This window comes from Lampetra planeri, chromosome 9 (assembly GCF_965212315.1).
Source record: "Lampetra planeri chromosome 9, kcLamPlan1.2.h2, whole genome shotgun sequence".
In the NCBI taxonomy this organism is placed as follows: domain Eukaryota; kingdom Metazoa; phylum Chordata; class Hyperoartia; order Petromyzontiformes; family Petromyzontidae; genus Lampetra; species Lampetra planeri.
Window position 1 is genome coordinate 665,955 of NC_136115.1, and position 71,712 is coordinate 737,666.

Consider the following 71,712-nt stretch of genomic DNA (forward strand, 5'->3'; position numbering starts at 1 on the left):
CACACATACACACACGCGTGTTAACAAACATACACACACGCGTGTTAACACACATACACGCGCGTTAACACACATACACGCGCGTTAACACACATACACACACGCGTGTTAACACACATACACACACGCGTGTTAACACACATACACGCGCGTTAACACACATACACGCGCGTTAACACACATACACACACGCGTGTTAACACACATACACACACGCGTGTTAACACACATACACACACGCGTGTTAATACACATACACGCGCGTTAACACACATACACGCGCGTTAACACACATACACGCGCGTTAACACACATACACACACGCGTGTTAACACACATACACACACGCGTGTTAACACACATACACACACGCGTGTTAACACACATACACACACGCGTGTTAACATACATACACACACGCGTGTTAACACATACACGCGCGTTAACACACATACACACACGTGTTAACACACACACACGTGTTAACACACACACGCACACACGCGTGTTAATACACATACACGCGTGTTAACACACATACACACACGCGCGTTAACACACATACACACACGCGTGTTAACACACATACATACACGCGTGTTAACACACATACATACACGCGCGTTAACACACATACACACACGCGTGTTAACACACATACACACACGCGTGTTAACACACATACACACACGCGTGTTAACACACATACATACACGCGCGTTAACACACATACACACACGCGTGTTAACACACATACACGCGCGTGTTAACACACATACACGCGCGTGTTAACACACATACACGCGCGTTAATACACATACACGCGCGTGTTAACACACATACACACACGCGTGTTAACACACATACACGCGCGTGTTAACACACATACACGCGCGTTAACACACATACACGCGTGTTAACACACATACACACACGCGTGTTAACACACATACACAGACGCGTGTTAACACACATACACACACGCGTGTTAACACACATACACACACGCGTGTTAACACACATACACACACGCGTGTTAACACACATACACACACGCGTGTTAACACACATACACACACGCGCGTTAACACACATACATACACGCGTGTTAACACACATACACGCGCGTTAACACACATACACACACGCGTGTTAACACACATACACGCGCGTTAACACACATACACACACGCGTGTTAACACACACACACGCGCGTTAACACACATACACACACGCGTGTTAACACACATACATACACGCGTGTTAACACACATACACACACGCGCGTTAACACACATACACACACGCGTGTTAACACACATACACACACGCGTGTTAACACACATACACGCGCGTTAACACACATACACACACGCGCGTTAACACACATACACACACGCGCGTTAACACACATACACACACGCGTGTTAACACACATACACGCGCGTTAACACACATACACACACGCGTGTTAACACACATACACACACGCGCGTTAACACACATACACACACGCGTGTTAACACACATACACACACGCGTGTTAACACACATACACACACGCGTGTTAACACACATACATACACGCGCGTTAACACACATACACACACGCGTGTTAACACACATACACGCGCATTAACACACATACACGCGCGTTAACACACATACACACACGCGTGTTAACACACATACACGCGCGTTAACACACATACACACACGCGCGTTAACACACATACACGCGCGTTAACACACATACACACACGCGTGTTAACACACATACACGCGCGCGTGTTAACACACATACACACACGCGTGTTAACACACATACACGCGCGTTAACACACATACACACACGCGTGTTAACACACATACACACACGCGCGTTAACACACATACACACACGCGTGTTAACACACATACACGCGCGTTAACACACATACACGCGCGTTAACACACATACACACACGCGTGTTAACACACATACACGCGCGTTAACACACATACACGCGCGTTAACACACATACACACACGCGTGTTAACAAACATACACACACGCGTGTTAACACACATACACACACGCGTGTTAACACACATACACACACGCGTGTTAACACACATACACGCGCGTTAACACACATACACGCGCGTTAACACACATACACACACGCGTGTTAACACACATACACAGACGCGTGTTAACACACATACACACACGCGTGTTAACACACATACACACACGCGTGTTAACACACATACACACACGCGTGTTAACACACATACACACACGCGTGTTAACACACATACACGCGCGTTAACACACATACACACACGCGTGTTAACACACATACACACACGCGTGTTAACACACATACACGCGCGTTAACACACATACACGCGCGTTAACACACATACACACACGCGTGTTAACACACATACACGCGCGTTAACACACATACACACACGCGTGTTAACACACATACACACACGCGCGTTAACACATACACACACGCGTGTTAACACACATACACGCGCGTTAACACACATACACACATGCGTGTTAACACACATACACGCGCGTTAACACACATACACGTGCGTTAACACACATACACGCGCGTTAACACACATACACACATGCGTGTTAACACACATACACGCGTGTTAACACACATACACACACGCGTGTTAACACACATACACGCGCGTTAACACACATACACACACGCGTGTTAACACACATACACACATGCGTGTTAACACACATACACGCGTGTTAACACACATACACACATGCGTGTTAACACACATACACGCGCGTTAACACACATACACACACGCGTGTTAACACACATACACGCGTGTTAACACACATACACACACGCGTGTTAACACACATACACACACGCGTGTTAACACACATACACGCGTGTTAACACACATACACACACGCGTGTTAACACACATACACACACGCGTGTTAACACACATACACGCGCGTGTTAACACACACACATACATACACGCGTGTTAACACACATACACGCGTGTTAACACACATACACACACGCGTGTTAAAACACATACACACACGCGTGTTAACACACATACACGCGCGTTAACACACATACACACACGCGTGTTAACACACATACACGCGCGTTAACACACATACACACACGCGTGTTAACACACATACACACACGCGTGTTAAAACACATACACACACGCGCGTTAACACACATACACGCGTGTTAACACACATACACACACGCGTGTTAACACACATACACACACGCGTGTTAACACACATACACGCGCGTTAACACACATACACGCGCGTTAACACACATACACACACGCGTGTTAACACACATACACACACGCGCGTTAACACACATACACGCGCGTTAACACACATACACACACGCGTGTTAACACACATACATACACGCGCGTTAACACACATACACGCGCATTAACACACATACACACACGCGTGTTAACACACATACACAGACGCGTGTTAACACACATACACGCGTGTTAACACACATACACCCGCGTTAACACACATACACGCGCATTAACACACATACACACACGCGTGTTAACACACATACACACACGCGTGTTAACACACATACACGCGTGTTAACACACATACACACACGCGTGTTAACACACATACACGCGTGTTAACACACATACACGCGCGTTAACACACATACACACACGCGTGTTAACACACATACACACACGCGTGTTAACACACATACACGCGTGTTAACACACATACACACACGCGTGTTAACACACATACACGCGTGTTAACACACATACACGCGTGTTAACACACATACACACACGCGTGTTAACACACATACACGCGTGTTAACACACATACACGCGCGTTAACACACATACACACACGCGTGTTAACACACATACACACACGCGTGTTAACACACATACACGCGTGTTAACACACATACACACACGCGTGTTAACACACATACACGCGTGTTAACACACATACACACACGCGTGTTAACACACATACACACACGCGTGTTAACACACATACACACACGCGCGTTAACACACATACACAGACGCGTGTTAACACACATACACACACGCGTGTTAACACACATACACAGACGCGTGTTAACACACATACACACACGCGTGTTAACACACATACATACACGCGCGTTAACACACATACACACACGCGTGTTAACACACATACACACACGCGTGTTAACACACATACACGCGTGTTAACACACATACACACACGCGTGTTAACACACATACACGCGTGTTAACACACATACACACACGCGTGTTAACACACATACACACACGCGTGTTAACACACATACACAGACGCGTGTTAACACACATACACAGACGCGTGTTAACACACATACACACACGCGTGTTAACACACATACACACACGCGTGTTAACACACATACACACACGCGCGTTAACACACATACACACACGCGCGTTAACACACATACACACACGCGTGTTAACACACATACACACACGCGTGTTAACACACATACACAGACGCGTGTTAACACACATACACACACGCGTGTTAACACACATACATACACGCGCGTTAACACACATACACACACGCGTGTTAACACACATACACACACGCGTGTTAACACACATACACACACGCGTGTTAACACACATACACACACGCGTGTTAACACACATACACACACGCGTGTTAACACACATACACACGCGTTAAACACACATACACACACGCGTGTTAACACACATACACACACGCGTGTTAACACACACACACGCGCGTTAACACACATACACACACGCGTGTTAACACGCACACGCGTGTTAACACACATACACGCGCGTTAACACACATACACACACGCGTGTTAACACGCACACGCGTGTTAACACACATACACGCGCGTTAACACACATACACACACGCGTGTTAACACACACACACGCGCGTTAACACACATACACACACGCGTGTTAACACGCACACGCGTGTTAACACACATACACGCGCGTTAACACACATACACACACGCGTGTTAACACGCACACGCGTGTTAACACACATACACGCGCGTTAACACACATACACGCGCGTTAACACACATACACACACGCGTGTTAACACGCACACGCGTGTTAACACACATACACGCGCGTTAACACACATAACACACATACACACGCGTTAAACACACATACACACACGCGTGTTAACACACATACACACACGCGTGTTAACACACACACACGCGCGTTAACACACATACACACACGCGTGTTAACACGCACACGCGCGTTAACACACATACACGCGCGTTAACACACATACACACACGCGTGTTAACACGCACACGCGTTAACACACATACACGCGCGTTAACACACATACACACACACACGCGTACACGTGAACGCGAGACCACGTGCGCGTGCACAGCCGTGCGCGCACTCCGCGGGGGTGGAGGGGGGGGGGGTGAGGCGAGGGGGTGAGAGGGATGAGAGGGGTGAGAGGGGTGAGGTGGGTGAGGGGGTGAGGTGGGTGAGGGGGTGAGGTGGGTGCGGTGTGAGAGGGCTGAGAGGGCTGAGAGGGTTGAGAGGGGTGAGAGGGGTGAGAGGGGTGAGGTGGGTGAGGGGGTGAAGTGGGCGAGGGGGTGAGGTGGGTGCGGGGTGAGAGGGCTGAGAGGGCTGAGAGGGCTGAGAGGGGTGAGAGGGGTGAGAGGGGTGAGGTGGGTGAGGTGGGTGAGGTGGGTGCTGGGTGAGAAGGCTGAGAGGGCTGAGAGGGGTGAGGTGGGTGAGGTGGGTGAGGTGGGTGCTGGGTGAGAGGGCTGAGAGGGCTGAGAGGTGGGTAGTGCTGACTGATCGAGGCTGTAATCTCCCTAATCCAGGTCACGGGGAGGAGCTCGTCAGAGCCCAGCCAAGTCGAGACACAACCAACACAACCACCACCACAACCACCACCACCACTCTACACCAACACAACCGCCACCACAACCACCACCACCACCACTCTACACCAACACAACCACCACCACCACTCTAGACCAACACAACCACCACCACCACTCTACACCAACACAACCACCACCACAACCGCCACCACTACCACAATCTCGACCACCACCACAACCACCACAACCGCCACTGTTGCCAATGGAAAGACGACGATTCAGTTGGTTCACGACGACACATTCCACAGGAAGAGATTTCCGGCTCCTGGCTACCGGAACCGGGCATTGAGTCTGAACCGGTTACCACCGTTACCACCACCACGGCTATCAGCAGAGATATCAGCACAATCACAACCATCACTATCACAAACATCATCAACATCCAGTCCACCACCACCTACCAACAACATCCACCACAACAACAACAACAACGAGCAGCGCCCATGCCTAAACACGCAGCCCAAACTAAAACCACTCCCCCCCCCCGCCCTACGCTCACCACTGCCCCCCCTCCCTACCTCACCACTCCCCGTCAGCGTCGCTACCTCACCACTCGCCCCCGCCCTCACCACTGCCCCCCCGCCCTCACCACGCCCCCCCGCCCTCCCTCACCACTCCCCACCCCCCCCCCCATGCCCTACCGCACCACTCCCCGCCGCCCTTATCACTCCCCCCCCCGTCCGACCGTCACCACTCCCCCCCGCCCGCCCTCACCACTCCCCCCCCGCCCGACCGCACCACGCCCCGCCCGCCCGCCCTACCTCACCACTCGCCCCCCCGCCCGCACCACTCCCCCCCCGCCCGACCTCACCACGCCCCCCGTCCCGACCTCACCACTCCCCGCACGCTCTACCTCACCACTCTCCCCCTCCCTCACCACTCCCCGCCCCCCCCTCCCTCACCACTCCCCCCGCGCTCCGCTCACCACTCCCCACCCCCCCCCCATCCATACCTCACCACGCCCCGCCTCCCTCACCACTCCCCCCCCGCCGTCCGACCTCACCACGCCCCCCACGCCCTCCCTCACCACGCCCCCCCCTCCCTACCCTCACCACTCCCCGCCCGCCCGACCGCACCACTCCCCCCCTCCCTCACCACTCCCCCCCCTGCCTACCGCACCTCTCCCCCCCCGCCCGCCCGCACCACTCCCCCCCCCCCGCCCTACCTCACCACTCCCCCCCCGCCCTACCGCACCATGCCCCCCCCCCTCCCGACCTCACCACGCCCCCCCCCGCCCGACCTCACCACTCCCCGCCCCCCGACCTGACCACGCCCCCCCCGCCCTACCGCACCACTCCCCCCCCCCTGCCGGCCGCACCACGCCCCCCCCGGTCCGACCTCACCACGCTCCCCCCCTCCCTACGCTCACCACCCCCCCCCCCGTCCCTACCTCACCACTCCCCTCCCCCCTACCTCACCACTCCCCCCCCTCCCTGCCGCACCACTCCCATCCCCCCGACCTCACCACTCCCCCCCCTCCGTACCTCACCACTCCCCCCCCTCCCGTACCTCACCACTCCCCCCCTACCGTACCACTCCCCCCCTCCCCTCCCTACCTCACCACTCCCCCCCCCCCTTCCTGCCGCACCACGCCCCCCCTCCCTACCTCACCACTCCCCCCCACGCCCTGCATCACCACTCCCCTCCCTCCCTACCGCACCACTCCCCCTTCTCCCTACCTCACCACGCCCCTCCCTACCTCACCACTCCCCCCCGCCCTACCTCACCACTCCCCCCCCTCCCGGCCTCACCACTCCCCTCCCGCCCGTACCTCACCACCCCCCCCTCCCGGCCTCACCACTCCCCCCCCCTCCCGACCTCACCACTCCCCTCCCTCCCGACCTCACCACCCCCCCTCCCTACCTCACCACTCCCCCCCCTCCCTGCCTCACCACTCCCCTCCCTCCCTACCTCACCACCCCCCCCTCCCTGCCTCACCACTCCCCCCCCCCTCTCTGCCTCACCACTCCCCCCCGCCCTACCTCACCACTCCCCCCCCCTCCCTACCTCACCACTCCCCCCCCCTCCCTACCTCACCACCCCCCCTCACTGTCTCACCACTCCCCCCCTCCCTGCCTGCCAGCACTCCCCCCCCTCCCTGCCTCACCACTCCCCCCCCTCCCTGCCTCACCACTCCCCCCCCTCCCTATCTCACCACTCCCCCCCTTCCCTACCTCACCACTGCCCCCCCCCTCCCTACCTCACCACTTCCCCCCTCCCTACCTCACCACTTCCCCCCTCCCTACCTCACCACTCCCCCCCCCTCCCTACCTCACCACTCCCCCCCCCTCCCTACCTCACCACTCCCCTCCCTACCTCACCACTCCCCCCCTCCCTACCTCACCTCTCTCCTCTCTCTCTACCTCACCACTCCCCCCTATCCCCGCCTCACCACTCCCCCCCTCTCTCTACCTCACCACTCCCCTCCCTACCTCACCACTCCCCCCCCCCCCTCCCTACCTCACCACTTCCCCCCTCCCTGCCTCACCACTCCCCCCCCCTACCTCACCACTCCCCCCCCTCCCTGCCTCACCACTCCTCCCCCCTCCCTACCTCACCACTCCCCCCCCTCCTTACCTCACCACTCCCCCCCTCCCTACCTCACCACTCCCCTCCCTACCTCACCACTCCCCCCCTCCCTACCTCACCTCTTTCCTCTCTCTCTACCTCACCACTTCCCTCCCTACCTCACCACTCCCCCCTCTCCCCACCTCACCACTCCCCCCCCTCCCCACCTCACCACTCCCCCCCCCCCACCTCACCACTCCCCCCTCCCCACCCACCTCACCAGGCCCCTCTCGCTAACGGTCTCATCGTCTCGTGCCCACACCCGGACACCGCCCAGACGCGTGCGGGGGAGCACAGACGGGACACCGGGGGGTGGGGGTGGGGGAGGAAGAAGGCGAGCTGTGTGGGGGGGGGGGTTTGGTGGTTGGGGGCTGTAGTGGCTGGTGAGGGGTGGGGGGTGTGGAGGACTCACCGCTGAGGTTACAGTACTGGCAGTACTGATGGCCCCCTCCTCCTCGGCAGGCACACTCTCTCCAGGGCTCTCTCCCGGCTCTCTCCCACCCTGGCGCACTCTCCCGGCTCTCTCCCCGGCTCTCTCCCGCCCTGGCGCGCTCTCCCGGCTCTCTGCAGGCGACGGGGACCGAGTGCGTCGATGCGTGCACGGGTTTAATGGAATGAGGAGCGAACCAAGGCGAGCGAGGGGGGTGGGAGAGAGTGGGGACGAGAGCCGGGGAGAGGGAGGGCAGGCAGGGAGAGGGAATGGAGAGAGGGGAGGAGAGGCAGGGAGAGGATTGGATTGGAACAATCCGTTCTGTAGGCGGAGAGACTATGCACAATGGCTGAGGCTGCTGGCTGTCCGTGCGCGCGTGTTTGATGTCGAGGAGCGGCGTGCGTAGCGCCCTCTGCTACAAACCGTGACACGTGGGTTCGAGTCCGGGTCACGCCTATCATTATTATCACGAGCCATGAGCAATCCACTGCTGGATGAACACCTCGCCGACGCCGTCACTATCTCTCACGATCCTGCGATTTAATCTTCATGAGATAACCTCAGTGGCGAGAGATATCTGAACCGGTCCTGGTCCTCCGCTAGGTTAACTCAGCCTCAAATGAGCACTTGGTGTGGTGTGTAAATATCAGCACTTTGGGAGACACATGCGGCCGTACCTGACGGCCTTAATAGGTGCTCGCTAACAGCACACGCCGCAGCGGTCTACAAGGCTATCCAGGGCATCATTGATCACTGTCGGTACAATGAAGCATGGATCAAAATCGATTATTTAGCTCACGATACGGGCATTGAACAGCGTGTATTTGGAGCCGGTGTTTTTGTTTTGTTGAAAATGAGTGATGAGCGCGTTGTGTGTGATGAGCGCGTTGTGTGTGACGGGGTGGGGGGAGGGGTCGTTACAAGTCTGCAGTGGTGACTGCTGTCGTTGTGGCGTGGTGTGTGTGGTGTGCGAGGTGGGGGTGCGTGGTGTGTGTGGTGTGGGTGCGGTGTGCGAGGTGGGGGTGCGTGGTGTGTGTGGTGTGGTTGCGGTGTGCGTGGTGGGGGTGCGGTGTGCGTGGTGGGGGTTCGGTGTGTGTGGTGGGGGTGTGGATGCGTTATTTGCTAAATATCGCTACGAGGGCCACGTGGTGTTGGCCACCCACCCCCTCGTGTGCTCTGCCGGCTTTCATAGGTGCTCGCAAACCGCACTTTCCCCAACAGCCTGTTGACGCTATACGGGGTATCTTTGTCTTCGTGACTGAGTAGATGCGTGCGTGCGTGTGTGAGTAAGTGTTCAAACACAAATATATATTCCGCTTGCTCTCCCCGTTCGCGAGTGCTGTGTGGAATATAAACACAAATATATCGCGCAGTGATGCGCTCACATTCATACGAGAGATGCGTGTGGGCGTGTGGATGCGTGTGCACGTGTGTGTTTGTGGGGGGGATGTGTGTGCGTGTGTGTGGATCTGTTCGTGTGGATGTGTGTGCACGTCTGTGGGGGATGTGTGTGCGTGTGGATGTGTGTATGTGCCTGGATGTATGCGTGTGGGTATATACTTTCAAAGTGCACCTAGCATGGCACATGCGCCGTGGTGACGTCGCCGCTACTTAGTGGTGAACGGCGGTTCTTGTTATTGTTATGGATATGTGCAGGTGTGTGCGTGTATGGATGTGTGCGTACGGATGTGCGCATGTGGGCGTGTGGATGTGTTGTGGGTTTGCGGATATGTGTGTGGAGAGCGGTCCTACACTCTGTTAAGGCTATACGGGGGATCTTTGTCTTAGTTTGTGGGGAGCGCTAGTGTCGTGGTTAGCGTGCTGCGTTACTACCCGGCGACCTGCTGCACCGCAGATAGCGATGCAATTAATCGAAACAGCGTCGATCCTTCCTCGACATACAATTCGATGGTTGTAAGGTGAGCTTAGTAAATCGATAACATGCAGATAATCACGAGCTTAAAGGACCTTCATTAATGGCTGAGTTCATATCCAGGAATAGTTTTCTAATTCCTGGGACTTTTCTATCACAAGCATCGCCGCGCCTGTCCGGTCATTTAAATGGAACAAACACACAGCCCCCCTCATCACGGGGGGTGCTGTGCACGGAGGCATTTGAGAGACTCTACGGGGTGCCAACCCAAACAACTCTGCCCTGTGAACGAAGACAAAGATCCCCCGTGTAGCCTTAACAGACTGTAGGAGCAAGTGCTGGTAGCGAGCACCTGTGAAGGCCGGCACAGCACACGAGAGGGTCGGGTGGCCAACACCATCCCCAGCCGCCTCTTTCTCCCTACTCATTTCAGGTTGAGTTGACCTAGGGGAGACCCATGACCAGTTCCAGTCATGGCCACTGGTGTTGACCGTGAGCGGGAATTAAACTCGTGTCGCCGGGTTCGTAGCGCGGCGCGCTAACCGCTGCTCTACCGCTCCCTGACTGCTGCATTCACACTGACACACACAATGACACACACTGATACAACAACCGTTATTCGCCACTAAGTGGCGGTGACGTCACCACGACGCCTGTGCCAGGCTAGGTGCACGTTGAGGCCACGTGAAGTGTCGAACGCCCGCTGGCAGGTCACGGGGCAGACCCAGGTGCCACGGGTCGACTGACCGAGATGACTGGCTGATGCACCACCTGTGCCCCCTACTGTACCAACTTGCTGTGCTTTAGCCACCAGGCGCTCCACTCGTTGTTGTGAGCGTCGCTCCTCCGCCCTCCGTTGCTGTTGGAGGGCGACTGCCTCCAACTGCCCAGTAGCGTCCTTCACGAGCCTCCTCCACAGACGCCGATCTTGACACCGCTGGTACCGGTCATCGGCAAGTCCACTCAGCTCCACATCCTCCTGTACCACATCACTCCATCTCTTCTCTAGCCCGTGCCGCGCCCGTTTAGCCCTCTCGATCAGGCTGAACAAAAGCTGTTTGAGCATGCGGTGGCTGGGCATGCTGGCTACATGACCCAACCAACCCAGCCTCGCCTGCCGGAGGAGCTCACCGATGGGACTTTGTCCAGATCTTTCAAGCTCCTCACACATTCCAGCCTGGTTAAACCCATGATGGGTTTAACCAGGTAGGCAGGCCAGCCTAAATGTTTCTAACAGGCGAATATGTTCCATTAGGGGGGTCTACGTTTCGCAAGCGTAGAGAAGGGAGGGAATGACCTTGGCCGAGATGATCTGATGCTTCGTGCGGAGCGACAGACCAGGTAGCTTCCACACAGAATTACGCAACCGATCAAAAGATAAGGCCGCTCGACTGATTCGGAGTGAGACCTCTGCTGTCAAACCGGAGCTGGTCATGAGCACACTGCCCAGGTATGGGAAACTCTCCACTCTCTCCACAACTGCCCTATCACCAGTTGGGAGTTGTGGGGGTGGAGTGTTCGATGGTACAAAATACCCATACAGGTGCTTAGTTTCGGTGGGGCTGATGGTAAGGCCCCACCTCTTAGTGGCACGCTCCAGGTTCAGCAGGTTCAGATAATCGCCACTGGTGTTGGTTGTGAGCGGGAATCGAACTCGTGTCGCTGGGTTCGGAACGCTGCGCTCTAACCACTACACTACCGCTTCCCAGGTTATACACGGGCAGACTACAGTATACCGATAGGCATACGCACACATGTATGCAAACAGATACACGCTCAAGTACTACTCATACAAAGGCACACAGAGAGACATACGCACGTGCCCATACACACAGCTATATGCACACCGACACACAAGACACACACGCAGCATGTCATACATACACACAGACATACGCAGATATGACAAGCAACATTACCATTTCGAGCACGTCCCCAATTAAACCTTCTTCTCTCTTAAAGTTCCCTTTCAAATCTTCTACCGCTCAGGATCTGTGCGTGACAGCAGGAGCTCTCGAACGAGGCCCTTGGAACGCGAGACGTCAACTACGACCCGCTCTTCTGCCTCCTCCTCCACCTCCCACATCCTCCCCCATAGCATTCACTCCATCCTCCTCCCTCTCTCGTCCATCCCTCTCTCACTCCATCCTTCTCCCTCTCTCGTCCATCTCTCTCTCACTCCCATCTTCCTCCATCCACCGCCCTCCTGCACTCCACCCTCCTTCCATCCTCCTCCCCTCTCTCTCCATCCTTCCCTCCCTCCTTTCATCCTCCTTCATCTCTCCCTTTATCTGCCCCACTGCATCCTCCTCCATCTGCCACATCACCCCTCCTTAACTCCTTCTTACTCCCTCCATCCTCCCTCTCCATCCCTCCCTCCTTTCAGCTTCCCCCTCTCTCCATCAGTCATCATCCTGTCCGCATCTCCCATCCTGCCTCCTCCACCTCCTCCTCCTTCACGCCATCCCCCTCTCCTCTTCACTGCACACCCCTCCTGCTGGCCATCCTCTCCCTCCATCATTCTACATCCTCCTCCTCCCTCCCCTATTCCCTCCCTCCATCCTCCATTACCCACGTCCCTCCTCCCGCTTCACGCTCTCGCCCCCTCTGTCCCGATCTGAAGAGTTCTTCACGCTCTTCTTACAGTCGCCCACTTATGGAACTATGCTTTGAGGGTGTGGATGTCTGCGTGTGCCTCTGTGTGAGTCCGTGTGTGTGTGTGTCTATATGCGTGTCTGTGTATGTATGTGCATGTATGCGCCTCTGTGAGTATGTGTCTATGTGTGTGTCTATGACATGCACACGTGCACATGTAGAAGAAGTGTGGGGAGCGGTGACGCAGTGGTTATCGCACTGCGCTACGAACTCGGCGACGAGCGTTTGCCCTGAGCCTCCCCTAGGTCGACTCAGCCTTAAATGAGTACAGTACCTCGTGTGCTGTGTAAACATCAACATTGGAGATACAAAAGCGATCGGGCGTGGTGCTAACCACACACACCCCTCGGGGACCTTTGTTTGTGTGTGTGCATGCGTGAGTCTCAAGGCCGGACCCGTGGTGCGTCCTTAGAATGCGGGGCCGTGCCTCCATGTGGAGTCACGCGCCACGCCCGGGGGGGCCCGGCAGCCGCGTCTCGGCGTCTAAAGGGATCAGCCGAGGCCCCGTGATTTACACTGACCCACTCCTCCTCATCTCTCTGAGTGCTAAACTCACAATGGGGCGGTGGGCTGGGGAGGGGGGCAGTATGCGTGTTAAAGAATGGGGGAGGGGGCCGCTGAGGGGTGTGCGTTTGCGGTGGAGAGCGGCAGTGTAGCGGTTAGCGAACTGCGCTCCAAACCCGTCCTGGGCCTCCCCTAGGTCGACTCGGCCTCACATGAGAATGGGGGGGGGGGTGCAGAAGGGTGTGGTGGGGCAGGCTATGAGGAAGAGGACGCAGGGGATAGTGGAAGTCGGGAAACAGCAAAGCCGGGTCTGGCGGCTCCATTACCGCGCGCTCTGTTGATCTCTCCGTCTGAAAGTGGCAGATCGTAAAACGTCCAAACGCCGCCGTCTCAAAGCTCATCGACTTCTCAGCAACACAATGGGGGTCGGAGGGGAGGGGCGGGGTATGGGGGAGGGAGGGGTTCGGCACGGGGAGGGGGTAGCGCGGCTCGAGTCGGAGGCGCTGGGGGGCGATGCGAGTGTTTTAATCTCCGTCTCCCCGTGACTCCTTCTCACATGTGGGGAGCGGTGGTGCAGCCCTTAGCGCGCTGCGCTATGAACCTCGCAACCCGGGTTCGATTCCCGCTCACGGCAAACACTAGTGACGATTATCGGCCTTCGTAGGTGCTCACTAACAGCACTTGCCCCTACAGTCTGTGAAGGTTATAGATTTGAAGCTTTCGTGACTGCAAGAATTCATACTCTGGTTTTTTCGGTAAAGTCACGTAGGTAAAAAATGTAATTAAATAAATGAAAACTAAATTAAATCACGACGTTTCGGAGGCAACACAAGCTTCCGTGTTGCCTCCGACACGTCGTGATTTAATTTATTTGTTTTCTTTTTTTACCTACGTGACTTTACCGAAAAAACCAGAGTAGTCTGTGAAGGCTATACGGGGGACCTTTGTGTCTCTGGTCCGAGTCAGCGCACGTTGTCCTCGTTAGCTCCGCGAGGCGTGGCGCGCGCGCCGCTGCGCAGGTGGCGGCTTCGCCCCGGGAACGTCCCCGCGGCACGGAGCCACGCGGCTTGCATCGCGGTTTTAATGCCACCGCAACCCCGAAGCGCCGCACGTAAACGATGGGCATATGCATCGCACGGAGCGAGGGGGAAATCGAGGCAGACAAACAAACAAAGGATAAACGAAAGGTCTTGAGCCTGGGTTTACAATGAGGGACATCGAGACCCCAACCGACTCACATAGAACCTCATACATCACTTACACGGAGATCCATAGACGCAAATAGAGACCGCAGACTTACAGAGAACGATATACACTCTACAACACTCACTTGGAGATCCATTGACGTACATAGAGACATTTAAACAATCGAGTGTGGATGTATGTAGCGTCCAGACGCTGATATAAAACAACACAGTGGCCGCGTGTCTGTGCTGAAGAGGCAAGTCGGTCGGTCCTGTGGGCCGTGGGCATCGGCGGCATCAGGGAGGCGGCGGCGGCGGCGGCACGGAGCGCAGAAGGGAGGAGCGCTGAATGGAGGGAATCGCATCCCGCGCGGGCAGCAGAAGTCAGCTGCGCGCGAAGATTGAAATGTCCATATACTCACTAGACAATCAGACGCTAGCTCTATCTCTAACCCAACAAACTCGCCAATCAGACGCTCGCCCTATATCTCTAACCATAAAAAACGAACCAACCAGACAATAGCTCTGTCTCTAACCCTAACGCTCGCCACACTAACCTCTGCATGACACTGGCTCCACATCCTGGCAGAGGTGGGACAAAGTCATTGTTATGCAAGTCCAAGTCGAGTCGCAAGTCATCAAATTCATGACTCGAGTCTGACTCGAGTCCAAGTCACATGACTCGAGTCCACACCTCTGCATCCTGGAATACAGGAGGTCGTGGGTTCGATCCCGACTCTGACACCGGTATATTTGGAGTTTGCATGTTCTCCCCTTGGTCGCGTCGATTTTTCTCTCGGTCATGCGGTTTTCCCCTCCACATTATAAGAATCAACATCACGCGTTTAGAGTATTTGGCTGCTGCTAAACATTTCAATGTGATAAAACCACTTCGTTGAGCTATTATCGTTTGTGGCCAGATCGCTTCTGAAAAAGAGCTGCATAGCTCAGTGTAAAACTAAAATAAGTTAGTTGTGTTTAATAGTTTAGTTTATAGTTGTGTCGCTTAGTTTAGTAGTTTCGTAGACAGGTTTAACCCACGCGCTGAGTCCAAGTTGTCGCCCCTGCGTCTGGCGCATCGCCCGCTGCTGGGCCGCGCTCCCCACGGTGGCCCAGTGGGGACTTGCGGTGGTCGCGGTGACATTCCGCGTTTTTGGAAAACGCGAAAAGTCAAAGTCGTCCCCCACCCCCGTGGGCGAGACGCTCAGCTCTGCGAGCGACCCCAAGCCAGTGGTGGGATGTCCACATTCCCAGTAGACTCAGTAAATATATATTCATATATATTTATATTCATATATATATGTACATATATATGGATATATATTTACATATATATCCATATATATGTTACAACGTTCCCAAATTCCTCACTGATTTCCGACAAAATTGTACTCTTGTATCGACCTCGCACGGATGATGATGGTGATGGATTGAATCGATTTAAACCACGAAACGGGTTTTGCAATGTGCGAAGGATGGAGAGAGGTGCACGCTTGGATCGACACTGCGACAGGGGGACACATAGATCAGAGACGTCCAACGTGGAGATGGAGCGAATGAATCAGTGGCGTGCTCCGGACGGGAGGAGGGAGCCAGGGGGGTTGTTGTTGAATCGCAACGGCGTTGTCACCTCAAGCCCTCGCGCGGCAAACGAGATAGCGCCCCCCTCTCGTGGCTGCCGTGGGGATTGAAGGCCGCCAATTAACATCGCCCTCTCGTGGCTGCCGTGGGGATTGAAGGCCGCCAATTAACATCGCCCTCTCGTGGCTGCCGTGGGGATTGAAGGCCGCCAATTAACAGCGCCCTCTAGTGGCTGCCGTAGGGATTGAAGGCCGCCAATTAACATCGCCCTCTCGTGGCTGCCGTGGGGATTGAAGGCCGCCAATTAACATCGCCCTCTCGTGGCTGCCGTGGGGATTGAAGGCCGCCAATTAACATCGCCCTCTCGTGGCTGCCGTGGGGATTGAAGGCCGCCAATTAACAGCGCCCTCTAGTGGCTGCCGTAGGGATTGAAGGCCGCCAATTAACATCGCCCTCTCGTGGCTGCCGTGGGGATTGAAGGCCGCCAATTAACATCGCCCTCTCGTGGCTGCCGTGGGGATTGAAGGCCGCCAATTAACAGCGAATGCAAAGTCACGTGCTATGTATGTATGGATAACTTCTTGCGCACCGTACATAACCAACAGTGCTAATCTGAGGTGCGGGAGTTAATCGGAGGTGCTACGAAGAAGGGCCATTGCCCAAAACGTCGCCTATTAAATGTTAGTTCTTATAAGGCCGCAGTGTTATTGACGAATGTTGTTGGTGCACCATTACCAAAGCGGCCGCGTCACCAAATACGTCGTTTACTGTGGCTGATGGGATGGGTAAAAACTTGCATTGAGCCCCGCTCACACCACCAGGTCGACTCAGCCTCAAAAGATTACCTGCTGTTGTGTGGAAACATCAGCACTTGGGGAAGACAAAGGCGGCCGGGCGTGGTATTGGCTTCCCACCCCTTCGTGTGCCGTGCCGGCATTCATAGCTGCTGCTCGCGAACAGTACTTGCCCCAACAGCCTGTTAAGGCTACACGGGGGATCTTTGTCTTTGAGGGGGATAGGGCGCCACGCGTGTTGTGGTTATGTATGGGGAGAGAGGGTGATGGTTGGCGTCAGGGTCACCGGGGAGAGATTGGTGAGTGGGGTTCAATAAGAATCACCATCGTTATCAACCATGATCGATCCACTGCTGGACGGCCGCCTCCCCAAGCTGCCGATCGATCATGCGATGTGAAAATCCACGCAGCGCCTGGCCCACAAAGATGTGTTTGTTTTCGTTGCTGCGCCTTTCTCTGAGGACGTCCTCACTGGCGTGTCCCCTCCTGTCTTGACTGCCACTCCGACGACATTATTCTTGACGACGGGCGATCGGCGCCTTTAGCCGTGACGCGTCCTGCCCAAGGGCCCACGATCTGAAGAGATGCTCGCCGCTCAGTTGGAATTACATTGAGACACAGAGAGGTCGAGCACGCACGCAGATTACAGACATCGTTCACACTGGTAAGAGAATGTAGGGAGGGGTGCTGTCAGTGGTGTAACTAGCTAGCGAGCCTCAACTTTGCACCCTCCCCATCCAATATCTATGCTCGTCATCATCTTCCTCATCAACCCATCACTGATGGGGTGGCTGGCGTGGTGTAATGGTCAGCACCCTGGGCTTGCAACCCAGGAGGTCTCCGTGTCACTCTCGAGGCGCGGCAGTTGAAACAGCGGAGGGAAGTTTCACAAATGCCCCCCCCACTTCCACTTTTGTTCACACACAATTCGTTGATCGGCAGGTTGCGTGTGGCGGTGGGGTAAAGTGTGGGTACTCCCACTCTTCCAAGACGTCTGACCAGTGTGGAAGAGTAGGCCAAGTAACCGTCTGGAGGGTTTATCTCTAGAGCTCCCAGTGGAGGGCCTGCAGCCAGCAGTAGCGTGAGAAGATAATTGCATTGACCTCGTAACTGGGCTGTAAGTCTTCAGAATCCTCGCTACCCACTGCGCTATTTCGCAGAAGCAACGACTTTGCGGCTTTATTCCCGACGCACCTTACCCCTGAACGCCCACGCATGAGGGCTACAGCCTCCTGTAAAACAAACGTTGCACTATAAACCCGGCCACCTGAGTTGAATTTGTGACCACAGATAACACCACCAGTGGCGAGAGAGAGATGTCGCCTTGACCAGTCCTGGGCCTCCTGCCCCTCCTCCCCTAGCCAGCACTAAACCAGCGTGGGGAAGTATGGCCTTCATCTAGCAGTAGATTGACAAATGACTGTAGATCAGTTGTTATTTTCATTTAATTGTCATAATTTACAGGAAAAAAAAATGCAGTGCAAAACAGGAAATGTCGCATCTGGTGTGATGCAACTCCCACTCCTCGCGTAATCTACCAACCCCAGCCACGCGCCGGGTGTAAAACAGACTCGCGGCTGTCATCGCGGAGCGCTCGGCCAACAACGCTGGGGGAAGGCTCGTCTCGAACCCCCCTACGTCGACGGGTACACAGGCAAAGGCGCAGCCCTGCAATTGCTCGCCCGCGCCACTGCTGGCGGAAGGGGCTGGAGGGGGTTCAACAGAGGCCCTCTGGAGGGCATCAGGAAAGGGATGAGGGCTTAATTCCTCACTTCGTGTTGTCCGGCTTGCTGGTAACACCGGAGCGGAAACGGCGTGTGGACTGGTTGCTGAAGCGGTCAGATACCCGGCTGAAAGTCAGCCCCGAGCAGGATGCCGTGTGCGAGAGCCAGATTCGTTGCATGGGAGTTTTGGTTATCACAGCATCCCTGAATGTCTCTTGCAACTCTCCATCTAGTCCATAAGCCCACAAGAGATGTTTCACTTTGTCGGTACCATCCGAGGTGGGGTAACGCTTAGTGATCCCGACTTCTTGATGTGACCTACAATGGTGAATTATGCGATAACCGCTTCATATGAGCTGGGTTATCGAGCAATTCACTCGTATTGGCCATGTAAATAAATCGGTGATACCTTAGATAGTACCAACTTCTGATCTGGCTCATGAGCTAATTGTCATTACCGCAGAGTTTCAAGTTCACAGAGCCTCAACGGTGCAGTTGTAACGTGAGAACAATACGTTTGTGGATATATTTTGTCTCATCTCTGCCAACGCGGATATCACAGCGCTACCTCTGAGCTTCCTTCAAGTGACCCCCGATCTAGCGCAGTAGAGGACAGCACTTTCCAAACCGCTCGGCCATGAGAATGTAACTTTCATCACATGACGGTCAAAGCGATACATTTAATTCTCAGACGTGGAATTTAACCAAATTGAGTGCAGAATCAAATTGAACGTGATGTTTTTTTTCGTGCGCAGTCATTGGTGACCGGGCTGAGTCCCTTCAACTCCTTGCGCTTGAGAACCTGGCATGATCACAGGCAGCTGAAACCTGTAATCGATCCCTAGCTCTCTAACATATGAGCCACCCGGCCTCCTCTGCGTCGCCGTCCCTCTCGCCGCACTCATTCCACGTGCACCGCGCAGACCGCGCGCTCATCCGCCGGCACCGCGCCGGCACCGGTCTTGCCCCCCCAACCGCGCAACCCCCGCAGCCACTGGAGTGGAGCCCTCGCCACGGCCTGCGCACCACCGGGGGTTCTGCGGAGGGGGTCCTGGACGGCGGCTCCCGGGGTCCCCGCGCGCACCCCAACGCTGCCATCGCCGCCGTCTCCGCCGTCTCCGCCGTCCGCCGAGCCGACGCACTTCTGGCCGAAGCACGCGCCGGCACGCGCCGTGCAGTCCCGGAGGAGGCGGTGAGCGAACACGGCCAGCCCGGCCACGTCCAGGCACAGGCCCAGCACCAGCCGGGCCCTGCCCCGCCACGCCGTCCGCGCGGCGACGGCGCCGACGCCGGAGCCGGCGCCGGGCAGCGCCAGCAGAGCAGCCCAGTCTCCGGCCGCGGTGTTGTCGAGGAGCGCCGTGCCCAGCCCGGAGTTGAGGCGCACGCAGAGCAGCGTGAGGAACTGCGAGAGGCAGCCGAGCGTGAGCGTGAGCGCCAGGAAGCCCAGGAAGATGAGGCTGTCCCAGCTGCCCCCGCGAGCGGCGCCCAGCGCCTCCTGGGCAGGGAGAGAACAGATGCTGCCGTGAAAATGCTGTGGCAGCCGGTAATGGCTGTGTCCAGGTAAAAGGGTTAATGGGCTTGCAAAAACAATATATGGGAACAAGGGGGCGAATAGGTTAATGTTAGGGATAGGTTAGGGTTAGGGGTACGTTCGGGATAGAAAAGGTTCGGGGTAGGATATGATTAGGAATCGGTTGGGGTTAGCGATAGATTAGGAGTGTGGATAAGTGGAGATTGTCTGGTGCTTAAAGGCGGCCAGGCATGGTGCTGACCATACCACCCCCGCTCGTGCGCCGTGCCGGCCTTCACAGGTGCTCACCAACAGCACTCGCCCCGATAGCCCGGTGAAGGCCACGCGGGGTGTCTCTGTCTCACCTGTGGGTGGAGCAGCAGGAGGCCCAGCAGGAAGGGCATGCTGCCCAAGTTGAGCAGGTACAGGGTCTGCACGGCGGGGCGCGGTGCCTCCGCAAACAGCCGCTCGACGTGCCACAGGAAGAGCCCGCGGGACAGCAGCGCCGGCAGGGCCCGCAGCCACGCCTCCCACGACTCCAGTGCCAGCCGCTCGTGGCCTGACGCGGCACAGCGCCACCCCCGACCCCGGTCAGCCGGCTGAGCGCTTGCGCCGCGTGACATTGCGCCGATCGTGGGGCGCCGCGGTGGCTGGCGTGGATTTTTCTCTGGGTGCTCCGGTTTTTCCCTCCGCATTTAGAATCAACATGCGTTTAGAGTGTTTGGCTGCGATACAATTTCCACGTGATAAGCCACTTCGTTGCGCTGTCATTTGCCAAATGTAGAAAATGTCCTGCAATTCACTCATTTGGGACTACATAGCAATCAATGCTCCTTACTGGCAGACCAATGCCCCAGGTCGCTCTTGCAAATGAGACCCATTCTGGCCTCTTGAGCTCTCAGCTGATTGAAACATTATCATAAGTCCCAGAATCGCAGCATGAACCCAATGGGTTCACATTAACAAACCGCTTTGCATGGCCGTCGACAACCAAGCCGGGCAGGCCAGGCTACCAAAAGAGCCTCAGGACCTCCCGTGTTGGAACTGGAATGGAGCCCAGGAGTCAGCAGTGCCGGCTTGCTGCTCGGACCGCTGGGCCAGCCGGCCACCAAGCTCGTGAACGTTGGTCAGGGCGTGGGTGTGACGGCGCACCCTCCTGTACGCCGGGGCATCTCCGGGCGCTGTCCATCCCATCTCAACATTTGACAGGGCACCCCTAGTGGCAGCTGTCACTGTGGCCAGAAGGTGACTCAGAACCCGGCCTGCAACTTTACATTCGTCTGCCTGTCGTGAGGGACTGATTGCTACGTGTAGTCACAATTCAGTAATTATTGTCACGTGTACTCTAACCCCCGTTTTAAGTTGTCCCTGAGTAATAAGTAAACGTGAAGAATGATCTACAATTGTAATCCAGCACCGCCGCAAGGTGGCTGCTCACTCTTGAAGAGAGAGGACCACGAAGAGGCGCCAGGAGGAGGCACCACCGACGAGTGGGAAGGCAGCAATCAGGTGCTGAGCTGGAACCAATTTTCCCCCAAAGCTCTGCAGTCCTCTATATATAAAGGTTTTGTCGGCTAATTAACTGGAGCACCCGGAGAAAAGCGGAGAACACCCGCACGTGCGCCGTCTCCTGGCGAGCCAGGGTATGGCTCCTCCACGACACCCACGGGAAGGAGGGAGTTTTACACCATCTGTGTTTGATCCACCAACCCTCGCCTCCTCCACAGTGCTGGATTACAGGCCACGTGCATAGCCACCACCGCCAGGGGCGCGTGTGGCCAGTGCACCATAACCCCGACCGCCTGTGTTTCTCCTCGTGGTGTGTACAGGGTCAAGGACATGCCAAAGACTAAGGTTCAGGCAATTTTGATAATCTCTGCACCACGGCCAGGAATTGAACCCAGGTCACCAGGATTAGACCGAGGCACCGCCCTCACCGCGCCCCACACTCAAATCGCTCACGTAGACACCCCCCGCCCTACATGTACACAAAGACAAATACAGCCCCCGTGTAGCCTTAATAGGCTGTGGGGGCAAGTGCTGGTAGTGAGTAGCACCTTTGAAGGCCGGCACGGCACACGCGGGAGTGGGTGGCCACCAGTAGCACCAGACGCCTTTGTCTCCCCAGTGCTGATGATTACACACTGCCCCAGGTACTCATTTAAGGCTAAGTCGACCTAGGCAAGGCCAGAGACCGGTTCAGACATCACTCGCCGTGAAGGGGAAATGAACTCGGGTGACCCGGTGCGGTCGTGGTGCAGCACGCCGGCCGCTACACGGCACACAGATGACGCGTCCTGTCCACTCCTACCAACTGTACGCATACACGCGCGCGCGTGCCCATGGGCAATCTGACAATTGGCATTCCGTTATCACGAGTGCAGGGCGTCTGACCGTATAGGTGCTGCGTGCTGGGTAACAGCCCCAAGGTTCCCTGTGATGGGTGTCTAAGCCTCACTGCTGGGCGGGCGCTGAGTGGTGGTGGTGGTGGTGCAGGGTGCTTAGCCCCGTACCGCAGAGCAGGGCGCCGGCCGTGGCGAGCAGGGCACTGAGGAGCTCGTGGGGGGCCGGGCCCGACCTCCCGCGCGTCGCGCCGCCGTCGCACCCCCCTAGCAGCGGCAGCAGCAGCAGGAGGAGGCAGACGAGGGGGGCCAGGCGGGGCAGCAGGACGCTGGCGGGGGGCCCCAGGGCGCTCAGCGTCCACAGGTACGTCACGTGGTGGAAGCCGCGGCACACGGCGGGGAGCGCCACGGCGTCCGCCGCCCCCCACGAGGGGGGCTCGAGGCGCACGAGGCGCGCCCCGCCGAGCGCCGCCAGCACGCCGTGCAGGAGCAGCGTCTGTGGGCGCAGCGGCGGGCAGCGTGCAGTGGAGGAGTAGGCCGAGTGCACGTGGGGGGCGCGGAGGGGTAGGCGAGGTAGGGTGGGGGAGCGGGGAGGTGCAGAGGGGCGGACACCAAGGTGAGATAGGTGATGAGAGAGGAGGAGTGTCAGGGCTGAAGATGTTGGAGGATGTTGGAGGTGGAGACGAGGGGGAGGGAGCAGTGGGGAGAGAGGGAAGGGGGAGATGAAGGAGTGAGATGGGAGAGGGGGTAAGGCGGAGGAGGGGAGTGGTGAGAAGGGAAGGAGGGAGGGCTAAGTGAAGGGGGGAGACGTGGAAGGGGAAGGCGGGGGAGAGGATGGGGCCGTGAGGTGGGGGGTGATAAAGACGAGAGGGGGGAGGGAGAATATAGAAGATGAGAGCCGAAAGGGGGAGAGAGAAAGAGAGGGGCAGGCGGAGAGGAGCCGGAGGGTGAACGGGAGAGGGGAGAGGGGGGAGACATTGGATGAGGGAGAGACAGAGGCAGGAGCGAGAGAGGGGAGAGGCAGGGCCAACGGGAGAGCGAGGTGAGAGTGGGAACACAGAGATGGTTTAGAAGAGGGGTGGAGAGAGGGAGGAGACGGATGATTAGAAAGTGAGATGGAGAGGAGCAAGCAGAGAGGGGGGAGAGGGGCGGGGAGAAATGGGCACGGTCCAGAGTCTCATGCAGTGCAGGGTCCGTCTGAGTACGTGACTGTGTGTGTGACTGTGTGTGTGACGGTGTGTGACTGTGTGCCTGACTGTGTGACTGTGTGTGACTGTGTATCTGTGTGTGTGACTGTGTGTGACTATGTGCCTGACTGTGTGATTGTGTGTGACTATGTGCCTGACTGTGATTGTGTGTGACTATGTGCCTGACTGTGTGACTGCGCATGCCTGTGACTGTGCGTGTTACTGAGCGGTAGTGTAACGGTTAGTGCGTTGCGCTACGAACCCGGCGACCCGCTCACATCTAAAACCAGTGATGATTATCTGAACCGGTCCTGGGCCTCCCCTAGGTAGACTCAGCCTAAAAAAAACTTCGCCACTGGGAATACAAAGAGGGTCGGGCGTGGTGTTGACCGCCCACCCACCCCCTCGTGTGCTGTGCCGGCCTTCATAGGTGCTCGCTAACAGCACTTGCCCCAAAAGTCGGTTAAGGCTATACAGGGGATATTTGTCTTGTATATAACTGGGTGCATCTGTTAATGTATAGACATGTGTGTGTGGAAGACAGGAGTTGTAACTTAGTGGTGCGTGCATCTAGGTTCGGTTCCCGGCCACGACTAACATCAATGACGAGGCTCTGTGTGAGCCTGCGGGTCTGTGTGTGAGTCTGTGGGTCTCTGTGTGAGTCTGTGGGTCTCTGTGTGAGTCTGCGAGTCGCTGTGTGAGTCTGGGGTCTCTGTGTGAGTCTATGGAGAAAGCGTTGATGATGAAGCTACTGCCTGGAGCCATGAGCCACCCCTGGTGGCTGCTCTCAAGTCATATTTCCCGTGCAAAGGTTACTTTTCACGGGCATGTTACGCAATAGATTAGTACTTTGTTTCGTTCTAATGTTCAACCTGTTCCGAAAGTTTTGTCTGGCTCAGTGGATGTGTATTGGACATCTGTGAAAAATCGATTCATATCTTATCGTATAAATAAAGATTGTGTTTCTCATTTACATATTTTTATAAATAATAATGCATGTTGAACGTAGCCAACCGTTCTGCCCAAGCCCGACTTCTCTGCGTGACGTTCACTGCGAGTGAAACAAAACTCAACAGACAAAGCCATGCCGGTGTCGGCGCATAGACCACGGGCTACGAGAAATTAACCGACTTCTCCATCCGCAGTGCCATAAGGGAAGTGTAACTTGAGTGCGAAAGCAGCCACACGGAGTGGAACAGACAGAATGGGTTGGGTTGGTAAACGTGGTAGAGACAGAGGAGAGGAGCGAGTGAGGGGGGAGAGAGGGGAGCTCTCAGCTGACCGTCAGCGGGTAATCGTTGTATCGACCCACGGAGGGAGGGATGATGGGCTAAGTCAACACCCCCCCACCGTCCCCACACATGGACATCCTTCGTCAAAATGACAAAATAAATTCTCAGCACATTCGTCAATAAACGAAAAATAAATATATCATATGCGACATTTCGGGCAATGTCCCTTTCTCATAGAGCATACTTAAACATAGGACAAGCCCCATTTCGTCTAAGATGTTTTTTTCAGCAAATATCAACAGAGGAAGTGCCCAGAGGATTACGCGATGCCGGTTATCCTTAAACATAGCCAAGGTGTAGTATTATTATCATCTTTATGCTTATATTTATTTTACAGATGAAGGCCTCGCTGAGTCCCATGACTCTTTCAGAAGGGTTCTGCCAAGTTTTGCTAAGGCAGTAGGCGCCGATGCTTGCTACGCGTGTGCTTAATCTGATTGTAGAGGGAGAGAGGTTAACATTGAGACTGAGCGAAGTTAATTATAAGCTAGAACAAGTCAGCGAGGGTAAGCGGTCCCAGATTCCTACTGTCGTACACAATAGGTTCTCGCGAACAGCACTTGCTGTTGGCGAGGCTATGTAGGGGGTCATCGTCTTTGTACGTTGTGTGGGGAGCGGTCGTGCCGCTGCGCTACGAACCCGGTGGCCCGAGTTCGATTACCGCTCACGGCCAACACCAGTGACGATTATCTGAACCGGTCCTGGAGCCTCACATGAGTACCTGGTGCGATGTGTACACATCACCACTCGGGAGACAAAGGCGGCCGGGCATGGTGCTGGCCACCCACCCCCTCGTGTGCCGTGCGGGTCTTCATAGGTGCTACTCGCCAACAGCACTTGCCCCAAGCGTCCCTTAAGGCGATACGGGGCATACTGGTCTGTGTTTGCCCACCTCCAGGATGGCGATGAAGGTGGGGAACACGAAGCGGTACTGCGTGATGAGCACGCGCGAGAAGAAGGCGCACGCCGTGCCGCACGTGGCGTGCAAAGCCGCGGCGAGGACGCGCGCCGCGGCCGGGCCCGGCCCGTGGGCCGACAGCCGCAGCCACCACCGCATGGCCGCTCGTGCCGCGTCACCTGGGCGGCCCCACGTCCAGCCTCGCTCCTCCCGTCATCTCGGGGCCCGAGTGTTCGCCACTCCGCCACTCGGCGTCGTCTCGCCCGGCTCCGCGTGTTTTGTGTTTCACGAGGCCCACCCGTGACGTGCCCGTTACGGACCGGGGCACACCCCCACCCAGCCACCCACCCCCCTCGCCCGTGCCATCTCTGAACAACCCTCCGTGCGAGACGATGACTTCCCGCTACCAGACCGAAGCCGGGCCTCCCTCCCTCCCTCCTCTTCATAGCTCCCTCCCACCTTTACTCATTGACTTGCACCCACTCTCCACCCCTCTACCTGCCCCTGCCTCTCGCCACAAACACCACCGCTTACCACCTCCTCCCCCCACATGACGTCCTCCATCTCCTCCATCCTTTTCTCCTCCCTGTATCCTCTCTCCCTATGCCATCCTCCCTCTCTCCATCACGCGTTCCCTCCACCCTGTCTCATTCTAGCCCCCTCCCTCCATCCCTCCGTCCACCCTTTCCTCCATCTCTCCCTCCTCCTTACACGCTCAATCCCTCCCTCCCTCCTTCACTCGTTCACCTTCCCTCCCTCCCTCCTTCACTCATTCACCCTCCCTCGTACACTCCCTCCCTGCACCCCTCCGTCCCTCCTTCACTCATTCACCCTCCCTCCTTCACTCATTCACCCTCCCTCCGTGCCTCCCTCCCTCGTGCACTCCCTCCCTGCACCCCTCCGTCTCTGCTTCACTCGTTCCCTACCCATCCCCTGCACCGCTGGGGCCCCTCCCCCCCGCCCCCGGTTACCGTCTCGTGCCAGGTCGCTTCGTCAGCCGTCGTGAACCTTCGAGCGGCTGTAAACGCGGAGCCAGCGGGGGATGGGAGGAGGGGCCGCTCCACCGCCGTCGACACCCCCCGGGTACTTTGACCCGCGCCGCGCAGAGTCGCCCGTCGTGTCCCTCGCCACCCGCCGCCATTGCAGATCGGCCGAGTCGGCTGAGCAGAGACAAACAAAGCAGACGGCAGAACTTACGAGCGGTGCGGACAGCAGTACACATCACGTGATGTGCGGACAGCAGTACACATCACGTGATGTGGGCACAGCAGTACACATCACGTGATGTGGATACAGCAGTACACATCACGTGATGTGGATACAGCAGTACACATCACGTGATGTGCGGACAGCAGTACACATCACGTGATGTGGGGACAGCAGTACACATCACGTGATGTGCGGACAGCACGTGATGTGGGGACAGCAGTACACATCACGTGATGTGGGGACAGCAGTACACATCACGTGATGTGGGCACAGCAGTACACATCACGTGATGTGGATACAGCAGTACACATCACGTGATGTGGATACAGCAGTACACATCATGTGATGTGCGGACAGCAGTACACATCACGTGATGTGGGGACAGCACGTGATGTGGGGACAGCAGTACACATCACGTGATGTGGGGACAGCAGTACACATCACGTGATGTGGGGACAGCACGTGATGTGGGGACAGCAGTACACATCACGTGATGTGGGGACAGCAGTACACATCACGTGATGTGGGCACAGCAGTACACATCACGTGATGTGGATACAGCAGTACACATCACGTGATGTGGATACAGCAGTACACATCACGTGATGTGGGGACAGCACGTGATGTGGGGACAACAGTACACATCACGTGATGTGGGGACAGCAGTACACATCACGTGATGTGGGCACAGCAGTACACATCACGTGATGTGGATACAGCAGTACACATCACGTGATGTGGATACAGCAGTACACATCACGTGATGTGCGGACAGCAGTACACATCACGTGATGTGGGGACAGCAGTACACATCACGTGATGTGCGGACAGCACGTGATGTGGGGACAGCAGTACACATCACGTGATGTGGGGACAGCAGTACACATCACGTGATGTGGGCACAGCAGTACACATCACGTGATGTGGATACAGCAGTACACATCACGTGATGTGGATACAGCAGTACACATCACGTGATGTGCGGACAGCAGTACACATCACGTGATGTGGGGACAGCACGTGATGTGGGGACAGCAGTACACATCACGTGATGTGGGCACAGCAGTACACATCACGTGATGTGCGGACAGCAACGGGTGCTGCTCTGCCCGCAAGCTCGGCCTTTCCCAAGCACGGATTTGCACGGCACGTGACTCAAGGGTGCACGCGCTTTTCTGCCCGACGAGTTTCTAATTATCTACAGGGTAGTGGTCTGATGGCTTTAAGATGGTTTTCATCTTAGAGCTGCCGCCTAGGCTCACACACGAGTTGGAAGCTTCATTCGTAATTCTTCTCCCCAGCGATCCGTGCATGCGTAGGTTCGTTTCCTATACGAGGTGAGAGCTAATTTGATGCTCAGATCGCGTATTCATTTATACGAATTAAATCAGTCTGGTCCTGCATACGAATGCATTTCGTCGCTCCATCTCTGCAGGGGACGAGTCCCCGGGTCATGCGTTCCCTCTTTGGGCTGCGACTCCGTCGTTCGTCTAGATCCGCGGCCATCATTCCCTTCCATCAACGCGCACTGCCCAAGCCGATACTTACTGAACCACGGCGACGCTTTTGGGAAGGAAGCATTCGTCTAGCAGTGGATTGATCACTGCTGAGGTCAATGATACACTCGTGTCTGTGTGTGACACAACCAGCACCCCGCGTGAGCTAACACAATCTGCCCTCTCACCTTCACCCTTAACCCTTCCTCGAGCATGTTCGGGTTTTTTTTTTGCAAATCCGTTATCGGAGTCATGCCAAAAGACAAATAACCGATTCAGAAAGCTCGCAGAGCAGTGCATCGTCGTCGTTTGTGTTAGGGAACGGGCCGCGAATGTGGGTATCACAGAGCTACCTCCTAGAACCCTTTAAGTGACCTCTGGTCCACCCAGTGAAGGGGCAGCAGTTTCCCACCGTCACCCTAAATCGAATTCCTAATACCCGACCTTAACCCCACCACGAACCCTAGGTAGCCCTCGGCCCTATCCATGATTTTAAACTAAACACGCGCCCTACACCAGCGATGGCCAAGACGTGTATCGCAAAAGACGTTGTTGTAGATCTCACGACGAATCAGAACAAACACGAACATAACCATACAGTACAACAATATTGGTTCCCAGCGGATGGCAAATCCTACACACCCGTGAACGAAGAATTCCAACATCGCAAACACAATAACGCGCACCAACAGATGGCGGGCTGACTGTACGTGTGTACTCTAAAGCGGTACTGGAGAGGCGTTGTTGGTTCACGGCGCTCTGGTGGATCATCGCGGAGCCCGTTGAGATCAACCGGATTGGAGCGCAGAGCGCGGTGTGCGTGGGCACCGCTGCTGCAGACCCCCGCCTCCTCCCCGCCTCCAAACACTCCCAGCGCAATGCTTCACGGCAACGCGCTGGTGGTGAGCCTGCTTAGTTACTGGATTGGTTTGACACAGTCCATATGAAACAAACGTTAAACAAACGCTCAACCATAAGCAGAATTGGTAATGGCACGATCTTCAGATCTCACTGCCATGTGAATGAGGCAAGGCTGCAACGCTCATCGCTTTGTTGTACTGATGTTCGAATTTGCCCCACATCCTCCGACTATTGTAGACAGTGTGCATACAAAAAGGTCGACTGTAATAACGTTTAAGAGGGAAAGGCGTTGAGCCATCAAAAATGGGGCTCAGCTGCTTACACCCCCACCAAAGCATACTCATTTGAGGCTGAGTCGACTTAGAGGAAGCACAGCACCACACATCTGGAACAACCTCTCCGACGCAATCCACACACTCGACTCCATCACCACGACAGACAGTCACCACTCAGCAACAACAACACATCTCTTTGCACTTGCATACAACTGACTCAAAGCTTTATTTTATTTTTAATTATTTAAACAACTATAAGTTGTATTACATAAATATTTCCTAATTATTTAGAATGTTCTCATGTTCTGTTGAGTATTTATGTGATGGCGCTTTGAGTGGCAGATTTGTGCCAGAAAGGCATCACGTATGTAAAGAAAAATGAAACTGACTTGACTTGATACAGAATCGGTTCAGATATCCGTCACTGTTATTGGCCGTGAACGGGAATCGAACTCCGGATCTGGGTTCAAAGGGCAGTGCCCTAACGACCCACGGCGCATTCGCTCCTTCCTAAACATGCACACACACACACGGAAAGGCAATGACAAACACAAAGAGGCAATGACAAACACAAAGAGGCAATGACAAACACAAAGAGGCAATGACAAACACAAAGAGGCAATGACAAACACAAAGAGGCAATGACAAACACAAAGACGCCCCCCTCCCTCCTGTAGCCTTTACAGACTTTTGGGGTAGATGCTGTTCGTGGGCACCTATAAAGGCCACACAACCAACACACGTGTGTACTCACACACATGGCCACACACCCACACACGTGTGCACTCACACACATGACCTTTATAACCAGCGGACAGCTCCAGTGGTACGAGTCTGTGCAGCTGTCAGCTGCTCCGGCTTAGGCAAGCAAACATAAAAAGCATCAACGTGACCATAAAAGCAATCGATAGGTCGTTTGTTACAAGAGGTTCGCGGGTTGGAATCCGGCAGGCTGCCCTGGTTAATAATTCGGTCTCTAATTGTACTACTACTATTTTTTATTTTACCAGGTAAGGTCCACTGAGCTATATAGATTTTTTTCATAAGCGACCTGGCCACAAATGCTAGCTCAACGAAGTTGTTCTTCATCATGTGGACATTTATAGCAGCCACGGAGAGAACATGCAAACTCCAAATATACAGGCGTGGCTAAGTGGAAAAATAGGTTCCCTATTCTTAATTATGCTGTTTCTGATATGTAACTATGAAGAATACATTGCCAGCTTATTTATTGTGTTATTTATACTCTCCGCAGCTACGGTAAATATTATTTATGAAGTTGTATAATGTTTTAGTATTACCAGTAGGACCTGTATCGTCAAGAGAGAGAGGGTCCTTGCCAGTCACATTGGCAGTCACCAGCGTTGATTCAGGCAAGCCTGGCCGCTGATGAGACACTGTATGTTGTTCAAACCGGCCCATAGTTTGCTTGGATTGAATCAATGCTGCTGCAATTACAGACTTCGCCGCTGTTGGGTTGTGTAAAAAAATACTTTATTTTATGTAGAGAGACGGATATGTGAAGCAGACATTTTGCCTGCTTTAATAATTATTCAACGATTTCCTTCCATAGCTAAAAAACCCAACCTACAACGTCACCGGTATTGGCCAAGCATCGCGATGCTGAGAAGTGACCTGCAGGCAACTTTGGTGGGGATCACGCGTGGCAATATCGCCCCCTACTGAAATAAAATCAAAACTTATCAAAGCCCTTCTGAAAAAGAGTTGAAACTGATCGAGACTTTCCTGGTTAATCACATATAATCAATCATACAGTAGTAAATAATTAAATGTTTTAGAAATTTCGCCTTAGAGGATAGGATTTTGTATACGCAGCCGGATTGTGTGATTTGTTTTTATTATTTATCCCATGTTATATGCATTGATGTGGCACCAGCCACAAAGCCCTACAACCGTCAGTATCATAACCACTGTCTCTTCGCGAGACTTTATCACCAGAGGAACGTGGAATTTCCATCTCAGGCTCAGGGGTGGCTACAGTGACACTTTGGCTCGACTTGCAGCTACTGTGTAAATAAATATAACCACGGATGACAGATGAGTGCGTGAAAAAGATGGTCAGAATCAGAATCTGTATTTAGATTGCAGGAGGATTCCGATTCACAGATGTCCATTGGGTCAGCAAGGCACAGCTGCTGATGAGACTCAACGAAGTCGAGCCTTGTCCAACGATGCATGCCCTGGACTATTACACATTTTCTGTATAGCAGCAGGCAAAATGTCACGTTCTCGTATCTATTCTCTCTGCTGGCCTCTCTCTTTATGTGCGCTGAAGAAGGGCCATTGCCCGAAACGTCACTTATTAGAAATTAAATGTTAAGGCCACGGTGTTATTGATGAATGTGTTGAGCTTTTTTGTTATTTGTACGTATGCACCAAATAACCAAATAGATAGATACATTATGTTATTGATATGTTATGTAAATAAATCATCTCTCCAAACCAATTCCCTGTTTCTCTGCGTTGAGGCCCTTCGCGCCCCTCCCTTCACCCCAGCCCATCTCCTGACCCCCGCCCCCCACACACCTGTGCTGCACGGGGTTTCCCGGGCTTGGCCCCACGGGTGCCCGGCCTGGGCCGTTCTGCGCATGCGTCCCGCCGCTTTGTGCCGCCGCCGCCGCTGTTGCCGCAACTCGGCCCCGCTCGGTGAGGCGATTCCCGCGTTCCCCGCGTTACCCTCGTCGCTCGCCGCGTTCCCCTCGCTCCCAACTCGGGGTCGTTTTTTTTCCCCCTCCGGGCAACCCCCTTGCGCGTTTCCCGAGCCGTGGCCGCGGCACCGTGAAACGGACCGAAGCGCGAGGCGGGAGCCGCGAACCCGCAGGCGCGGCGCGGCCTATCGCGCATGGGCGAGGCGCTCGGGCCCCCCGGTCTCGGCTGGAGGCGCCACCGGACCCCGCGCCGTGGACGGCGGCGCGGGGTCGTTATGCGAGAGCGGGGTTTGGCGAGGCCTACCGCGGGGCCTAGAGATGGCGCGGTTGCCGCTCGGACGCGAGGGAAGGCGGCGCGGTGGGGAGATGTCCGCAGCGCTATCGACTCGCGGGGCCGTCGGGGAGGACGGGGCGACTAGCGGGAGATGGCAGAGGCGAGGGATGCGCTGCCGGGGATTGGGGAGCATGCAGATGGAGGAGGGGTGAGAGAAACGTGGCTGAGATGTCGAGAGACCGGGATAGGGTGGCTGGTGGGGAGACGGCACGAGCGGGTGGGGAGACGGCACGAGCGGGAGGAGATGGAGAGGGGACGTTGCGTTTGGGACGTGATAACGCTGGAGGAATTCTAGATTCTAATTGCAGAGGAAAATGGATTTATGGTATGGAGAGGTGATGCAGATGGAGGGATACGACAAAACATGGGCAGTTGCGACGGACTCGAAGATGATGGGGGGAGAAAGGGGTGACTCGAGATGGACAGATTGGGACTACGTGCACAGTTAAAGGGAGGATGCGGGGACAAGGAGATGATGGTTGCGAAAGAAGACGGCAGTGACGATGTCAGAAACGTGGAGATATGGAATGACCGACGGGAGATGTTGGGAGATGATCAATAGCAAAGGAGATATGGGGGCTATAATGACCGAGGGAGTTGAATGAGAGGGGACCTTGTGACAATAGGAGGGAACGAGACAGGAATATGATTTAGGATTTAGCTGGGGGAGATCGGGGAGATGGAGGCAGCGATTTATCTCCGCAGCCGAGATAAAATTATGGTTAGGGATGTGGAGGGGAAATGCGCGAAGACGCGAGGCGGATCTCGCAGCCGCTGAGGGTGAGGGGAGCACGCGGCCGGTGGTGGAGGCAGTTAACGAGGGGTCGGGCAGTTATTTTGGAACGGTAGAGAAGGGAAAATTGGACGTGAACATCAGAGGTGACGATACGAGAAGACATTCCGTAGTTGGCGTATGCGGATCTTGAATATGCATTTGAGAGTGATGTTTTTATTTATTCCCCCTCGCCCCAAGTGCGCGACAGTTCCTGTGAGCGGCTGTGCACGCGAGACGAGAGATGGTGATGGAGAGGCCAAGTCCGCAGTTGGTTGGGCGGGAGTTCGTGCGGCAGTACTACACCCTGCTCAACCAGGCGCCCGACTACCTGCACAGGTGCGCGCCCAGCCGTCCAGCAGAGTTCGGCACCCTGCGGAAGCCGAGTCCCGTGACAGCTGTGGTGAATTTGTCAGAAGTGTGCTCATCAGAAGTGTGTGCATGTGTGTGGTCCGTCCAGGGTTTTTGTTCTACTTTTGTTTTACAGGGAGTTGAGCGGCATTGTTTGTGTGTTCATGTCGAGGTTGATGGATGAGCCAGTGGATGGCTTCAGGAGTAGCCTGGTAAATACTACGTCTGATTTTGTGCCAGGAAAGGATGGATTTGTGCATTGGCATTACTATATTGCCTATGGTTTAAGATATATTCTCATCGCAATTAATAGACCCGTAGACATGCATGATTGAAGCTAGAACTCGTGTGCTCTGTGGTTTGGGTTGAACTCGCATGACGATTCACATTTACATAGATACCCATAGACTGAAACTGACACGGTTTCAGCCTCGTGAATATATGAAATGTGAATGATTGAAGCAGGCAGTGGTGTACAATTTTCTGATGTTACAGCATCAGTGGTACTGTGGGCTATGCTTAATTGTTCCTTCGGTGTAGGAGAGAGCTGCCTCAGCCATGCGTCCTGAATACAGACCGTTGTTTGCGTGGTCCGTCCGGTTGGCGTCGCAAACAGCAACAATTTAAAAACAGAAATTAATAGGGGGCCCTCCTTAATGAAGTGTCTTGACGTCCTTGGGGTAGGGTTGTGGTGAGATGGCCCGTTCCTGTTGGGGTGTTGGTTAGGGGTTGAGTTAGGGTTAGTCTTAATGGCTGGTTGGTTAGAGGTTGAGTTAAGATTACTTGTTGGTTTGTGTCAGGACTAGTGTGCTGCACCCCAAACATTGTCTCCACCTCCGCATTGCAACATTTGACTTTTAGGTTTGGTTCGCTTTATTTTCTGACATTGAAAGCAAATCAACTATGGAACCTGAACGCACGATTGGTAGGTTGCGAGTTCAAAATCCCATACAGGGATTTAATCATTGCCTATGGTGTTAGATAAAACTGGTACTCTTTTCTGTAAAGGCAAGAGTCCTTGTCCGATGGCGTAACTTTCCCTTGCCACAACAAAGTAGAATTTTCACCACTCACTCAGGGCTTCGGCAGAGCTGGAAAAATATAAATAATTGGTTCTTGGCACATCTGAAATTGTGTTTTTTGGAGGTTGTGCATTAATAATTGCGTTGTAAATTGGTGCCATTAAGTTGATGATTAGGATGATGATTACTTAGTGTTGCCCCCAATAAAACTAATAGGCAAAGAGGTATTCCAGTGGCTCAGAGGTCAAAGCACTGAACTTGGTCCTGGGTTCAAATCCAGTCAACCCCCTGTGATTAAACTGGGTTCACAAGTGGCTCAACCTTGTGACCCGTGCACATATTACGTTTGAATCTGCACTTTATATGGAATCGGTTTCAGCTCTGAGAATTTAAAAGGTGGTTTTATTGTCATCTCATGAACAGTGGCAAAGTGGGTAGGAAATTACTAACCCCCTTTTGAGTGTGCTTAAATTAATCTCAGAGGTAGCTCTTGTGATATCCATTTGCCTCTACTATGGAGGATTGCATTACTCTGCGAGAACTCCAAATACATTTTGTGTCTCAAGAAATGACTGATACCACAATCGGGATGTAATTGGAAGAAAATACAAAAACAATCAAGTATGTAATAAAGTGCTTCTATCTAAATTTAAATAGTTTCTTACCTTCCCAATACATGCATCAAATTGTGCATGGGCCAATGTATTTCTTACCATGACTTTACCGAAAGAACCAAAGAGTAATTTCTGCAGTCACGAAAGCTTCAAATCAAGTTTATTTCTTACGATTTAACCAAATTACATTGAAACAATAGAGTGGTGTTACATCTAGGCTAACGGAGTAAACAAGACAAAAAACTTGAGACGAAAGGAATATATGCTTAAATCGTATCTCCATTCAAGTCGTGACAGTTCTTGGAATACCATGGAGCAGGGCCTATTTTAATTAAATTTACCATTAACCATATGGCTCCGTCATGTATGTATATATGTGTATGTTGAACTTATTTTACGCCGTTCTTAGCCAACTGCTAATCGAAGGCGCATTTATGTACGTATACGGCGTAGTGTTACAAGGTACAGAACAACAGCTACAAAGGTTACCGTGTTTGATACAGAGCTATGGTTACCATTGACAATTGGTTGCCACTTTGAAAATAGGCCCTGCCATGGAGGGTTTTTCTGTAGATGCCTTAACTGCTGCTGTTGTGTTGCGCTTTGTTGAAGGTTCTATGGCAAGAACTCAACCTACGTACATGGCGGGCTGGACGCCAACGGACAGCCCGCCGAGGCCGTCATTGGGCAAGCGGTGAGCAAACGCCAGCAGCCACCGGGGAGCACACAGGCGATGCCAACTCGGCTCTGGCATCCACGCACACACACACATGTGTTCACCACACTTTGCTTTTTGTGTGTGTGTTGTTTTTATGTCGGTGTTGAGCAGTGTAGTGATTTGCGCAGTTCTCAACCCATTGACCTGTGTTCGATTTCCGGCATTGGCCAACATCAGTAGCAGTTATTTAAACCGGTCTTGAGCCTCCACTAGGCCTGACTCAGCCTTAAATGAGAAACCTGGTGCAATCTGTAAAATTCAGCACCGGGAAGACAAAGGCAGTGGTGCATTGTGCACAGTGCCAGCATTCTTAGGTGCTCCCTAACAGAACTTTACCCAACAGTGTGTTAAGTCTGTACGGGGGATCTTTGGCTTTGTGCTCGGCAGGAAATTCACAAGAAGGTGATGTCGCTAGGATTTCGGGACTGTCACACCAAGATACGACATGTCGACGCTCTCGCCTCGCTCGGGGATGGAGTTGTGGTACAGGTGAGGAGAAGCCATACCTAGATTTTGGCCCCGAGTTCTAGTTTCAAGGAGAACGTGGAGTGAGGGGTACATGCTTCTGACATCATTGCAATGCAAATGCCAAACTAGTCTAGCATGAAATGATTTATATTCTTTGGGTCTGTCGGTAAAGCCATGTAGATATAAAAATTATAAAATTATCACAACGTTTCGATCGCAACACAAGCGATCGTCATCAGGTGAAAAAATATAGCGAGAAAGCTACCAAGGCAGGAGAAAATACAATGGGAGAGCTGCTGAAACACGAAGTTTTTTAGGCTTCAGATGGACTCAGCCCAAGGGTAAGTGGGCAGGGCTAGAGGTGTAATTTGATTGTAAATGTCAGATCGGTGATGTACCTCCACGACGACGACTCAGCTGTGGAGGTGGCCATTGTATTGTGAGAGATTAGCATGTCAATGTAAACGAACCAACGCGCAACGGTGGCTGTGCTAGTGAGACATCCAGCTCGTACATTTTTTTTAATGATTTCACTAGAGTACACGTGAAAGTCACTTAAAAGTGAAATTCCCTTTAATGAAGGTTTAAACTCATGTTGGGCAGGCTGGGACACACAACCTAGATACCTATCAGCAAGATAATAGGTTTTTCTTGAATATATATACATTCGTATCATTTATCCAGGAAAGCCAAATTGAGTCAAGATTTTGACTTACATCTTTTGTGGCTGCAGGAATTTATATTCCTTGGGTCTTTCGGTAAAGCCACGTAGATGGAAAAATAATAGAAATATCACGACGTTTCGATCGCAACACAAGCAATTCAAATCAGGCGAAAAATATATAGCGGGAGAGCTGCTGAGGCAGGAAAGACCCAAAGAATATGAGTCAAGATTCTTGTTCAGGAGGGCCTTGCTAGATTGGGATGTTTGGTTAATTCCTTGTTAAGAAGTGTTTGGGTAGAGAAGTTGACTTCTAAATTGTAAAAAAAATCCACACCGAGAGGAGATAACACTGGAGTCCACACTCACTCGTCATGTACCCACTTTCTGTACTACCATCTCCTCGGTAAATGTGCACCTCAGCAGGTTAGTCGTCTCACAGAACACGGTTATCTGTGTTATCCACCAACTCTTGCTACAAAGCATTGGATTTGTGGCATATGTCACCACACCTGCTGGTATGGGTACACCGTCATGCCATATTCTTTAAGTTACTGGTACTGTTGTAAAACTCTTTAATGAAGACTGGCATGTTTCATTAAATTATAAATTTATGTTCAAATGGGCACCCATAAGAGTTTTTGTTGATATTGGTTGAATCAGGCCTGAGGAACCTTGCCTTTACTGAGGGCCGAACCGGACTTTCCAATGCATGTGGTCGGGGCCACACATTAGTAGACACGAAATCTTGATAGTGCAGCGTTGTCAGCATTGACCGCACAGAGCTCCAAATACATTCGGTGACTGAGAACGCTTAAAATTAGTAATGCATTTTTCCAGGCGGAAAATAGTCCTCCCGAGTACCAAATGAGTATGGCTAAGATACTCGTAGTGGTGGATAAATATTGTTTGTGGGATGTTTCAAAGTTGTAGACTGCATGTGGCTGTCGGCCGTATGAAATAGATTTGGCCATTAAGTCGCAGGTTTTCCATGCCTGGTTCCAGGCATTGAAGTGTAGTGCAAACACCAAAATATAAATTATGGTAATGTAAAACCACTACTCGTATGACTGCTCGACTGCATCCATCCATGGTGCAGGTGATGGGAGAGCTGTCCAATGCCGGGCAGCCCATGCGACGCTTCATGCAGACCTTCGTGCAGGAAAGACCCAAAGAATATGAGTCAAGATTCTTGTTCAGGAGGGCCTTGCTAGATTGGGATGTTTGGTTAATTCCTTGTTAAGAAGTGTTTGGGTAGAGAAGTTGACTTCTAAATTGTAAAAAAAATCCACACCGAGAGGAGATAACACTGGAGTCCACACTCACTCGTCATGTACCCACTTTCTGTACTACCATCTCCTCGGTAAATGTGCACCTCAGCAGGTTAGTCGTCTCACAGAACACGGTTATCTGTGTTATCCACCAACTCTTGCTACAAAGCATTGGATTTGTGGCATATGTCACCACACCTGCTGGTATGGGTACACCGTCATGCCATATTCTTTAAGTTACTGGTACTGTTGTAAAACTCTTTAATGAAGACTGGCATGTTTCATTAAATTATAAATTTATGTTCAAATGGGCACCCATAAGAGTTTTTGTTGATATTGGTTGAATCAGGCCTGAGGAACCTTGCCTTTACTGAGGGCCGAACCGGACTTTCCAATGCATGTGGTCGGGGCCACACATTAGTAGACACGAAATCTTGATAGTGCAGCGTTGTCAGCATTGACCGCACAGAGCTCCAAATACATTCGGTGACTGAGAACGCTTAAAATTAGTAATGCATTTTTCCAGGCGGAAAATAGTCCTCCCGAGTACCAAATGAGTATGGCTAAGATACTCGTAGTGGTGGATAAATATTGTTTGTGGGATGTTTCAAAGTTGTAGACTGCATGTGGCTGTCGGCCGTATGAAATAGATTTGGCCATTAAGTCGCAGGTTTTCCATGCCTGGTTCCAGGCATTGAAGTGTAGTGCAAACACCAAAATATAAATTATGGTAATGTAAAACCACTACTCGTATGACTGCTCGACTGCATCCATCCATGGTGCAGGTGATGGGAGAGCTGTCCAATGCCGGGCAGCCCATGCGACGCTTCATGCAGACCTTCGTGCTGGCACCAGAGGTATGTTCCCAGTGAGCACCGGTCAAAGCACACACAGTGCACACACACCATGCCTACCCATACACAGAGTAAACACTACACACACACACCCCAAGTAAATACCACTTGCACGCAAATGCAGCATGTACATTGGACACACACTCTGTACATACCACAAACACCTCACAGCATATACAGCACACACTTTGCCTATACCCCTCATACTTGTATGCACCACATATATGCCACGCACAACACATACGTACACATACCACCCGTACATGGCATACGCAACACACTGCATTTACCGCTCGCACCCATAATCGCAGCGTATATGCCGTACACGCATGCATCTTCGCTCATAGCCACACGGCACACAAACGCCATTTGCGTACCTCTCTCACACGGCAAGTTCGCTCCTCCCACTCGCCCATCGCACGCTTGCACGCCGCTTGCACTCGCGTGCTGGATGACTGCCCAGTGTTTATGGCCTCAGGCTCGTGTGTTTGTATCGGCGTGTGTGGGTGAGTGTTTACTATTTTTTATCTTATCTCACACAGGGATCGGTGCCAAACAAGTTCTACGTTCACAATGACATGTTCCGCTACCAGGATGAGGTGTTCCTCGACTCTGACACAGAAGCTGCCGAAGGTATCGTGTGGTGTTCACTCCCGCCCGGGCCCGTCTGGATTTGTCGGTCGCTGCCATCGCCGCTGTGTGTGTGTGATGCGGAGCTGTGTCTTTGAACCTCGTGTTCTTTGGACGGCCACCTCGAGTCGGCCTGATTCTACCCCAGACCTTGTGTTCATGAACTAATTGAGTTGACTTGAGTTGACTGGCAAGCTGAGATGGACAGCCGGAGTTGGTTAAAAAGAAAGTGGCATCACCATGATTTTCTGGTTACTTCAATTATCACGTGAGTTGGGCAACTCACCACCCTGCACACAGTTGGGCATGTTACTGCTATGTATATAAAATAACTTTTTTTTAAGCTGCCTACAACACTTGGATCATCATGCATTGGGCATATTCTGGCATTGGACAAATTCGGACATCCAGGCCAGCCCGACAAGTGAAACCTTCCAGGAGAATTTGGGCTCTTGCATAAAATTGGCAATCATCGTGAGGAGTCTGAATGCTTAGAAAAGAAGTGCCAAGGGGCAATATTTCCACTTTGCCTGAATATCGACGTCGGGATTCTGATGTTGGAATCTGGGCCAGCAAGTGGAGCAAAATCATCTGGCAGAATTTGCATTCTCATCGAACTTGCGTTTGAAAAACATGGAGAGCGGATACCAGGGTGGGGGTAAGTTGACTATGTACCCGTGCTCCTTGTTTTTGTGGAAACACATTATGATGAGTGTGTGCTTGTGTGCGTGGGCTAACAACAGAGTCGGGAGAGGAGGTGGAGGAGGGTGAGGAGGAGCAAGAGATTATCCAGCCAGAGCCTCCGGCTCCTGCCCCCTTCATTCAGGACACAACTCCGTCCAGGTGCGTGATGATGTTGATTTGCAGATGATGTCCGTGTGCTGGTGGTGATGTGCATGGTACAGGGGTGGTGATATCGGTGGTGTATGTGTGCGTGTGCGCGTGTGAAGTTGTTGATGTTTGTCGGTGATGTTGTTTGCGTGCGAGCAGCAGTACGGAGGTCGTTGAGCAGGAGGAGTTAACCTCTCACCTGGAGGCGGCGCCGGGCGGTGGCATCGCTGGTCCCGGGGCGGAGCCCGAATCCCCGGGCGGTGTGGAGGGGAACGGGGACGTGGAAGGGGGCAGTCCGGAGGAGGACGAGAGGGTCCCCGACAGCCTAGATACGGACGGCACAGGCCATTGGAGGGACGAAACGGAGGGGACAACGCCGGAGAAACCGGAAGCAAAACCCCCTTCCCCGTGCCAGCCTGTCGAGCCCCCACCAGCCCCCCACAAGCCGCCCGAGGTGGGTCCCACTGCTACGCTGTCGCTGGGGATGCGACCATTCATTGAGTCAAATCAATCATTTGCAATTCATTTTGATATGTTTTATACAGCACTTTGAATGGCATCCTTTGCACTAAATGGTGCTATAGATATAAAGACTTGATTGATATTACCCACTTTGATGTACGATTGGAAACACGGACATTGACAAAGATAATGGAACTAAATCTAAAAAGTGCACGAAGGTGCATGGGAATTGCTTGCTTGGAATTACATGGAGATGGACAGAGGAACACATGGAGGGGAGAACGCGCGAGTTAGAGACATCACACTGAGAGTTAAGGCGGCTCAGTTGGCTTGGGCAGGACGCATCCCCTCGACGTGGTGAAGGGCAGTGGTCGAGATGAACGGCGGAGCGGTAGCCAACGCAGGAAACGCCTGAGAGGACGTCCACAGCGGAGGTGAAGCAAAGAAACCATCTCGTAGGCACGAGCCAGACACACCACGACAACGGCCTGGGGAGCCCTTCGTCCACCAGTGGATAGGTCATGGCAGATGATTACGATGATGATGACTTGTTTTTTTTTTTGCGCGCACGTATGCAGACGAACTCGTGGGCGTCGGTGACAAGCAAAAACCTGCCACCCGGAGGAGTGGGGGCGCCATCCGGAGGAGTCACCCCCTATGTGATGAAGGCTCCTCAGGCTCCGTTACAGGCATGGCCTCGACACAAGCGTTCACTTAACAATGAGTGTTCATTTAAGAAGGAGTGTTTCCTTACCAAACACAAATTCGCAATGAGAGGAAAATGATGGGAACCGAATAGAGAAACAGGAGCAGAGGGCCAGGAGAGATAAGGATGGGGGAGGAGGAGGGTGAGGCTGCATGAGGACCTCGACGCTGCTGCTGCTGCACGGAGAGGGAGTGGCAGCGTGTCTTCACAACGGGCGGCGGGGAGAAGGGAGGAGAAGTTTCGAGTTGCCATCACGAGGCATGTGATTTACAGGGGGCTTGAACGGATTTAGAGTTATTTGTAGCTTATTTATGTAAAACGAGCTTTACTACCCGGCTTCGCCCGAGACTTTGATTCTTGTCTTGGATTAATACACGGCCTACGTGGAGGGTGGGGGGGATGCGTGATGTCAGCAGGCACACTGCGTAACGCTGCCGCATGCGGGAGACATCACAGATGTGACGTCGCCGCTCACTTGCCGTGCAAAATATATCCATTATTGTGCCCCCCCCCCCCCCCCAAAAATAAATTTTTATACTTTTTGCATTGTGGACAGTCTGGAAGCTACCCACATGCCAAATTTCAAGTTTGTTGCATGTTGGGAAGTATGCTAAACATTTTGAACAGACACACAAATTTCCCTTTTATTGAAAAATGTACTCACTTGACATCACTTGCCCCTATTATGTATTTAATGAAGGACTGATATATTTTGTGTGTGTCTGTGTTGGAATCTGTTTGTGCGCGCCTCTGTGCTTGTGTAGCCAGCGTCTCAGCCAAGAGTGGAGGTGAAGACCGAGCAGGCAGGGACTGGACCTGTCCCCCCACTCCTCTCTCGCGGTCGAGGGGGTGGGCCCCCACGGGACCGTGCTGGGGGGCCACCCCGCACCCCTCGCCCTGGTAACACCAATCACCATGCAACAACTATGCATATCGATTCATCCATCAAAATACATTCTTGCACGCATTTTCCATGCTTCAGATAAATTCTGGTTTATGCAAAGCGCTTGATGTGGCTGCCCCAAAGTTGGGTAGCCACCTATTTTCGTGTCCTGGCATCTCCATTCTGCCATCTCTGTCCTTATTTTAGTGTGAATATAATTTGACATCATAATTGCTATGATTAAATGTGTTTGTTTTTAAAATATAATTGAGGAATGCTCTGATGTTGTCTGCCAGCCAAGTCCCCCTTGAAAAAGGCTTCTTAGCTCAATGGGTTCTACTCGAGAAATACACTTCTCACTTTTAACTTCTGACATGCAATTGATGTACTTATTATTGCATTTAGACTAATGGAGCGTGCTTTGTGTTTGCATGTGTCTTGTTGTATGTGTTTGTGTCTGTGTGCGCGTGTGTCTGCGTGTGTCTTTGTTTATATTGTGCGAGCGTGCAGAGGGGGGTGACGGGAATCAGGAGTTTGAGCCACGGCGCCCGACCACGGCACGCTACCCGGACTCGCAGCAGATCTTCGTGGGGAATCTCCCGCACGACATCGAGGAGGCCGAGCTGCGCGACTTCTTCATGAGTGAGCTCCGCTTTCCCAGTCGAGAATTTTTAAGTTCTCTTTTTAACGTTGGTTGGGAGTAGAGGTGGGGGACGTGACGCTGCCACAGCGCTGTAACCGTGATCACGCTCGACTCGCAATCCAGAGGTTTGGCAGTTTGGTTCAATCTGCCGGCGTGGCAGTTCAATAATTCCCCCGCCCCTGGTCCACTCAGCAGTATAAGTTGGTGCAGCACAGTCGATGGAGATGTTACGTTGACTGAGGCTAGTCAGAGATGTGTCGAGGCTTGATGGTATATTTTATCCCTACTGATGTCATGATGCATCGCTGCATCCCTAATTCACAGCCCCTTTCTGGGTAATGGAGGTTTTTTTACCATACTTCATGTTGGTCAGTGCACGTTGGTGAACGGTCAGTAGGCATAATCGCTCGCCTGACTGATGCTAGCCATGGTCGGGAATATAATTTGGGATTGCCGGAGTCGCAGTGCGACGCGCTGACCATTGGCACGACTGGTCCATCCTTAATATCCACCACCATGGTCTGCCCCCCCCCGACGTCGTCTAACACCGCCAGCGTTTGGACACGTCGTCGACCTGCGCATCAACACCAAGAGCAGCGGCAGCGGCAGCAAGCTTCCCAACTTCGGCTTTGTCATCTTCCAGGAGCCCGACGCCGTGCAGAGCGTGCTCGCCTCTAAGGTACGCGTGGGTCGGTGGGAAGGGTGGGTGGGCCGGTGGGTGGCCAGTGAGTGGCCGGCTGGTTGGGTGTGTGTGCAGCTGAGCGAGTGGGTGGGCAGCTGGGCGAGTGGGTGGGTGGCTGGGCGAGTGGGTGGGTAGCTGGGCCAGTGGGTGGGCGAGCAAGACTGGTAGGTGGGTGGGCTGTGTGGCTGCTGGTCGGCTCTGTGGAATCGGCTCGAGTGCGGAAGCTACACGAATTGCTGCATCGTGAGACCGTGGGAGATATCCAGCAGTGGATAGACTTTGGCTAATGACGACGAATGAGCCTTGCTTCCTCGTTGTGTCCGCGTGCTCAGCCCGTGCTGCTGCGCGGGGAAGTTCGTCTCAACGTGGAGGAGAAGAAATCTCGCGTCGCCCGCGACGGCGAGTGGCGCTCGCTGGAGGGACGCCGCGGCGGCGGCGGCGGCGGGGGGGGGCCTGGCGGGACCCGTGGCGGAGGGGGGCCTGGAGGCCTGGGTCCCCGTGGCGGCGGGGGACCCCGCGAAGGCTGGGGGGGCGGCGCGTCCCCCAGGGGCGGCGGTGCCGGAGCCGGGGGCTTTTTCCCGCGTGGCGGGGGGCGGGGTGGCCAGGGGGAACCCCGATTCCCTGCCCAACGGCGATAGAAGTCGCCCCGTGGATCGCCCGCCCGCCCATCCGCTCGTCCATCCGTCCGCACCCCTCCGCACGCAGGAGTCTGCCCCCGCTCCGCGTGCAGGGGCGCAGGGTTCACCGCGTAGCTCGAGTCTCGTGTGGTGGGTGGCTTGCTGCTGTTGTCTTATCGCAGTGCGTTACGGCCTCTCCATGCGTCGTGTCGGCGCTGGCGGCACTGCTGGCCCAGCAAACGAGCCACGGGTCTTCTCGCTCTTGCTCGCCCCCCCCCCCTCCTCTCTCGACGTGCCGGCCCCCCACCAACCCCCGGTTCCGCCTTCCCAACTTCCGGGTGCTGTGCTCTCATCTCTCTCTCTCGCTTCCTTGGGTGTGTCGTTATAATTTTTTGTTTTGTTTTTAATTTCGGAGATGATCATTCTTAACTGAATATTTAAACAGACATGTACAGTGTTAAATAGCTCCTGCCCGTGCAGCGCTGAGTAGGCCGGCGTGGGCAAGCGCCGCATGTTTCGCTCTCTCTCTCGCTCGCCGCTATCGCTGTGTCGTATTAAACTGTTCATTGCTCGTTGCCTCCAGCGAGTGCTTCTCTGCGTGGCTGTGAAACCATCGGCCTGAGATGAACTTGTACATAAGGCGGGTTTGGTCGGTGGCGCGGTGGCATCTCCGAGTGGGTTGGCGAGTGGTGTTAGGTGGCAGGCGGGGGGGAGCCGGTGTGGGAGTCCGGGTGGGTGCTTGGTGTCTCAAACGATTGTGCAGCGGGAACGGTGGCGGTGGTAGATGTTGAACTCTCCTCTTAACGTGTAGCGCCGTCCCACTTATCCCCACCCCCCACACGCGTGGCTGGTGTTTTGCGGGGGACTTGCAGTAACTGTGCCTTGTCGGGGCCGCGCGTGTGGAGCTGAGCGGCGTGCGGGCTGCACGTTGTCCCGTTCGTACGTTCGCCCGCTCGTCGCTCCGTGCGTGTGAAGCGAAGGCGGCGGGGGGGGGGGTAGCCGCGGGGGCGGAGAAGGGGTGGTGCTGGGGTGCGACATGCATCCGACCGCCGTGGGAGGAAAGCTTTCAAATTTGGCGTCCGCTCCGAAGTTCGGTTGCGTCCAGGGATTAATTTCTCACCAAATATTTTCTGGCTCGCTGGCAGACTGGAGTAGGCACGTCACTAGTATAGCCATAGCGAGAGGTATTCTGAATGTGGTGTTCTGGGGTACACAAATATTTTCCTTGCTGACCTTGACAGAGCCGGCTGAAAATAAGCCCTGGCTGTTACCTTGCAGAACAATCCTGCAATGTCTCACATTTCTTAAATCTAAATTCCCAACGTCCTGGTTACAGCCCGGGACTGGGTGGTGGCAGGCGGACCACGTGTGTGCGTGTGCGCCGTATTCCCCTGGTGAGCTCTAGGGGTTGTGTGCCAGGCGTTCTTGAACTGTGAATCGCTGATTTCTTCCTGTCTGTGGCTCCTTGCCGCCTGCCGGACTCGCTTACCGCCCCGCTACGCTCGCCGCCCCCACCACCCCCACCACCCCCACCCCCACCACCCCCACCACCCCCACCACCCCCACCACCCCCACCCCACGTGCTCACCGCCGCCTCGCAGTCCCGGCACCACCTGGGCAACGTCGCTCGCTCTCGCTGCCTTCGTCTGTCGTCTTTTATTTGTTTTTCATTTTATTTCGTTTTATTTTTCTCTCCCTGAAATGCACTGTTTCATTAGTCTGTTGAGAGGTTTGTACTGCGTATTTCGTTTTATTTGTTTGTCCAATAAAAGTGTAGCTGGTTTACAGAGAAGCATGCGCCTCGCTCTTGTTGGGGGTGGGGTGGGGCCCCTCGGGGTGGTCTCGATGGGTTGCCACCTGTCCCGGATCTTCCAGGATCGTCCCCTTGTTGAGGCAGCAGCTATCCTGCGAAATTTCTCAGACTCCCCGGTGACATTTTAACCTACTCAGTTTTTTTCCGGATGAAGCCACAAGGGCTTCGGTACATGCAGTGCTCACCTCTGTGTTGGTTACATCTGTTTGCAGCTTACATGAAGTTTTTGTTGTGCGATTGGTGTTCTTGTAATTTACAGATTCGATTGTGTAATCATATAGTGCTCGAGGATAATGCATTTACAATATATTGGGAAATTCTAATGTCTACGATGTCCCAATTTGTGCAGTCGAGTTGGCAACCCGAGCTCGCCGGCACATGATGAACGCAATAACCGAGTGGCAAATTTGTTGGCTGGTGGAGGTGTGTGAGGTGTGTGGTGGCTCGGGACTTCACTTTTCTCGCTGAAAATTTTTCTGGATCACTGGTTGGTGTCGGTGGCACGTGACGACGCATCTCCAGCCATGGCGAGAAGAATGCTGAACGTGGTGTTGTGGGTGCGGAATATTCAGAATACCGACAGATATGAAATGAAGCCCGGGAGAGGCTCGTTCACCCTCGTGTTATGGTTGATACCCTACCCATGAGCCCAGATCAGATATTTATCCCGGTGGTCTTGGCGTACACCTGTAGTCCAGCACAATGGAGGCGAGGGTTGGTGGATCACACAAATGTCCTGAAACTCCATTCCCGTGGGTGTGGAGGAGGAACCCGACCATCACTTGCCAGAAGGTGGGACAGCAGAGTGTGGACTACACCTGTTCCCTATGAATGTTTTTGTAACGACGCATCGAAAATTCACGGTTAATGCTAATTAAGGGACTCTGCGATGATGCTAACGGTTCAAACAATAAAAACTACAAACGAATCGTGATCCCGAATTGTAACAATTCTATCACGCGACTGGGCGAGTGAATCGTGGCATGCCGAAAAATCGAGCAATAAAATCAGGCCGTGTCCTGGAAAAACTTGATAACCCGCCTCGGTGCAGTGCTGGCGACAAGAGGGCTGATTGTGTACCAACGCACGTGCCCGACACAAGCGCCTGCAAATGAAGATCGATTGTGCGTGTGGATCGCGCGTCGATATCTGCAGCGGTCCTGCGCCTCCCCTGGATCGATGCCGTGTGTAAACATCAGCATTGGGGAGACAAAGGCGGCCGGGCGAGAAATGGGCTCATGGGATGATCAAGTGGCGACTCCCCGCAGGGACACGCCGTGACTCACGACTCGCTCCCGCCACCTCCATGGTGCAACCTCCTCTCGGGAAACGTCCCCTGACAGTCCCCCCGAATTCACCCCCCCCATACAACATTCTGCTTCAGCTCCCTGCTTCAACCGTCAACAACTCGGACTCCCCAGTCGCAGGTTCCCTCCCGCCGGCTGCCGGCTTCAACTTCCCCGCTTCACTCTTCTCATAGAGACGCCAGAATGCATCTCCCGTGTTTCAGCTCCTCTGCTGTAATTGTGCCAACTCGCTTACATCTTCACTACGCCCCCCCCCCCCCCACGTATAATGAGGCTGGCACCTGGGGGTGGTGGGGGGGGACTTCATCTGGGATGAGCCGAGCCGCTGAGCGGATCACGCGGCGAGACCTTCACTGGGTGGTGAGCGCCGCCTCGTCTCGTCTCACGGTCACGGCCAATGGCTGCGTTCGTACGGCCAGTGTCGTGGGGAGGGTCAGTGTTGGGGTCAACGTGATGTTGAGGGTTTCGGGCTGTGTTAGGATTATTGGTGGGATTGTGTTTAGTGCTGTGTCAGTGTCAAGGTTGTGGCTGTGTTGTGGTCGGGGTTAGAGGGCTCTGTTCAGGGTTATGGGGAGGGGATGTGTTGTGGTTGGGGTTAGAGGGCTCTGTTCAGGGTTATGGGGAGGGGATGTGTTGTGGTCGGGGTTAGAGGGCTCTGTTCAGGGTTATGGGGAGGGGATGTGTTGTGGTTGGGGTTAGAGGGCTCTGTTCAGGGTTTTGGGGAGGGGATTCGTTGTGGTCAGGGTTAGGGCTGATTCAGGGTCAGGGCTCTGTTATTGGAAAAGCATCGCGCACTGTGAACATAATAAGAATCCACGCACAATCAACGTCACATTTTGTTTCCTCTTCGTTACCGCGGGCATCGACTCACAATCGAACTCGGTTACAGTGGGGTCAGGGCTCGCGTCACGGATCGGCCCGATTCCGAGGATTCGTGTCGTGGTGTCTGCTCGCGTTGGCGGCTAGCGGTCGGGCTCATGTTGGGTGCTCGTGGTACAGTGCGCTAGTAGTATGGATACACATACCGCAGCGTCAGTGCGGTGCGAAAGAAGTTGAAAGTACAGTACATACTCATTACCCTACACAGGTCCCCCGCTCGCCACGCGCCACTCAAGTCGCCATCGGATCCCCAGCAAACACGGAATGACGTCTGGTCAACGTTGGCCCAACGGTGCCAACCGCGTGCCAACGTTGGCTCGACGTTGGCACGCGCACTGGCTTATGTCGCGCGCGTCATTTGCGTGATTGGTTAAATTGCACATTGAGCGGCGCGGGGAATCGGCGTAATTTACAGTGAGGACAACAGCAGCAGCAACTATTGTCATGATAATAGCAGCAGCAGCAGTAACATCAGTAGCAGCAATAACATCAGCAGCAGCAGTAACATCAGTGGCAGCAGGAGCAGCAGCAGCAACTGTCATGCTAATAGCAGTAGCAGGAGCATCAGTAGCAGCAGCAGTAACATCAGCAGCAGCTGTCATGATAATAGCAGCAGCAGGAGCGGGATTAGTAGCAGCTGTAGTCGTAGCGGCTGTAGTAACACGAGAGATGTCACCAGCAGCAGCAGCGGCGACAACACAATCAGCACTCGCAGCAGAAACAACTCGACACGTCAACATCTCTGTGGCCTGGAGAAAAGGAAAATGCATAAGAAGCGACGTTTCGGGCAATGGCTCTTCACAAAGATGACAGCAGGAGGGGTTGGGCTCGTTTGATGGTTTGGGCTCGCGATGTATCTGCTATGAAGTAGGTCCATTGATGCATGTGCCGAGTCGAGGTTTACTGAGTCGAGGTTTACCGAGTCGAGGTTTACTGCGCTTGTGCGACCCGAGTTCAATTCCCGCTCACGGTCAACATCAGTGGCGATTCTGAACCGGTCCTGGGCATCCCCTGGGTCGGCTGAGCCTCAAATGAATACTTGGTGCGGTGTGTAAACATCGCCACGAGGGAGACAAAGGCGGCCGGGCGTGGTGTTGGCCACCCACCCCCTCGTGTGTCGTGCCGGCCTTCATAGGTGCTCACTAACAGCACTTGCCCCTACAGTCTGGTAAGGCTACACAGGGGATCTTTGTCTTTGGTAATGGTCATGGTGATAATGGCGTGATTTCGGCCACACTACCCAGCCTTAACAGGCGCTCGCAAACTTCCCCCACGAGTCTACAGAGCCACCATGGGGGGATCTGTGCGTGCTGGTGGCGGTGCTGCCGCTGCTGCTGCTGGCGCAGCGCGTTACAGGGCCCACAGCGCGGGCCGCTCCGGTGCAGGTGGACCCAGAGCGCCTCGGCTCACGGGGGTCACGGGGGTCCGAGTCTCCCCGCCTTGCGCAGCTGCGAGCCTGGGGAGGCAGAGAGGGACACGCGCTGGCGTGAGGCCCCGGCGAGTTCACCAGCACCACGAGGGCCTTGGGGTCCTCTTCCTCGCTGAAGGCCGAACGCGACTGTGAGGGCGCTGACGCGGCCCAGTGTTAGCGCGCTGTCGACGAGCGCAGTTCAAACTCGGCGGCCGTCCCGGTCAATATTGCGCGTGCTGTGACAGTGGTGATAGTACCGCTACGCGCCGTCTGCTTAACGTTGGACGTTAAAGATCCCTCTGCCGTCTTTCGCAAGATTTACACGCGCGCACGCACATACCTCGACCACTGCTGTCGCGGCGAGATTGCGGAGTGAGAAGTGACGAAACAATAACGCAGTGTCGCCAGATCGAAAATATCCCCGCTCTCTCCCCCTAGTGCCCGGTTCGCGCGGCTAGGAAGCTCGGTAGTGATGGGTGAACATCGCCTGCGGGTCGTTTAGGATTGGCTGCGCTTCGTGTGGCGGCCCTGGGTCGTGTGGAATGAGGTCGCGATGGGCCGTGAGCGGCCCGTGGGACGTGGCTCCTCGGTTTGCAGCGCTGAACGTGCGCGCCGCTGCCCCTCGCGCCACCACCACGGACCACGTTGACCGTCTCCGAATGCAAATCGTTACACGCTGCACGCGCCAGATAGCTGCTAATCCTAACCCCGCGTGATGCGTGCACGCGTGTGTGTGTACTCGTATGTTTACATACCTGTGTATGTGTGCGTTAGTGGATTGTTGCATTGCGGGGACGTATATGCGATGTCGTCACCGTGGGTAAGCCTTCATGCAGCAGTGGATAGACCCCGCGTCTCGCGAGCACACACCCCGATGCTGCTGCTGCTGCTCTCACCTATTTGTCGTGCCAGGTGAGCGCCGCGTACTTCTCCGCCAGGACCCCCTTGAGCTGCGCCGCGTGCACGTGGTCCCGCGTCTCCACCACGCAGGTCACCTGCACACGCGCACGCGGTTTAATAACAGCCACGCCCAGAAGAACAATGGTGACACAACTCATTGTCGTAATGACAATGACCGGTTGTAACACGCTGCGAAGTATCCGCTCAGACGAGCGGGCTGTGAGACGCCCCCGGCAGGTGCTGCACTCACCTGCACGCTGAACGAGTCGGTGGCGAGGAAGGTGCGGTCGAGACTGATGTCCACCAACCTGGGGGAGGGTGAGGGGAGACAGGTCACACACGTGACCACCACCACTCACGTGACCACCACCACTCACGTGACCACCACCATGCTCAGGTGCACGTTCATCCTGGCGAGGAACTCGAGAGACGAGGACGCGTGGCATGACTCGAGTCCACGTAGAACCACACTTTGCCCGCCCGCCCGCCCGCCTGGGCTCGGCGCAGGCGGCCAGGCGACTCACCTCGCCTCCTCCCTGCCCAGCAGCTCCAGCAGTCTGCCCGGCTCCGCGGGAGAGTCGCTCACGCGCACCGAGAACTTGCAGAGTCGCCCGTCCAGCACCAGCGCGCGGTCCATGCAGCGCTTGAAGTGGGAGACGTCGGTGCTGCCGCTCGCCAGGACGACCACCACGCTGGGGGGGGGGGGGGGTGACGCGCAAGAACGTCACACGTGGGACACTTGTACACGCGCACGCTGATATCTCGATGTGAATTGACTGTTAACGCAGCCAGCGTTCATTGCTTCGCGTGTCACGTGGGGCGTCTTTGACGATCATCGGGCGCGTGCAGGCAGCGTGGAAACGAGTTAATTTGTCTTTGAATGGGGAGGAGTCATGTGGTAAACGCGGAAAGACGAAGCGTGGTGGTGGTGGTGCCACCGTGGGGACTGGGGTTTGGGAAACCCCTGGGCTATGGAACTCTAGAAGCAGCGTCGCTAGTAGACTCCAATAGGCGGCACGTGGTGTCTACGAACAGCGCAAGCCATAGCAGGATGGTATATTGGCTGTGGTGTGTTGGGTCCGATCACGTGGTTTTTATTCGTGTTATTACTTGGCGTGTTTACCCAGAAAAGCCTCACTGAGTCTCATGACTTTTTTTCAGGAGGGTCATGCCAAGTTTGCGAAGTTGGGGGAAAGGATGACTCCTGCTGTGCATGTGCGATCCCAATTGAGTAGTTTGCAGAAAAAATATATAATTTGACAAAATTTGGACCCTGACGCCAACACACGGTGGACTACCCTGGCGAATGACTTCATAAGAGATATTCCGTGCACCGTGAAGCAGGCTGCACGTACCATCAACGTGGTTGTTACACCCGCAGTATTAATCGGGTCGGCCGCTGGAATCGAACCGCGAACCTCTACAACTAGCGGCGAACGGCGCTACCGCTGGGCCACAGGGAGAGATGTTCGTCTCGCATGACACTCACCCCGACGCCAAAGTAAACTTCATCTGAATCACTCGCAGTTCACCGGCGTTGCTTGTTCAATCAAGCCCGACCCACTGCTGATGCCACTCTGAATGTCGAATCCGGTCCTGCTTGTGTTGAACCAATGCTGCTGCTGAAATGATGCACACGCTGGCAGCACTTGCCCCAGCAGCATGCTAAGGCTACACGGGGGCCCTTTGTCTTTGTGTCGCGTCGCACGCTCACCGCTTGCCACGCAGCTCGGGCAGCTTTCCCGAGACGATGGCAGCGAGCGCGGCGGCGCCGTCCGCGTTCACGGCGGCGCCCTCGAACTCCAGCACCTTGAGCATGGCGAGCAGCAGGTCCTGCTCCCTGTACACGTGGGCACGTGGTGGGGGGGGGGGGGCACGCGGGGGACACGCGGGTGGGCACACGGGTGGGCACGCGGGGGACACGCGGGTGTACACGCTGGGGGGCACGCTGGGGGGCAATGCGTACCGAGGGCGCTGAGTGGTGGCACCCCCAGGGCCCCCTCTCGGGGGGGCCGCTACCCTACCTGGAAGCCGAATTGCCAAGCAAGCGGAGTGGGCTGACGGCTCAGTCGTTTGGTGGGGCGGGGGCCGCGCCAATGCAGCGGGGTTGGGGTGGGGGGGGCAACCAAGGGACCCTGCCCCGCGCGCCAAAATGTTTAGCTGCGGCGGGGGGTGGGGGGGAGGGGTGCGGGGGGGGAGACCCCCGTGTTGGGGGGGGGGGGGTCTCAATGTCTGGAGGAGCCGAGTGGCAGCGTTCGGGGGCGAAGAGAGAGATTGTGACGTCACCCACAGTGGCGCGTGATGGTGGTTGTGGTGGTTGTGGTGGTTGGTGGTGGTTGGTGATGAGACGATGATGATTATCGACGGCTGGTGTGGTGAGTTTTGCGATGTGCGTCACTGTGTGTGACCCAGCGGTCAGCACACCGCGCTACGGACCCAACGGGCTCAGTTCGACTCTGGGCCACGGCGATTATCTGAGCCAGTCATCGGGCCCCCAATTTTGTAACGTGTCGGCCTCAGCAGGTGCTCGCTAGCTGGCCCTCACATGAGTGACCCTAATGTGCGCGTGTTGGTGTGTGTTGGCGTCACTTGTCAGTACGTGTGTCAGTGTGTGTCACGGTGGGTCAGTGCATGTCGGTGTGGGTCAGTGTGCGGGTCATCGATGTGGCTCTCGCGTTCCACTCACGTGATCGACACCACCTTGTCGATCACGTGACGCCCCGTCGCGAAGGCGTTCGGTCCCACGGACTGTGAGCTGAGGTCTGCACACGCACAGGTACACACACAGGTACACACACAGGTACACACAGGTACACACAGGTACACACAGGCACACACACAGGTACAAACACAGGCACACACACAGGTACACACAAGTACACACAGGTACACACACAGGTACAAACACAGGCACACACACAGGTACACACAGGTACACACAGGCACACACACAGGTACAAACACAGGCACACACACAGGTACACACAAGTACACACAGGTACACACACAGGTACACACACAGGCACACGCAGGCACAGGTACACCTAGGACCAGGTGCACTCACACACAGGTACGCACAGATGCAGGTGAACACAGATAACACCGTCCATCTCACCCTCGCACAGTCGGTTCTCCTCGCCACTGCAGCTCTGTGTCGGCTGGCCCATGGTGAGTGCGCGCTGCCAGCTGGGACAGCTGGCCAGCTCAACACCCTACAACAACAACAATAACAACACCACTAACACAGCAGCAACAACAACAGCACTAACACAGCAGCAGCAGCAACAACAACAACAACTATCAATACCACCGCTGGGAATGCCACCAAGAGCAAGCGTCACAGTCAGTGACACACAGCACGAGTCTCACATTCGGTGGCACACAGCACGTGTCAGAGTCGGTGACACACAACACGTGACCCACAGTGGGTGACACACAGCACGTGGACACAGTCAGCACATGACCCACAGTGGGTGACACACAACACGTGTCACACAGTCAGCACGTGACTACCAGTCGGTGACACACAGCACGTGTCCAGACGCAGCAGCACGCCATGCCCAGGAGACCTCTCGCCGTGGCATTGGCGACCAGTCACGCGCCGACGACTCCGAGTCGATCTACCAGCGACCGGATGTGGTTTAGCACGAAATTAAACCCTGCCACCACCAACGCAACCACCATACAACAACGACCACCATCCAACAACAACGATCACCACCATCCAACAACAACGACCACCACCATCCAACAACGACCACCACCAACCAACAACAACAACGCCCACCACCATCCAACAACAACGACCACCACCACCCAACAACAACAACGACCACCACCACCCAACAACAACAACGACCACCACCACCACCCAACAACAATGACCACCACCACTCAACAACAACAATGACCACCACCACCACCCAACAACACCGACCACCACCGTCCTCCCCCTCTCCTGAACGCGAGACGGCGGCGTGTGTGTCTCACGACGACGGCGACGTGCGGGTCCATGTGCTTTATGGCGGCTGCTGCCCCCGCCAGGAGGCTGCCCCTGCCCCCGGCCGGGATGACGACCGCCTCGACCCCCGGGACCTGCTCCATCACCTCCAGCCCCAGGGTCCCCATCCCCGCGATCATGTTGGGGTGGTCGTCACTGGCGGCAGGGGGAGGCACGGGGAGCCAGCGGCGGTCAGGGTGGGGGCGGTGCTCGGAGGGGAGCCGGACTCAGCTCGTGCGGGGCCTGTAGCAGATGTTGCTATAAAGGGGCCTTCATTTATTACTTCCCTTCTACGTGACTTTACCGAAAGATCCAAGAATAAAGAGCCCTAAAAAAAAACATAAATATTAAAACACCAATTTTTTACTTGCACAGTAAAGTCATTGTATGTTTTCATTTACTATACAGCCAGATAATACGACAAATCGCTAACCTTAAACACCCGGTCGTTCATAAAAGTTGAAGGCGGTATAGTGCTATAGTAATAGAGCAAGTGCAGAATCACTGAACCTGAATTGACAGCTTGAAAGCGTTTAGCACGGGGCCTTTCAAAGTGCGGGGCCCGTAGCATTTGTAGCTACTTCTCCTACTCGGACAACCCGGCACTGGAGGGGAGGTGTGATTGAGTGAGAGGGAGAGTTGCATGGAGCAAGAGCTGCGTGCGTGGTGGATATCAAGAAGAGCACAAGCGCCGCTACCCGCGCCGTTTAGCGATTTTCGGAGTTTTTTTTTAGTTTAATTCACATTGATTCGGTTCGCCACCCCATTTAAAGGCCGTCACGCTTCATGTTTATTGGGGGGGGGGGGCTGCCTCGTGTTGCGTGAAACACGAACAGAGGCCCCTTTGCTGACCCACTGCTGGACTAGGGTCTCGCCACGCACGTTGTTGGTCGGAGCGATTTGGTGAAGGCGGGGAGGGTCACTCACTCCTCCAGCAGCGCGCTCCCTTCCTCGCGCGCCACCTGCAGCGCGTGCGCCCTCGCCCCCCGCACCCCCTCCCCGCCGCCTTCGCCGCCGTTGCTGCTGCTGCTGCTGGCCCCCACCATCGGCGCCCTCGCCGCGTTCGCGCCCAGGTCCCGGCACGCGCGCAGCAGCGCCTCGGGGGCGCGCGCCGCCACGAGCACGCGCGCGGGCACGCGCATCTCGGCCGCGTGGTGCGACACGGCGAGCGCGTGCGCCGAGCTCCACGCGCCCACGGCGACCACCCCGCGCGCGCGCTGATCCTGCGCGGGGGGGGCGGAAGTGTGGGTGAGGGTGAGGGGGGGGGCGCGTGCGGCGAGGAAGGTGGAGAGAGGAGGAAGTGTGGAGAAGTTGGGGAGAGTGAAGGGGGATGGGGGAGGGAGTTGGTGGCGGGGAGATGGAGAGATGGGAAGGCGGAGAAAGTGGGGGGGGGGGGGTTGAGGAAACGGCGGAGGGGGTGCGGAATAAGGAGGAAGGGGGTGGAATGTGCGTGAAGTTGGGGGAGTTGGAATGGTGTCGAGAAGAAGGGTGGAGGAACATGGGGAGGGGGTGGCGATGGGGAAGTGAAAAGGGGTGGGGGGCGAGCTGAGAGAATGTGGTTGTAGTTGGGGGTGAGAGAGGAAGAGAGCATCGTGGGGGGGGGAGGCGGGGGGTGGTCTGAGTTAGTGGTGAAATTCCACATTCTCGGAAACACGGAAGTTGACAAAGACAATGGAAGAAAGGGCGAGGTATGCGCCAGCAGCGTGGGGGAGACGCGTGCTTGCGACTGCACGGAGAGACGGGACGGAGGGACGCGAGCTGGGACATCGACGTCGCGTTGACTCGGGGAGAGCGCCACGGTGCTGGGCACGACGCGTTGCTACAAGGGGGGGGGGGGGTGGTGAGGCTCAGTGGTGGTGGTGGAAGAGCAGCCAACGGAGGGGACTCGCCAGAGAGGATGACGCCCGTGGAGATGGAGTAGCCATGAGGTGAGCGCGTGCAGGGGAGCGATATTCATCGTGGCCTCGCAGGACCGTGCGGGGTGACGATGGCGTGTGGGGGGATATCATCCGTCGCTGGATAGAACGTGCCGTATGGTGGTGCTGATTAGGTGGTGGGAGCTCGATGTGCTGTCCATGCTGACTTCTCGGTGAACGTGACTGACAGTGGTTGTTGATAGTGATGGTGACGCTGTTGGTGCTGATGACGCTGATAATGTCGGCAATTCTGGCGATGTTGAGCGCGGTGATGGTGTTAGTGAGGCTTGTTGTGGTGATGGTGATGCTGACGATGTTGGCAATTGTGACGACGATGATGTTGGTTATAGTGATGCTGATTGTGTAGTTGTTGATGATGGTAATGGTAAGTGTGGTGATGATCAGGATGAGGGGCCTTAGGCTCATATGGGGGAAGGGTCTGAGTGGGCACAAGTAACAAAAATGTATGAAGTCATCAAAATATGCATTTATTTACCTAGGTAACATTAACACATGTATTCGACTCAATGTATATTAATGATAGATAAACCACTCACGACAGTAATTTATTTTTAAAAACATCCTAACTTTAGCTGCTGTGATAACATCATGAATGTTGTGTGACCGTAATTCAGAGACCCCAAAGAAACATTTCCGATGGCCGTGCCAACCGTTGGCCAGCTGCGACTGCAACGTGGGATGGAAAGCCTCAAGCAGGCCAGGTATGCCAGTCAGTCGACCCGTGGCACCTGCTGGGTCTGTCCCGTGACCTCCTGCCAGCGCGGGTTCGACACTTCACTTGGCCTCAACGTGCACCTAGCCTGGCACAAGCGCCGTGGTGACGTCAGCGCCACTTAGTGGCGAATGGCGGTGGTGGTTGTTGCCGATCGCGGTGCTGCTGATGGTACTGCTGAGGGTGCGAGTGGTGGGCTTCACCCACCTTGCTCATCATCTGCAGGCAGTAGCGCACCCCACGCTCCTTGGCGCTGCCAGTGACATGGAGGAACTCCTTCTTCACGAAGATCTCCGACCCGTAGTACTTGGAGAGGCGCGAGTACTGAGTGCAGGAGGAGGATGGAGTGAGAGGAGGTGGTGGAGGGGGAGAATGAGGAGACGGGATTGAAGAGGTAGAGGGAGGAGGAGGTGGTGGTAGAGGATGGAGGGAGATTGAGGGAGGAGGAAGTGGTAGGGTTAGAATCTCCACCCGCGTTCGCATCATCGTAGAGTCGAGGGTTGGTGGATGACGAAGGCGGGTAAAACAACGCCAAGACCGGCACGGCCTAGGGAAGCCTTCATCCAGCAGTGGATTGACAAATGATCTGTTGGTGATTATCGCCTCTACCTCCCGGTGTGAAGCAGACAGTGAGCGCTCTGGCTCAGCGCGGACAGCAACAGTGCTGACTGATACCATCTGTCCCTTCTGGATGGGATAGCGCGTTGCCCCCTCGCGCACGTGGATTTTATCCGGGCGATCCGGTCCGCTGCCACTTGTATAAACACTCATTAATTTGGTTGAAAACATCTTAATACGATGAAGGACTGCAGAGCTTTGGCACATTTTTGGTAGCGCCGATGGCTCGCCGCCTGGCTGCTGCTGCCCTCCAGCTCGTGTCGGTGGTTCCTCAGTGATTGTGAGAGACGCAATTTGCATGAACCACGACACGATATGTAACATTAAACATCACTATAATGTAATTAACATTATCGTCACTGTCACGCACATGGGTTCCATCCCGCCTCATCCCTTCTCATCGCTCCTCATCCCTCCTCTTGTCTCCCCGTGCCTGTCCATCTCCTACAAGACTCCTCCTCATCCATCGCCATCACTTCACGTCACTCGTCATCCCCCCTCGCTCATCCTTATTCCTCCCAATCTCCTGTCACGTGTCCCCACCGCTCCCCCCGTATCCATCGCGCACCATCGCTCGAAGCCTCTCCTCATCCTTTGTCATCTCTTCCATACTCCCCATCCCCACATCCTTCCTATCCCTCGAAGCCCGTCCCATTCGTCTGTCACCTCCTTCCCATCTCCCTCCTCCACTCGCCTCTCGTCGTCCCTCTCGATCCATCCACCCAACCACCCCGCCCCGCGACCCCCGCCCCCCGCCTTCCACCAATACCCCCCCCCCCACAGCCCCCCACCATGCACGGAGTCCGCTGCACCGCGTTCTGGATCATGAAGGCGGCGGCGCTGATCTCTTCGAACTGGAGGGATTCTCCCTCCGCCGCGGGGCCCTGGCGAGGGGCGGGGCCCTGGCGGGGGGCGGGGCCCTGGCGGGGGGCGGCCCCCGCCGCGGGGCCCTGCAGCGGGGAGGGGCCAGCCCCCCCCGCGATGGAGGAGCCGCCCCCGTTCTCCACTCCTTTCACCTGCGCGCACAGAGCGAACCTCGTGTCTTCAGGCGACTCGGGGGGTGTAGTGGGGGGGGGGCTGCAGGAAGATGATGGGGGAGTGTGGGGCGAAGGGGGGAGAGAAGGTAGAGTGTTGGCTGTGGGGGGGGTGTTGTAGAGAGAGGGGGGAGGAAGAGGAGAGTGTGGGGAGAGTGTGGGGAGGGAGGCGAGAGATGGTATCGACGGGCTTGCTGAGAGTGGAGAGAAAATGACGAGAAGTGCGAGAGGGAGTGGGGCGGGGGGAGAAGGAGGCGAGTGAGAGAGTGGGAGACGAGAGACAGACAGATACATAAGAGACATGGGGGGAGAGAGAGATGAGTATGAGCCTCTCACCCATGATGATGCGGAAGAGGAGGTTGATGAAGGGGGGGACCCCTCGCCCCCCTCCCCCTCCTCCCCCGGTCCACAGCCGCCCCCCCGCGGCTCCCCTATCGCCGCGTCATCTTTGCTGAAGTCACACGCGCGAGACACGCGATTATTATCACAGACATTCATCATCATAATCACCGTCATTATCATCATCAACTCACTCTTTCATCATAAGCACAACACATGTATCTATCGATTCATCATGATCATCGATTATCAGCTATGGTCTATCCACTGCTGGATGAGTAACTTGCCATGTGGCTCAGTGGCAGAGCGAGCGGCGCACAGTGATGTTGTAATCCTGGATTGGGGGTTGACTCAGCCCATCATCCTTACGGAATCGATACAAACGAGTGTCACTTTGTGGTAGTGGTCAATAGTGGGTTGTCACATGGATCGCCTCGCCCCCGCCATAGGAATGAGGAATTTCTCCCGCTGACTCAAGGCTGTAGACAGGAGATGAGCACCGATTCAAGGAGGACATCGCTGTGACTGCCTGGGTGTCGGCAGTCACAGTGTTTGTAGGTATACAAACACAAAGATCCCCCGTATAGCCTTAGCAGACTGTTGGGGAAAGTCCCGTTAGCGAGTAGCACCTATGAAGGCCGACAGAGCACGCAAGGGGGTGAGTGGCCAGCACCACGCCCGGACGCCTTTGTCTCCCAAGTGGCAATGTTTACACACCGCACCAGGTACTCGTTTGAGGCTGAGTTGACCTAGGGGAGGCCCGGGACCGGTTCAAATAATCGTTACTGGTGTTGGCGCAACGCGCTAACCGCTGCACCACTCACACACTCACGCACACACTCACGCACACTCGCACACACTCACACACACTCACGCACACTCACACACACTCGCACACACACTCACACACACTCGCATTCACCCACTCACGCACACTGACACTCACGCACACTCACGCACACTCGCATTCACCCACTCACCCACTCATACACACACACTCACGCACACACACACTCACGCACACACACACTCACGCACACTCACGCACACACTCACACGCACACTCACGCACACACTCACGCACACACACACGCACACACTCACGCACACACTCACGCACACTCACGCACACACTCACACGCACACTCACGCACACACTCACGCACACACACACGCACACACTCACGCACACTCACACGCACACTCACACGCACACTCACGCACACACTCACGCACACACACACACGCACACACACACTCACGCACACTCACGCACACACTCACGCACACACACGCACACACACACTCACGCACACTCACACGCACACTCGCTTTCACCTGAGCAGCAGCACAGAGACCGCGTACACGACCATGCGCAGCAGGAGGCTCAGCACGGCCTGGAGGTCGCTCACTCGCTCGAGCCGATCGAGCTCCCCGTTGTTCACCCCGCCTCGAACGTCCACCCCTTCTTTAACGTCCACCCCTTCTTTAAAGTCCACCCCGTGTCTTGCGTTGTTCATCCCGTCTCGCACGTTCGAGCCGCGTCTCGCGCTCTTCAAATCTCTCGCGCTGAACACGTCTCTCAAGTTGTTCGCCCCGCCTCGCACTTGGGAGGCGCGTCTCGCGCCGCTCGTGCGCCTGGAGTTGATTGCGTCTCGCACGTTCGAGCCGCGCCTCGCGCGCTCCGCGCTTTTAACCATCGACTCGCGCCTCGCGCCCTCCGCGTCTCTGGAGTCGATCCCGTCTCTGAGGTTCAAGCCGCGCCTCACACTCTCTGCGTCTCTGATGTTCAAGCCGTGCCTCACGCTCTCCGCGTCTCTGAGGTTCAAGCCGCGCCTCACACTCTCTGCGTCTCTGATGTTCAAGCCGTGCCTCACGCTCTCCGCGTCTCTGGAGTCGATCCCGTCTCTGAGGCTCAAGCCGCGTCTCAAGCTCTCCAACCTCTCCCTCACGCGTTCCACATCTCTCACGCTCACCACGTTGCCCTCCCCGTCTCTCGCGCTCTCCCCTTCGCTCGCACCCCTCACGTATCGTACCCCCTGCACGTCCTTCACGCTCTCCCCGTCTCCCGCGCCCCCCCTGTCCCTCTCGCCGTCCACTCCACTCGCGTCCCCCACGCTCCACACGTCTCCCTCGCCGTCCATCTCTCTCACGTCTCTCACGGTCACCACGTTGCCCATCACCGCCCCCACCCCCCACTCTCTCCCGACGCGAACCCCGAACTCGCAGGCCCCGCGGAGTTCGCTGGCTCGCCCCCCACTCCCCGCACCCCGCCCACCCCTCCCCTGCTCAAGTCAACCCCGGCGAGCGAGGGGGTGCCGGTTCGGTCCCGGTGAGGCCGAGCCCAAGGGGGTAAAAGCGGTAGCGGAGATATGTCCCTGGGACGCGGCGCAGTGGGGTTGGTGTGAGACGCGTTCACGGGTCACCCTCACGCTCCCTGCCCCCCCCCCCCACACGCTCCCTGCCCCCCACACGCCGCGCGCGCCGTTCTATAAATACCACGCGCGAGACCGCAACTGTGGGCGCGCTGCGCGGTGCCCCAACGCTCGATGTAGGTGATAGGGGGTCGGGGGCTGCCTGTGCGTCTGCGTGTGTATGCTTTTGTGTACGCGTGCGGGACTGTGGCTGTGTGGCCGTGTGTATCTATGTGTGTCTCCGTGTATGTCTGTCGGTACGGTGCGAAAGAAGTTCTATATTAATACATACGTGTCTGCGTGTGTGCGTGTGTCGCTGTGTGTCGCTGTGTGTGGTCGTGTCTGCTCTATATTTAGCTTTAGCACGCGCTGGGCAAAAGCCACGTGGCCTCCGTGCTCTCTGAGGTTCACAGATCGCTACCGATGCCATCCCCATCATTACCATCAAACATCACCACCACCACCACAAAACATCATCACCATCAAACATCATCACCATAACCACCAAACATCCCCACCACACATCACTACCAACATCGCCATCATCACCGTCACCACCAGGACCAGGAGTGGTCATCAACACTCCCACCACCACCACCAAACGATGTCGTCATCACGACCAAACCTTCACGCGCGGCGCGCAAGCACGAGACGAGGAGCGACACGCAAGCAGCTGCCCGGGAGGGGGGGGGGGGTGGTAGGGGGAGTGGGGGGGGGGTCGTAGGGAGCCCAGCTGGGGTCTGGCGGGGTCCCACACAACCTCCAAAAGGGGTCCGGGCTTGAGTCGCGGTCCTGTGGACAACCGGGCGTCGGGGGCAGCGCCGCCCTCCCGTGGAGCACCCCTCCCTGCAGCCTCGAGAAGAAGACATGGGCTGCGAAGTTCATGGCAGCGAGTTGGTTGAGACCCGTGCAGGACGAGGTGGAGGAGGAGGAGACGATGAAGAAGGTGGAGGAGGATTCCTGAAGCTTCCTGGAGCTCAGGGGTCCGAGGCGTGGGGGCTCCACCGTACTACGGAGTCGCGTGACTCCGATGCCCGCAAGAGTCGCGCTCTGCGGTCTCTCCGCTCGCACCTGGGCGCAAACCGAAGCTTCCCGCGGTGTGCGGTGAATGCCCTGGGGAGAGGATCCCGCACTGAGAGCGTTAAGGGCTTAGATCGCTCCCCCACTCACCCACCCACTCGCTCCCTCCCTCCTTCCTTATTCCTCGCCTTACTTCTTTCACTTATTCACTCCCCCCCGTCTCTGCAGCTTTTCTCCATCCATTCACTCCCACCCTGCATCGTGCCCCCCCCTCTCTCCTTCCTTATCTCCCCACCATAATTAATCTTCCTCCTTCTGTAACCCATTCACCCTCTCTCTTCTCGTACCTCTCCTTCATTATCTCATTCTTTCACTCTCCTCCCACCATTCTTTCCCTCTTACAGTCAATCCATCCCTCACTCACGTTTACCCTTTTCCGCTTTCATTTTTCCGGTTCTACTCTCATTTCTCATTCTCTCTTCATTTTCCTATCGTCCTCTCCTTTCCATGCCCCCCCCAATCTCTTTCACTCGTTATGTAACATACGACGTTTCGGGAAATGTTTTTTCTTCACAGCAAAGGTGGAGGGGGGGGGCGGCTGGGTGGCAGTAATTGCCTTGGTTTGAATTTGTTTCGGTTTGAGCGAGCGCATCGATTGTTCCATCGCTGTTCCTGAGCGCAGTCCAGAAGGCCCAACACCGCAAAGCGGCCTGCAACAAACAGCACGATTCAAAGTTGCAATACGTCCGAGTTGAGACGCGTCTTAAGTTGGGCGAGGTTCTCACACGGCCTTGGGAGCAGAGACGCTCGTGGGAGGGGATGGGTGGGTGGGTGGGTGAGTGAGTGGATGAGGAGTGGGTATGTGGGTGGGTGAGTGATTGAGTGAGTGGGTGAGTGGGAGGGGATGGGTGGGTAGGTGAGTGAGTGGATGAGGAGTGGGTATGTGGGTGGGTGAGTGATTGAGTGAGTAGGTGAGTGGGAGGGGATGGGTGGGTGGGTAGGTGAGTGAGTGGATGAGGAGTGGGTATGTGGGTGGGTGAGTGATTGAGTGGGTGAGTGGGAGGGGATGGGTGGGTGGGTAGGTGAGTGAGTGGATGAGGAGTGGGTATGTGGGTGGGTGAGTGATTGAGTGAGTGGGTGAGTGGGAGGGAATGGGTGGGTGGGTAGGTGAGTGAGTGGATGAGGAGTGGGTATGTGGGTGGGTGAGTGATTGAGTGAGTGGGTGAGTGGGAGGGGATGGGTGGGTGGGTAGGTGAGTGAGTGGATGAGGAGTGGGTATGTGGGTGGGTGAGTGATTGAGTGAGTGGGTGAGTGGGAGGGGATGGGTGGGTGGGTATGTGAGTGAGTGGATGAGGAGTGGGTATGTGGGTGGGTGAGTGATTGAGTGAGTGGGTGAGTGGGAGGGGATGGGTGGGTGGGTAGGTGAGTGAGTGGATGAGGAGTGGGTATGTGGGTGGGTGAGTGATTGAGTGAGTGGGTGAGTGGGAGGGGATGGGTGGGTGGGTAGGTGAGTGAGTGGATGAGGAGTGGGTATGTGGGTGGGTGAGTGATTGAGTGAGTGGGAGGGGATGGGTGGGTGGGTAGGTGAGTGAGTGGATGAGGAGTGGGTATGTGGGTGGGTGAGTGATTGAGTGAGTGGGTGAGTGGGAGGGGATGGGTGGGTGGGTAGGTGAGTGAGTGGATGAGGAGTGGGTATGTGGGTGGGTGAGTGATTGAGTGAGTGGGTGAGTGGGAGGGGATGGGTGGGTGGGTATGTGAGTGAGTGGATGAGGAGTGGGTATGTGGGTGGGTGAGTGATTGAGTGAGTGGGTGAGTGGGAGGGGATGGGTGGGTGGGTAGGTGAGTGAGTGGATGAGGAGTGGGTATGTGGGTGGGTGAGTGATTGAGTGAGTGGGTGAGTGGGAGGGGATGGGTGGGTGGGTAGGTGAGTGAGTGGATGAGGAGTGGGTATGTGGGTGGGTGAGTGATTGAGTGAGTGGGAGGGGATGGGTGGGTGGGTAGGTGAGTGAGTGGATGAGGAGTGGGTATGTGGGTGGGTGAGTGATTGAGTGAGTGGGTGGGTGGGTAGGTGAGTGAGTGGATGAGGAATTGGGTATGTGGGTGGGTGAGTGATTGAGTGAGTGGGTGGGTGTGTGGGTGGGTGGGTAGGTGAGTGAGTGGATGAGGAGTGGGTATGTGGGTGGGTGAGTGATTGAGTGAGTGTGTGGGTGGGTGGGTAGGTGAGTGAGTGGATGAGGAGTGGGTATGTGGGTGGATGAGTGATTGAGTGAGTGGGTGGGTGTGTGGGTGGGTGGGTAGGTGAGTGAGTGTATGAGGAGTGGGTATGTGGGTGGGTGAGTGATTGAGTGAGTGTGTGGGTGGGTGGGTGGGTAGGTGAGTGAGTGGATGAAGAGTGGGTATGTGGGTGGGTGAGTGATTGAGTGAGTGGGTGGGTGTGTGGGTGGGTGGGTAGGTGAGTGAGTGGATGAAGAGTGGGTATGTGGGTGGGTGAGTGATTTAGTGAGTGGGTGGGTGTGTAGGTGAGTGAGTGGATGAAGAGTGGGTATGTGGGTGGGTGAGTGATTGAGTGAGCGGGTGAGTGTGGGTGGGAGGGTAGTTGAGTGAGTGGATGAGGAGTGGGTATGTGGGTGGGTGAGTGATTGAGTGAGTGGGTGGGTGTGGGTGAGTGTGGGTGAGTGGGTGGGCGGGTAAGTGAGTGGATGAGTGAGTGTTTGTGTGAACGAGTGAGCGGGTGAGTGGGTGAGTCCTGCAGTGTGGTGGTGGATGAGAAGACGCTGTCGAGTCTGATTAAGCTTCGGGTCTCGCTCAGGCAGCTCCGTGTACTATTACCTCGCTTCCATCTCCGCCCCCCCTCCAACTCCACCCGTCAACCCAAGTCCACTGCCCCCCCCCCCTCCCTCCACCCCAACCTAAGCCCCCTAGCTCGCTAATTGGATAACGGTGCTCACCGTGATGAGGATTCCAAGATACCATAAGCGCGGATGCAACGAGGGCTTTATTGGTCTTGTGAGCGGGGCTGCCCGGGCTGATTACTCCATCCTGCCCTTGAGGAAAGCTTCTATCGTTTGCTGCCATGTTATTCATCAGCATCGTCACCATCAGAATTTTTGTCATACTGGAGGAATCCGATGAGCTATGAAGCTCTATTTCACGGACGTGCAGTAGCGGCACGGGGTCAGCAACTTACAACAACAAACAATACCGTCGCTACCATCGCCATCATCGCAACCCATTATTAGTCCACTGCTAGATGAACGCCTCCCCAAGCCGCCGCCATCTCCCACGGCCCTGCGATTTCACACTCCCCACCCTGCGCCTGCGCACGCAGAGAGAGCTCCATTCACCACCGCTCCATCTCCCCGTGGCGCACCGGGACCCGAGGGTTGCGGCTCGCTAATTGGACTCCCTCTGTGGGACGTCCCCGTTGGCGCGATCTCTCTCCTCTGACCCAGCGGGCATCGTTACCGGGCAGCCACGCGTCCTACCCAAGCCCCGTCTCCTAGATCGCTCTGCGATGATGCACGCTTAGCAGACAGGCAAGCAAACACACAATACAGTTGGCAATAACAATAGCAGCACACACAAGACAAAGGTCTCCCGTATAGCCTTCACATATTGTTGGGGCAAATTATGTTGGCGAGCACCAATGAAGGCCGGCACGGCACAGCACGAGACGGGGAGGGTGACCGGCACCACGCCCGGTCGCCTTTGCCTCCCCAGTGACGATGTTAAAATGTCACAACCAGCTGCTTCATTGCCCCTGAGTCGACCTATGGGACGCCCGGGAACGGGTCAGATAGTCGTCACTGGTGTTGGCCGTGAGCGGGAATCGAACTCGGCACGCCGGGTTGGTAGCGCAGTGCGATAACCGCGACACTACCGCTCCGCTCAGAACGACACCGCCTCGAACACCACCGCCTGCCATTAAGGGCCACGCAGTGATTCACGAACGCGTTGAGCGCTCTTGTTGACTGTGCTTTTGCACCACTGCCATCTCAGCAGCAGAAGCAGAATCGCCAAATCGAGTGTTCGTCTTAACCACACCAGGTGGCGATGCAGATTTTTTGAAAGCCACAGTGTTGTTATTGACTAACGCGTTGCGTGTGCTTGCTAACTTTGCGTGTGCACCATGCAGCAGCAGCAGCGCCACATAATCTGCTTTAGAGGTGTCTGTCGCATGCCAATCAAATTTAAAATAGTTTTCCGAACCAGCTGAACTAATGAAGGAGAAAAATAATTGAACTGAAATGTTTTTTTCTGCAGTCATTTCTGATGAACAGGCTACGACCACCATGAGTGACGGGCGGCTAATACACGAATTCGAGCCCAGGCTTTAGAAGTACCGGCTGAGCGCTCTAATCCATCCCACCACCTCCACACCACGTGGGTGTATCGCGATATGTATATATATATTTACTAGAGCCGAAGAGAGATGTACTTGGGATATATAGAAATGTATAGCGATAAGAATAATACTCTGTATTTAGATTGATTCTGAATCTGATTTTTCACAGATGTCCACTAGATGTGTCGAGATGTACCCTATAGCGATGTACTGTGGATGTATATCGAGACGACTCGAGTGATGTACTAGGGTTGCCATCGGCATGCGAGACGCGTGCTGGTATCCTACACGTGGCCGCTGGGTGGCACTGGGGGCGCAGGGGAGAGAGTGGGCGGCTTCCATGCAGAAGGTGCCGCAGAACGACAATGGATTTGACTGCCCGGCACCTCGTGCCGCCCGGCACATTGCCTCCCATGGCGGTGGTCACTCGGCTCGAGCGCGCTTAGCTCCGGCCGCGTTGCCTCGCGATCCTGGTCGGAGCCGAGTCGGGAACCTTACAACAAGTTCGCTCAACGCGTGACTATGTCTTCTTATCCGGGGCACTGAGCTGCAGCACACCCCACGAGTGTGTGTGTGTGTCTGTGTGTGTCTGTGTGTGTGTGTCTGTGTGTCTGTGTGTCTGTGTCTGTGTGTGTGTCTGTGTGTGTGTGTGTCTGTGTGTGTGTGTGTGTCTGTGTGTGTGTGTCTGTGTGTGTGTCTGTGTGTGTGTGCACCTTGGGCAGTTATTGAATGTGGGCCTGGATCAAACTGATGCCAGAAAACTAAAAACCCTTTTATTAGTATTAGGGGTAACCAAAATGATTTCCAAAGTCATGAACAAACACAAGATCCAGGTCCGATTTAACACAGTACATAAAATTCGTGATCTGATCTCATCTGTGAAGAACAAGATTCCTGACATGCAAACTCCAACTAAGCTGTATCTACGGCAGCAGTCACATTGGGGAAACCAAACGACATGTCTCGGACCGTGTTCGTGAACAGAAGGCAGATCTGAAACACGGCAGGACCAACGCTTCTGCCTTGGCTGATCATTACTTGAATGCGGCTGGCTCATATGAAATTATTTCTCTAAGACGATGGTACTTTGCAAGCCTACTGGCTATCAACAAGATTCGTTCATGAAGACATCCGTATATACAGACACAGACACAATTTCCACCGAGAGGATGGTTATAAACTCAGCAATCATTGGAAAGATGTCATCAACCACTTTGGGTCATGACTGAATTTGTGTTTTCGTCAACTTCCACCGTCAGCAGTGTGGGTGTGTGGAGCGAGGTGCAATGATTGCCTGGCAGCCCTTTGATTGGTGTAGACCCACTGCGTTGGCGTTGCTTCCTCCTACATTAACATCAGCTGCCCCGCCCATGTTGCTGACACACTGGGGCCACGCCCATCTCTAAACCTTTATAAACAGTTTGCCTTTAGAGGCTCACCCCCCTTTTCCTGATGACGACTGCTTGTGTTGCGATCGAAACGTCGTGGTTTTTGTATTATTATTTTTTCTTACTGAAAGAACCAGAATACGTCTACACTATAGACTGCCAGTACGCTCACTTTTATTTTATTTTTTTCTATCTACGTGACTTTACCGAAAGAACCAAATAACATGAATTCCTCCAGTCACGAAAGTTTTAAGTCAAAATGTATTATTATGTTAATTCTAAAAAGGGTCGCGTAGCTATAACTGCTTAACCCGACTTATTGATGCTTCCCCGTTTGCATCGCCATTGTACTGCTCGCGTTGTGGCGTCCGCAAGTCTATGGCAGTGGTGACACAGCACCATCAAGGAGGCTGTCTCTGGTGCAGGCCAATCACTTTCAAGGACAATTAATACATTATCGTTTGCATGTTTTATCACAAGCATGTGTGTGGTGAATCCAGACTTGATGCCTTGTAATAGGTGTCCATTTGATGTTTGAACATCTTAACGCTTGCATTATGCCAACAAGGGAAAAGCCTTCTCGTTGATTCATCAAACTGATGAGTCGACGACGCGCATTGAGAAAGCGTTTGTTTGGGTGCTGTGTAACAACTGAGCCTGGCACGACCACAACACACACCGTGTTTCCTCCAGACGCCAGTGCGTCATCAGTATGTACCGAGCACCTTCCACGATATATGGTATAAATACAACTCAACACATTTGTCAATACCACTGTGGCCTTAAAAGAAAACGTATACAATCGGTGACTCTTTGGCCAATTGACGTTCATCATAGTATAGAAGGCCCATTGCCAGAAACGTCGCCTGCTTTATATTTACTTACAAAGCCACAGTGCTGTTGACAAATGTGTCAAGGCGTTGTGTGCGCGCTTGTGCAGCACTGCCAACGCAGCAGCAGCATCACCAAATAATTGGTTTACTCTGACAAATGGAGCAGAATAACTGGGGGTGTGGGGAGGGGGAGGGAGCAGGTTGGGGGCGGAGGGGAGAGGGGGGGCGTCCCGAGTCGGTGGTGAAATTCCACATTCTCAGAAACACACGGACATTGACAAAGAAAGTGAAACAAAAACTGAAACGTGTGGCAAGGTATAGAGGCGCGCATGCTTGGAATTGCAGCACTGAGAGGCAAAGACAGAGGGACACGTGGATGAGAGAACACACGCGCGGGGCGAACACAGATTCGCGACTGATGAGAAATGTGATCGGCCTTGGGCAGGCCGCGTGGCTCGAAGAGGGACGCGGCCACGCGGTCGAGCCGAGCGAGGGAGCCAGCGGAGGCGCCGCGCCCCGAGAGGGACGTCCGCCGTGGTGATGGAGCGATGGAATCATCTCTTGTGCAGGTGCCAGGGAGAGGTCGGCACAGCGGAGGCTCCCTAAGATAAGGCAGCATGGGGAAGCCTTCACCCTGCTGTGAATTAATCCTGAACGATGGTCGTGCTACTGCCGCTGCTGCCGCTGCTGATGATGATGATGACGATGACGACTCAATCTCTCGGCCCATGGAGCTTGTGGGACAATAGTTCCCAGCGGCGTTCGCTGTAACAGTAAATATTAAATATATATATACAACAAGAGCAAATGTGCAGTGGATGTGATTAAAGGACTAAACACAGAGGTTAAGTTCAGCCGGGACAGTCCGGAGCGTTGCTGTACCACGTGATTTGTCCAAAACCCATTCATGGCATTATAAGCATATAAGGATTATTAATATAATTGTGGGTTTTGCGTACATTGCACTCTAGTGGTAGTGCCTTATTCCAATTACCCCTACTCCGAATCCGACCTAAGCAGCATTTCGGAAAATCTGTATGTTCAACTTCTTTCGCACCCTACGTATCTGATGTCGCTAATTGGAGGTACAGGAGGACAACAAACTAAACACGCACAGTGACATGTGCGTGACATGTAGACACGAACAGTAACATGTGCCTGACATGTAGACACGAA

The 71,712-nt window shown here is 54.9% G+C and overlaps 3 protein-coding genes across 4 annotated transcripts; 1 reads left to right on the plus strand and 2 right to left on the minus strand.

Moving 5' to 3' along the window:
- Positions 1-19,031: 19,031 nt before the first annotated feature.
- LOC144720524 (solute carrier family 35 member D3-like) lies at positions 19,032-26,902 on the minus strand. The gene is made up of 4 exons (XM_078597302.1): positions 26,552-26,902; positions 23,352-23,676; positions 21,204-21,397; positions 19,032-20,823 (listed from the first exon to the last, which is right to left on the minus strand). The coding sequence occupies exons 1-4, from the start codon at positions 26,714-26,716 to the stop codon at positions 20,230-20,232; spliced, it is 1,278 nt and encodes a 425-aa protein (XP_078453428.1). The 5' UTR covers positions 26,717-26,902; the 3' UTR covers positions 19,032-20,229.
- Positions 26,903-32,955: 6,053 nt separating this feature from the next.
- Positions 32,956-46,157, plus strand: LOC144720525 (ras GTPase-activating protein-binding protein 2-like). 2 transcript variants are annotated; one of them, XM_078597303.1, is made up of 13 exons: positions 32,956-33,065; positions 34,375-34,512; positions 36,773-36,854; positions 37,266-37,367; positions 40,064-40,135; positions 40,675-40,765; positions 41,506-41,605; positions 41,753-42,047; positions 42,634-42,744; positions 43,526-43,661; positions 44,155-44,286; positions 44,842-44,966; positions 45,302-46,157. In XM_078597303.1, the coding sequence occupies exons 2-13, from the start codon at positions 34,418-34,420 to the stop codon at positions 45,605-45,607; spliced, it is 1,647 nt and encodes a 548-aa protein (XP_078453429.1). In that variant the 5' UTR covers positions 32,956-33,065; positions 34,375-34,417; the 3' UTR covers positions 45,608-46,157. The 2 variants fall into 2 exon arrangements, with proteins under 2 accessions (XP_078453429.1, XP_078453430.1); XM_078597304.1 differs by lacking the exon at positions 32,956-33,065 and having other exon boundaries at positions 34,454-34,576.
- A 5,735-nt stretch (positions 46,158-51,892) lies between these two features.
- LOC144720755 (L-threonine ammonia-lyase-like) lies at positions 51,893-62,716 on the minus strand. The gene is made up of 11 exons (XM_078597778.1): positions 61,895-62,716; positions 59,955-60,179; positions 58,753-58,869; positions 56,824-57,119; positions 55,887-56,052; positions 55,012-55,108; positions 54,583-54,658; positions 53,611-53,736; positions 52,421-52,588; positions 52,147-52,204; positions 51,893-51,991 (listed from the first exon to the last, which is right to left on the minus strand). The coding sequence occupies exons 1-11, from the start codon at positions 62,714-62,716 to the stop codon at positions 51,893-51,895; spliced, it is 2,250 nt and encodes a 749-aa protein (XP_078453904.1).
- Positions 62,717-71,712: the final 8,996 nt, after the last annotated feature.

Excerpts from the sequence above, each read along its gene's own strand:
- LOC144720524 (XM_078597302.1), bottom strand. The coding sequence starts at position 26,716 with ATGCGGTGGTGGCTGCGGCTGTCGGCCCACGGGCCGGGCCCGGCCGCG. Across the intron at positions 23,677-26,551 it reads CCTTCATCGCCATCCTGGAG|ACGCTGCTCCTGCACGGCGT; the intron begins GTGGGCAAACAC and ends CTGCGCCCACAG. Across the intron at positions 21,398-23,351 it reads GGCCGGCGCCCTGCTCTGCG|GCCACGAGCGGCTGGCACTG; the intron begins GTACGGGGCTAA and ends GTGCCGCGTCAG.
- LOC144720525 (XM_078597303.1), top strand. The coding sequence starts at position 34,418 with ATGGTGATGGAGAGGCCAAGTCCGCAGTTGGTTGGGCGGGAGTTCGTG. Across the intron at positions 36,855-37,265 it reads AGGCCGTCATTGGGCAAGCG|GAAATTCACAAGAAGGTGAT; the intron begins GTGAGCAAACGC and ends TGTGCTCGGCAG. Across the intron at positions 44,287-44,841 it reads GCTGCGCGACTTCTTCATGA|CGTTTGGACACGTCGTCGAC; the intron begins GTGAGCTCCGCT and ends TAACACCGCCAG.
- LOC144720755 (XM_078597778.1), bottom strand. The coding sequence starts at position 62,716 with ATGGGCAACGTGGTGACCGTGAGAGACGTGAGAGAGATGGACGGCGAG. Across the intron at positions 58,870-59,954 it reads TGCAGCGGACTCCGTGCATG|TACTCGCGCCTCTCCAAGTA; the intron begins GTGGGGGGCTGT and ends TCCTGCACTCAG. Across the intron at positions 52,205-52,420 it reads CTGGGCAGGGAGGAGGCGAG|GTTGGTGGACATCAGTCTCG; the intron begins GTGAGTCGCCTG and ends ACCCTCCCCCAG.